Here is a 71,674-nt window from a genome sequence, read left to right on the forward strand (position 1 = left end):
GCTACAGGGCGAAGGGGCCTGCTCTGAGCGGATTCTTGAGACCGACTATTCCCCTAGGATCACCTTCAGCTCTGCCCACGAGGAGCAGGGGCCCGAGGTAGCTGGCCTGTTTCCGGGCCAGTCTGGCCTTTTCTTTGACCCAACCCGGATGTGCCCCGGGGCTTGAGGCAGAAAAAAATGCTGGCGTGGCCAGACCAGAAAATGGTCCAATGGCGCCCCCTGCTGTTCACATGCTAGACTCTATGGATTTGCAATGGAAATGCCAATCCGTTGTTTCTCACTTGGAAGAGACCCCCCCCCTCCTTTTCTAAAGCACTATGTTAGTTATCTGTTGCTATGTAACAAATGTGTGGCTTAAAACAATTTATCATCTCCCCCTGTTTTTAGGGGTCAGGAATTTGGTTTGGCTGGGCCGGCTCTAGGTCCCCCACGAGGCTGCCATTAGCCACCGCCCGGTTTGACAGGCGCTGGGAGCTGCACTGTCCCGGTGGTAGACGCTGGTAGGCAAGGGGGCGCTAGCTTTTGGCAGGAGACCTCAGCACCTCTCCGCAGGGGCTATTGTTGCGGACACAGCGACTGACTTCCGCCAGAGCAAATGATTCAAGAGGCTGGAAAGGGAGCTGCAACGGTTTTTCTGACTTGGCCTTGCAAAGCACTCAGTCACTTGCACTGTATTCACGCTAATTCACACGAGCTGTGATCCGTGATTCGGTGTAGGAGGAAACCACACAAGGGCACAGATTCCAGAAGGTGAGGCTCCCTGGGGACCATCTTGGCGGCTGGCCACAGTAAGTACCTACCACGTGCTAGGCAGTATATAAATAATATGTAACAACAGCAACCATAGCATACAGTTGGCAATTATTTCATTCTAAGTACTTTCCCTGAATTAGCTCATTTATCTTCACCACAACCTGGCAAGTCTGGTCCTTCTGTTAACCATTGGAGAGAGGAGGAAATTAGGGCTTGGGGAGGTTAGGTACTGAGGTCACACAGCCAGTAAGTGGTTGATTGAGCATCCGAGACTGTGGTCTGTGTTCAGTATGCTGGAATGCCTCCCTAGGCTTTTAGAGCCAACAACCAGGGAGGTGAGCACAGAGAGCTGAAATAACATGGTCAAGGTTATTCAATCAGCAAATGGCAGAGCCAGGGTTTGAATACAGGCCTGACTCCAGAGTCCATGCTCTGTCCAGCCCGCTGCATTGCTCTGGAATGGGGGAGAGGGACACAGAAAGGAGAGAAACATGAAGAACAGGGTGACGAGCCCATCCAGGCCTCCAGAAAGGATGCTCCCATCTGATCCACTATAGCTCTGTAGACGCTTTTGGACTTGGCAAGCTCTCCCCACTTTCTCCCTGGTCAGGGCAAAATCGGAGTGTGGCAACCCTGGGGCAGGACGGTAACAGGTAGACAAATGGGAGAGATGTGGTTATAGCGTATGAGGGTAGTTGCCGGGGCTAGAAAAAGAGGGGAGAAAAAATAGAGAAGAGGAGAACAAAACCGGGAGATGAAGAAAAAGGGGGAAAAGGCAAAGGCAAACCACGTATGCGGGGTCTGTTGAGTCCTCGTAGGCAGATGCTGGGGACCTTCTCTAGGAATGGCTGGAAGCTCCAGCATGACGAGCTGGGGAAGCAGAAGACCAAGTGCTTGGGGTCCTCGGACTCCAGTTCACCGGCTCCTCCTCATCTCCTTCCCCACCTCCGTCACTAGTTGGAGGAAGGGGGAGTAGAAAACACTCCAGCATGGAGCTGGCCTGAGGAAAATGGGGTGTCAGGTTGAGCAGCCTCGTGGGAGAGCCAGAGATGAAAATGGTTAGAGTACCAGAGAGCTGATTGACAGATCGATTACCTAGAGATAAGACTGGACCGTATCATTGGTGGCTTCACTGTTGTGCTTCCCTCTGTCGTTCCATCCCCAAAACAGATTGTTTAATTGGCAGGTTCGGCTTTGTTAGTGGCTATTGGTCAATTACTGTCCGCTTGCCTTTGTGTTTGAATTTGTCAAGGATGACTTCCACACCAGGACTTGGAGTCAGAACCCACCCGGAGCTGCTGATCATTTGAAGTTTAAAGGTTATGAGACTCGGAGGCAGAGAGTCACAGATGTGAGTCCTAGTTTTAGCAGCAGCTGCAGAGGAGGGATCCAAGCCCCCACCCCAATAGCCTCAAGTCCCCCGTCCCCAAAAGTTCCGCAGCCTCCCACCGGCCAGTCCCTGGCAGGAGGGTAAAGCAGAAAAAGCACTTTTTTCCTGCCTCCAGCCTCTCCCCACTCCAATAAGATCTCGCAGTTGCCAGTTGGTTTTCCAAAAAACAGATTTTTGTTTTTTAAGATTTTATTTATTTGAGAGTGAGAGCACACAAGCAGGGGGAGGGGCAGAGGGAGAAGCAGACTCCCTGCTGAGCGGAGAGCCCCACTGGATCCCAGGACCCTGGGATCATGACCTGAGCCAAAGGCGGATGCTTAACTGACTGAGCCACCCAGGTTCACCCTTCTTACACTCTTTCAATGCTTTTCATCCAATGCTTTTCATTTAAATTCCTGAGGACGGCAAGTTGGGTCTTTTCTTAGTCTGCCTGCTCGTACATTTTTAGCTTGATCTTCCGGCAGGTCCCATGTACTCTGGGCTTTTGTTTACGCTGTTACTTTTTATTAAAAGTTCTTCCAGGGAGCCTGGGTGGCTCAGCAGTTGGACATCTGCCTTCCACTCAGGTCATGATCCCGGGATGCTGGGAGAGGCCTGTGTCAGGCTCTCTGCTCAGCCGGGAGCCTGCCTCTCTCCCTCTCCCTCTGACTGCTGCTCCCCCTGCTTGTGCACTCTGTCAAATCAATTCTGTTTTAAACTTCAACCTGATTATCCAACCATCCAACCATCCTGCACCCTAAAATTCTACTTCAGTGCTTCCCAAGCTTGTCCACACACTGGATCACCTGGGGGTGATTTGAAAAACATCCTGATGCCCCGTGTCCTATCTTCAGAGGCTGTGACTTCATTGATCCGGAGTGTGGCCTGGGCTTGAATTTTTCGAATTTCCCCAGGTGATTGTAATGTGCAGACCAGTTCCAGGACCACTGCCCCACCCTGTACCACGTACTATAATAGGCCTTGAGGACTTAGAGGTAAAAGTTGGTTTAGACTAGATTTTTAGGTAGGAGAAATACATCAATAGATACATAATGACCCAACAACATAGGCGAGTGTTAGGAGCGACGTAGCCTCGGTACTCTCGGGAAGGTATGGGAAGGACATGAAACGCACGCCGGGGAGATTGAGGGATGGGTGGCCGGAGCTGCTGAGTCTTCAAGGACAAGAAGGGGAGTTCCAGCCAAAGAAAGGGGTGGGCACCCTAATCAGAGGGAGGACTGAGCACAGCACAGTGCGCTAGAGAGCGGGTCGCTTTCGGGGGTGGACAAAAACAGTGTGACTGCAGCTTTGGGGTAGTTAGGCTGCACAGGCAGACGGGGCCATGAAGGGAGCAGGGAGTGGAGTCAACAAACATGGGGTCAGGGATGTGACCTGGTCAGACTTAGTGGGCTGTGAATGCCCAGGAGGCAGGGCAGTTGGTGAACTGGGAGGGGAGATGATAGGAACCAGTAGGGAGCCCTTCCCTTCCTCAGAGATGTCTCCCTTACATCTTCTCCACCTGCACGCTGCAGCCCACATCAGACCCCCCCATCTTCGTGACTCTGGCCCACAGCGAGGTGCCTGGCGGAGAATAAACACTCGTGCCTCCCACCACATGGCATGGTAGAAAAAGCACAGACTCCAGAGTCCGACCAACTTGATTCAAGACCCCGTTCCACTCCTTACAAATGGTGGGATATGGAGTATGTCAGCCACGTTCTCCGGTCTTACTTTTCTCCACTATACAATGGAGAAAATGCCAAACTCATAAGGTTATTTTGAGAATTTAGGAAAAAAATGTATGTGGTCCTTAGAGTGTAGTTCCCAGAACAGCAGCTTCGGCATCACCTGGGAATGTTAGAAATGTGGGTTCTCGGGCCTCACACAAGACCTGCCGGCCCAGGAGCTCTGGTGCACAGAGCATCCAGTGTCGAGGCACACCCTCCAGCTGATTCCAATGCACGCTCAAGTTCGAGAAACACTAGTGTATGGAAACTGTTTCTCCCCTGGGCTTGCTTTTCTGGAAGACTACACTACGCCTGAAAAGTAGAAAAACCCACCCTGCCAACCAGCTCTGGCCTCTGTCCCAGACCCTCGTTTTGCAATTCTCCCCAAGTTGGTCATTGCAGATGTGAGGCTCCGGAGGCCAGGGCTTGAAATCAGGATGTCTGCGGGGTGGGAGTGCGGTGGGGGGCATACCAGGTGCACGTGTGCACTCGTGCATGCACAGATTTTTGACCTCTAAGTAAAACTGTGTGACCTTTGACCTCTGCGAATGCATATGTTTCCTTGTCTGTAAATGGGAGCGCTAGAACTTACAGGTTAGTGCTTTGTCTAAGCCCTTTCCACATATGAACTCATTTTATCCTCACAACAGCCCTCCGAAGCTAGGACTATTATCACCACCACTTTAGAGATGAGGGAGTCAAGGTACAGAAAGCCTAAGAAACTTGCCGAAGGGCACCCAGCTGTTAAGTGTTAGAGCCGGGCTTCAGACACAGGCCCTTTGGCTCAGAGTCCATGCTCTTAACCAGTCTCCCTCCCAAGGCTGCTTTGAAAATGTGAGTGTATCCAGCCTTTGGCCTACCCCCCGGGGCTCTCTGTTGTGTTGAAACGCCTCACCCTGAACATAGTTTCTTTGCTACTTATAATGAGAACTCGGCTTAGTCATTTCACCTCTCCCGGCCTTCGGCCTTCGTTTCCAATGTTTAAAATGCGTGGTTGGGCTAGATTAGGGATGTGAGCTGGAGCCCCGAGGCCCCAGAGAATAAGCTGTGTTTGTCTCTTGATCTGACTCACGAGTGACGGTCCTGAAATGGTATGTGCCTGGCTCTCTCCGCTCTCTGCAGCCCCCCACCTTCCGTAGTCTCACACAGGCCCACATGCCTCCCCTTAATGAACCGTCCAGCATCCAAAGGCACTGATGAGATCACTCATCGGAAAATGCCTAAATCTGAGGGCCTGTGAATTTACAACCCCAGCCGCCCCCACCCTGCGTCTCTGCTCCTCCAATTTAAAGAACACTTTACCTGGGATGTTTCTTGTGTGAAGAAGGCCCTGAGCCTTGGCTTACACCTTTATGGACGTCCTCTACTTGGCATGGCTGTCTGGCGTGAGCCGTGTCCTTTCTCATTGCCACGTGCCCTGGAAATGCTGATTTATATTTGCTTCTGGACGAGAGACAGATGAAGCTTGTTTTAGAATGGAAGGTTAATCCAATTTCAGAATCCACTGCCCTTATGGAGATGATTTCTGTTATTTTCATTTAATCTGGAAGGTTCCGTCTGTTCAAACTTAGAAATGAATTGCTGGAAGAATGAACGCACTTCATGAGCTTCTGAGCCTGTGTTGGATACCTTTCATTTCCCACAGCAGGGCTACATTCAGTATTGATGAAGTAGCCTGGAGCATTTTCTCTGGGCTTGGCTTCATCTGGCTGCCGGGAAGTGGGCGCCAGGTGTGGCCGACTATTAGCATATTGTCTTACAGGGAATAGGCGCTCAAACATTGCTGAACGGATACACGAACACGCAGAGCCTTTCTAGCAACTGGAGGCGATGCGAAATAACTCACTGAATCTCACTCAATTTATACGAATGTATTTTATTTTTAGAATACCGTATGGCTTATAAAGAATTTTCACACATATTCTCCATAAATTATTTTCCGTATTTTAAAGTTGAGGAAACAAGGCTTCAGGAGGTTAACTGCAAAGTCACACTGTGGCGTTCAGCTTTCTAGGACTCGGGTTACCATTTTCAAAATAAAAGGTAATATTAAAAAATCGTTGTTGAAAAACTGTTGCTTAAAGCTGGGGCAGCTAAAGCTTTAGACACTAAAACATGGCAGAAAAAAAAATCACTTCTCACAAAAACTGGAAACAATACTATCTTTATAATCTTTGTAGTTTCCAAGTATGTGCTCACATCTAATTTCCTTTGGCCCCCACAATAACTCTCCCCCGTTGGAGTAAAATCCTTTCTCATTGGGGTGAGCCGACTCTAAGAGACTGCCCCAGACGCTCTTTCCAAAACACAGGTCAGACTGACAGTTGAGAACTGAACTTGCATCCTCGTGCCGTCTACTGGTGCTTTTCTGGTAGCATGAATTCCAGCGGATGTTAGATTGAAAAAAAGCATTTTTTCTGCAGCGTAAACTGCAGCAGGGCCACTCAGATGTTTTACTCATTATTCGTCAAGTCCTTGAAAATACTGCCCCCCCTCAATCGTTGGGACTCATTTTCCAAGGAGCCTACCTTAAACCAGGACCTAGGATTTACTCAGGAAAGGGTTTGAAAAGCTTTGGATTGCTTTTGGCACTTTGGCATGTTTTAGAAATGCCTCTGAGCACCTTCCATTTGGCTGGGAATGTGGGGGAAGGGAGATGGCTTAGCTAGGGACAGAACACTCACAGAATCTTCACGTGGTCATAGTAACGCCTGCACTTTGCCCCGCTTTCTGGGAGGGCTACAGGTAGAGTCGGTTAGCTGGGAAGGTAGTGTGGCCAGGTGCTGACAGCTCACTCCATGGGACCTCAACAGTTGGTGGAAGAGAAATTCTGGGAACAGCTAAAGCCAACCCCCTGACCCAGGGGCACACCAGGTGGGGTCTTCCAACTGCACCAGTGCCAGAAAACCTCTGGCCAATCCTCAGGAACATGAATACCTCCTTTTCCAAAGCTGGGCTTTGCTCTGGGTATGTTTTTTTAAATTATTAGATGGAATTGGTTTTTGTACTTTGCTTAAATCCAGGGACAAGAGATGACTTGTTCATCGTTAGGGCAAATCCACAGAGGAGGATTAAAATGAGATGATTTGGTATATAAAAACATTTTTCTCATAACCTTAGGACTCTATAAAAATACGACTAACCCCATTAGAGCGCTAGTGTGAAATAGGCTAAGACAAACACAGGAGAAAGAAAATTAGTTTGAAAAGGAACTAGTCAATACCTGTTAGTGAAAATTCTTACAGGATTCTACTCAAAAGTTACCTCGTCTGGCCTGGGGGGGAAAATGGAAGCTTTTTATTTTTTATTTACCTTATCACTGAGGTTGTATTCACTGAACCTTTTACCTTTGCTTCCTTTTGTTCCATGGAAGGAATAGGAGCTTTGACAATTTTTGAAAGCAAAGTAAAATGTCTATTGCAGCGGATTATGAAAGTTTCCGTATGGCAAAAGGTCAAGATGTTAACATTTGATAAACAGCAGATTTCTAGCCCTAATTTGTTATAAAGGCATATCAAGACAGGAAAGATTTAAAGAACTTTGAAAGCATTCTAGCCATTCACTAGAGTAAAATTAGAGTAAATTGTGAAGGATTGTGAAGATTTACTGGAAAAAAGTGTAGATACATTTACATAATACTTAACAGGTTTTTAGACCATGTATTTCATTATGTTTTAACAAGAATCACTTAAGATAGGATTTTTTATAATTCATACTTGAGAAAACAAAGGTTAAGAGGTTAAGTCACACACTTCCCAAAGTCACATTGTTAGTAAATCACACTCGATATTGAAGACAGGACTTAAGTAATCTTTCTAGAAACTTTTTCCCAGAGACTTTTCCCTCATTTTAAAAAGTACATCTTAGAAAAAAAGTTTATCTGTTGTACTTATTCAGTTTTAAGGATCATTGTTTTTAAGCAGGTGGAAATCATATTAATCTTTTTTTTTCTTGTTCATGCTTCTAAGTCTTTTGGCCTCTTTTTGAGAAATACTGTTTGTACCAGGTGGTAATACACCATAAACCATACATTGCAGTAGCACCCCCCATCCCTTACCCGCAGGGGATACATTCAAGGCCCCAGCTGATGCCTGAAACTGCAGATAGTACTGAGCCCTATGTATACTTTTTCCTATATAAAGTTTAATTTATAAATTAGGCACAGTAAGACATTAAAAATAAAATAGAACAACTGTCAGATACTGTGATGTAAGTTAGGTGAATATGGTTTCTCTCAAAATGTATTATACCGTTCTCACCCTTCCTTCTTGTAATGATGGGAGATGACAGAACGCCAACGTGACAGAGGAAGTGAGGCGGATGACACAGGCATTGCGATGCAGGTCAGGCTACTACTGACCTCTGATAGTGTCAGGAGGATCGTCTGCTTCCTGACCATGGTTGACCGCAGGTAACTGAGCCCTCAGAAAGGGAGACCATGGATAAGGGGAGACTACTGCGGTATGAGTTTGAATGACCCTTTGAATGGTGATGGTCGTGTATTTGCAGATAAAAAGTTATGTTTGCAGTTGGGTAAAAAAATCTGGATTTCTTGGCTCCAGCTCAGAGACCAATCCAGTATTGGGAGAATTCATTGTTTAACAAGCCTCCCAGGTGGTCAGATTACAGATGTTAAAAGCCTAAATACGGAGAGTGTTGGTCCAGGATCACAAAACCCTTAATGGTGCTTTGGAATGTGTATTTTATGCCATAATATGTAAGTTTCAATGTGATAAGTCCCACTATTCTAAAATAAAGAAGCCATACAATTCATCCTCAATTTTAGATGGGTATGCATCTTAATTTTTCCTTAGTTCTGCTTTATTTCGAGAATAATTTTCATATCCACGCAAAGTGCTAGCCTAACAGGAGCTTTTCAGTTTAATCTTGCTCTACTCCCAATTCACACCTTCCTTCCCTAGAAGGTTTTATATGGCTCCTGGTGGGAAGCTGGTGTTAAAAACAGGCATGCAATAGTGGATGTCTATTTAAACTGAGATATTTTTATAACTGGTGTGGAAATGAACCATCATAAACATGTCTCTGAATCTTTTACAATGGGTGGTTTCCAACTGTGGGAAAGCTACCTGTGGACTGATTTCTGCCCGGGGTTGGGGCCACCTCTGTATTGAAGCATCCCATAAGACTTCTATGAATAGATAAATTTAAAAAATAGACATGCTATTTTTCTCCTCCAATCCAAAAGTAGCCACTTACGAGGGTAACTTAAATCTTTACAGTAATTACTAACAAACGCTTAAGCCCCCAAATATTCACTTTAGGTTCTCCTTAAATAAAAGCACTCATGTTGTTTAAAATCAAAACAATTTATGGCCACTGTCACCTAAAATGAAGAGGAAGGGTTCTGAAGTCTTCAAAGATTAAAGCTTAACCAGTACACCCCCCAGTAATCCACTTATCATGTGGTATACTCTCCCCTGTATTTGGTCAACCTCTTCATTCCAACGCAAAATCATTCCCATTAGCACTTTCCCATCTCCAGTGAACAGTGTGTTCACTTTTCTATAAACAATCCAATCTGACTGCATCATCCATGTTGCTTTTTTTTCAGTTTTGCAAACATTAAGTTTTTAAAAGGGAAGCACAGAGGACCTCATTGTTCATTGTGGTACCTTCCAGTCACCTAAGTTAACCTAGTGATAGGACATTTTTTTGTTCATATATAGTAAACTATAGTTTGTCAGTGTCTGAGGCAAAATCATCACATAGAAGGGCGCCTGGGTGGCACAGCGGTTAAGCGTCTGCCTTCGGCTCAGGGCGTGATCCCGGCGTTAATGGGATCGAGCCCCACATCAGGCTCCTCTGCTATGAGTCTGCTTCTTCCTCTCCCACTCCCCCTGCTTGTGTTCCCTCTCTCGCTGGCTGTCTCTCTCTCTGTCGAATAAATAAATAAAAAAATCTTAAAAAAAAAAAATCATCACATAGAAGTCACTACTGGTAAATTCAGTATCTCCTGGTGTAGATCAGGTTAAGTTAACTAAGCCAGAATGTCACCTTATCACTAACTGAAGAAAGCCATAGCTACTTAAAGGTATGACATATGTATTCATGTTAAAACTAAGACAAGATGATTAAAACTAAGTTAAAACTGAGACAAGGATCAGTGGGAAATAAGTAGCATTGCACCAATGCAAGACAAAATATACTTTATTGTGACAGCAAATGCACATACTGCTGCAGGTACGGCATGCTACCAGGGATCTGTGCGTACTCAAAGGCCAGTATGGAAATGAATGGGAATGAAAGCTGTTTCTTTCTTAAAGCTTGAAGATTTATTCCACGGTGAAGGAAAGATCATTTGTGTCCACTTATCTCAAATGCAATATTATACACCTACTTAATCAGAGAGACCTATGCCTCTAACCAAGGCAAAGAAGAGAAACTTAATCTTAACTGTACTCAGAAGTCACGTCTAATATCAATGACAGAAAGATTTTGCTAGTCGGGGCAAACATCCTTTCTAGACAAAGACCTAGAGATTGAGCACTCAAACATCCATTCATACATTTAAATAATTAGCCAATTTTAATGTCATTTATTCCACCAGAAACAAATACTAGAATAGCTAGAAATAGTTTGGATAAAGAAACATTTATATTTTAATACTTCATAATGTTGTAAGTTTGGGGCTAAAATAACACCCTGAGTCAAATTTGATCCCTGAAGGGACCAAGTACAGTTTTAATTTCAATAGCTGAACTTCTGAGGGAAGATCTGAGAAAATAATGCTAATGACACATCTAGTCCTTTGATGAAACTATTAGGTTCTACAGACTTGTCAAAATCAACACAAAACAGGATAGGCTGAAAACGCTCTGCAAAGCATTATTTTTAGATAGGCTCCTTCATTTTCCCCCTTCTTTTAAAACAGATGCAGATGAAATGCTTTCTGCATGAACGCACACTGACATTCTGTTCAACTCTTTTCTAAATGCAGTACTATGGATTTAAACAGTATGCTTTAATTTACACAGAGTAATCTCTTCTACACAGTCAATTTAGCTCGAGAGAGGAAAAGAAACACTATGATGAGAATTACTTATCAAATACTCCGCTCTTCTTTTAGAAGGTTGTTTTTAAAAGCAACACAGGACAAAAACATCCAACTATTACTTTATTTATATTACTATGCTTAAGTTACATGGAAAAGACAACCAAGCAGTTCTGCCCCATTTCAGGAAAAGTTTCCAATCAACACCAATTATGTGGTGACAAATAACTAGGAATGGTGACATCTTTGGGTCAAGACTGACGAGGAAGGATGGGCTCTGGTGCTACGGTTCATCTCCAACAAGAATATGGCACAGCGGCCAGCACAAGCCATACTAACACTGAACCTTTAGCGCTGGTCACAAATTCGGATCTCTTCCCTGAAGCTAGCAAATCAAGTGAAATAACTGGGTTTAAAAAACTTTTTTTTTTAAATGAAGCCCAAATAAGTTTAAAAACCATGCTCTTGACACGTTTTCCTTTCAAAATTTACATAAAACACACTTTTTCACTCTAACAGCCCAGATTTTTTTTCCTCACATAGCCCATCATGTAGCTGCAGATAGGCTATTCTGCCTGAAGATGTAAACATAGGAAAAAAAAAATAACGGCATCTGCATAATATTCTCTCTACACACTGCTGCTGGATGGAAAATTGAAAATTAAAAAAAAAGAAAGAAAGAAAGAAAAGAAAGGTTCCATCTTAGATTCTCACAACCTCTTGTTCCGCAGTTCATGAATCCGACCCTGATGCTAAGGTGACAGTGTATGTAAGTAGATTTTTGTTTTCAGTGAAGGAGACCTGGGAAAAGATGGAGTTATCTCTTTTTCTTCAAGAGTTATCAGATGGTACGTGCTCCTCGAAGCCCTCGCTCTCTCGCACTAGGGCGCGCTCCAGGATCACACGGCCCTCCTTATAGCGCTGGCTGTCTTCAGTGGCGAACTCGTAGATCCAGCCCAGTTTGCTATTGCAGTTCTTGCAGCTCACATCTCGAACCATGTGGCGGCCGGTGAGCATGACCCGGTCTTGAACTTCACTGTACTGCAGGTTAACTACCTGAGAAACATGGGAACACAAAATTGCCGAGCCCTGTGAGTTATCTGCCAAGGAAGTACACATTAATTTGGTTGGTGCAATAAGAGCGACTTCAGAAAAGCAAACAGCAGTTGTTACTTTAGTCAAACCTACAACACCCTTCCCAAGAGCTGTATTCAGAAGCTGCTGGGAAAGGCAAGTATCTGGAAATTGCACTGCACTGGCCATCTAATGCCATCTTGAATTACCATACCATGCACTAGTCCAAGCCGCACTATTTACATATCCTGTAGTTACACTTCTGTTGCAGTGAGTCCTCCCCTTGGAGCCATAAAAGTTGGTTTGGGTCCAACTGTTCTCATTCACCACTCAATGAGGAGTTCAAATAAGGCTACCAATGAAAGAGAACCTAGTATACAACAGGTATTCCACAACAACAACAAAAGAAGTTTGCCAAATTTGTTTCTGGAAATACGTTTTATATATAAACCGACTGGGACACACTAGGCCTACTACACTGTGATACACAGTTTTCAAATGGTTCAAATAATCTGTGAAGAATTTCCAATGATGCTGAACATCCAACAATCCTCTACGCTTTACTTTTCTGTAAAGGGCCAGAGAGTAAATATTTCTGGCTTTGAGGGCTATATGATCTTTGCTTTAACTACTCAGCTCTGCTACTGTAACACAAAAGCAGCCATAGGCAATACATAAATGAACGAACATGCTGTGCTTTATTAAACTTCATTTACGACAACAGGTAGCTGGCCTGCCACGGTATACCAAACTCCTGCTCCGTACCTAAGGAAGGATCGAGAGATATACACTATCAATTGTTTGAGAGAAAAGCTGATTTCTAAATGGAACAGAGGGGTGACCACGGGGGGGAAGTTTAGCTGACCTTTTAAGAGCAGTACCCTGGGCGAGTTCTGTCCCTTAGCCTAAAAGATTTGGAAATTCAACTCTGCTAGTACACATTAGACTCCAGGAGGCAGAATCACACCAACCAATCTTAAAGCAAGCCAGAAATTAGAGAAGCAGGCAGACTCGTCATTAATTTGCAAATCAAGAAACACTCTTCCTGTTGGCATGCAATAAACCACAACATAATCAGGATGATCGATGAGCATAAATTAGGGCAAGGGAAGTTGGTTAGATGATCTTTATTCACTTGCGCTGTCAAACTATGAAAGCTTAACGCAGCTATCTCCCTATAAGGATAAATCAGTGACATGGGTATAGGGTACTTCTGCCCTTTCTTCCATAGTCTGTGAAGTCACTACCAAATTCTTCCACTGAATGTTTCATAAAGCAATGGAGACTGCCCTTCTTATTGTAACACAGTCTTCAAACTTCCACAGTAAAAAAATCACATTCTAGTAATGCCTTCCTGAGGCCCCAAAGACAAGCTAGGGGGCACTCTTTTCTGCATGCAGATTATAGCTCTCATTCGGACTTTCTGGTATCTCCAAGCTCTGAGGGATATTCTGATACTGCTGTCAAATATATCCACTGAACTCACTTAGGAAATAAACTGGTTTTCCCACCAACCTTGTTAAAAAGAAATGCTCTGCCAGTGGCGCCTGTGAAGCGAGTGGAGATGAGTTCTGAGCGGTTGGTCAGGATTGTATCGCAGTTTGCACAAGAAAACAGACGGGTACCACCGATATGATCAAGGAAAATTCTGCCCATTTTTATAGTTGAAGTTCTAAAAACCTAGGAGCAAATGGAAAAGAACAAGAAAGCATTAGGATTTTAAAAAATTGTTGGTATCTACTTGGTGGGGGACATAGAGAACCATATACACATACGATCTCTGCTTTGTAGTACTCAGTATGGGAAGTGTTTGACTCTGTACTAAAGGATCCAAGGTTCATGCACTGAACAAATAAACAGGCATACCAAGCTGAGAAGTGTTTAGAAGCAGTGAGCCAAGGAAGCAAACATGTTTAGGCAAAGCCAGAACAATATCACTTCTCTTTTGGTTGGTATGACAAACACAGGAAGAAAGTGGAGTATCAGAAACTCAATAATGAGAAGCATAGGCAGAGATGTGAGAAAAAAGGCTTAGCATAGCGTAAGTGTTAAGTGTACATTCTGAGCATATGTAATTTGAGGAAAGACTTGTGGGCCATGTGTGGGTGATCGCAAAAATAGAAAAAGGGGCAATCAGAAACTGAGAAGAGGGTAGTCTCGGTTAAAAGCACAGGGTAGCTCTGGTCATCAGGCACGTCTACAACCATGTAGGGCGATGGCATTAACATCAGTAAGATGGTCTGTGGAGCACTGTACTCGGTGCTTTTATTTCAAAATTGTCACAACAACTCTGAGGTTATCACCCCCATTTCATAAATTATCCAAGGTTATTAACTGATCAAAGGTCACACAGCTTTCAACAACAGAAAATCACAACTGGAATGCAGTTCACCCACCCTAAAGCCAGAATTCTTCCATTACCCTGGTGTAAGGCTAGGAAAACAGGCATAGAAAAGGGAAAGATAAGCCATTATTACATAACTTCTATTTAAGAAACCATACTGATTCAATAAATCACAGATGTGCTGAAACACTGAAACAAGCAGCTTTGAAACTATATTCTGAAACAAGAATTATCACACTTCAGTATTTTGAAAGTTAGAGTTAGTATGTGCAACTCCTTGAATTCACAGCTATTAATCCCCTTAAACAGTATTTTTTAAAGATGTAGATATAGGCGAGAAGAATACACTACAGCTCTCATTAAAAAAGAATTTATTCCTGGTATAGTTTTCAGCTCCTGTGTTTTAAATATTTATACCACATATCTTTAAAATGGCATGCAGAGCTGACAGAGACGCCACTAGGAAAACAAGCCCTAAAATCTATGTTTGCAGTAAGAATCCACTGTCAGTTTAAATTTGGGAAAATTTCATTACAAATTAAAAAGAAAATTCCATCATTCCTTCTTACATCTGTGAACTTCCTTAGTTATTAGGCAGTCCTAATATCTTTTATCAAAAAAGTCATCATCACAAAAATTATGACTTCCATTAAACATTTTGATATGGAAGTTTAGTAAGAATGAAAAAAAGAATGAAAAACAAATGGTAAATACAATTAAAATTTCTGGCTAGTGAAAGGAAAACCACTGCACATTAACAAACATGTCAATGAATAAGCCCTGGGTGAAAACAACAAGATTTAAGAAATGATATTTAGCTTTTTGATTACATTTCTACAAAATGACAACAAAAGTTAAGAGTTACTATTGTTTCACAGCCTTTAAAATGATAGCACTTCTTTTTTCAGATGCTTAAATACACATGTTTGTTACATAAAGGTCAGAGGTTGCAAATTTTAGGCCTGCAGGCTGAACTCACTTGGTGGCACAGGGATACAACACTGAACAAAACAAATAACCCTTCCCTTATGAAATACATGTGGACATGTTTACTTTGGGCCACAGTTTTTTTATTAATAAAAAACACCTGGGCCACCATTAAACATGAGAGATTTCATTAAAGAGCCTGTTTTGTTGTTGTTGTTTTTTAAACAATGGGGTATCTGGCCCAAGGGGCATGTGTTCTCCTGTGGCAAAAATGACTAGAGGTGAGTGGTAGCTGCGACTCCCAACGTCACTGGGTCTGCTCAGTCACTGCTTTGCATCACGTAATAATTTCGCCTATAAGACATCTGGGTTTATGACTCTTCATACAACCACAGCGTACAACAGCTTGTGAGCAGGTGATCTGGGTCATGTTTCTTACTGCTGCTCAACTACAGACAGTGGTCAACAGCAAGGTTTTACAGTCTCCCCTCTTTTAAGACACAGTCTTCAGATTCTGTAGTTCTCTGAAAACCAGTATTGTGCAGTGATTTAACCTCCTTCTTGGGCTTCTGAGACTCATTATTTTAAAGCCAATTTCCCTTCAAACTTTTAAATATAATATTCATATTGTAACTTCTTTCAACCATAATGCAGTACTAACTAGATGTTTTTGAATTGGCCATGGCAGACCCAAGGCTGCTGTGGAAAACATACTGGACTTCAAAATGAACTCTCCCTGTACCCTCTGCCTACATCATTCTATCTTTGACTCAAAATTACCATGTAGCTGTGACCATTTGCTACTGGATACAGGCAAGCTCTTTATTCTAAATGGGGTAGAGAGATTTAACATGTTTTTTCTTCCTTGCTTCAAATTCGGTCTATTTTTTTTACTTTTACCCAAGTATTTTTACTGGACCCAATTATATGACTCATTACCAAGACCAAAAATATCTGTGCAAAATCACTATTCTAGTTGTGATTTCCATTTATAGAGTACTATATATGGATATAAAACTGTAAAATTAGTTCTTGTTTGCTAAAAAAGATAGGCCATAATGCCATGGAATATAGCAAAAGCAAGCAAAACGTCCCCTTCTGTCAAAGGTCTGGTCTTTAGGAAGAAGAAAAAACGTCTTCAGGGTCCTCAGGTTCTAGGTGGTAAGCCGTAGTTTTACAGGGCTAGACACTCAACCTACTGACTCACACTATCCAAATTCTCTGGAGGCTGGTATCAATCAGAATGCCATTTTATATTTAGGGAGAACGGTCATTACAAAGCTAAGACGCAGTGCCTGAATTAGGCTCCTCTGCATCTGGAGGATATACTGAACTCTGCCTTAGACCTAGCAATTACTTAGTGTCTACACCGTATTGGACACTACTTCACATACCACATTTAATCTTGACAGTTTAATTGTCGCCCTACTTTTGCAGAGGAAGAATTAAAGGCTATGTGACTTCCTGACACTGGCCAAGCTGGGGCCTAAATGAAACCTTGCTCCAGTTGGTCTTTTTCCTCTCCTCATTCTCTAGTGACCACAGGGCTGCCAGATTCATGGTCTTTCTCCCTCAGATTTATCATGTACCCTTCCTGCCTCCGTTCTAGTCCCTCCTGTATTTCCTTTCTTGGATGGTAGCCAGTTTGAAAGACACACTCTCCTAAACTGGCAACCTCTCACAGAAACTGCAAAACCAGCAAGACTTCCTAAATCACTTCTGGAGGTCTTTCCTCCTTCCCCATCAATATCTTAATTCAAATTCTCATCCCTTCTAGATAAACCTCTTGTGGCCAGGGGGTGTATATTATTAAATGCAACACACATTCACAGGTACCCCTACATTTGTGCTAAATTTGATAGCACTACAAAAATAAGATCAACGGCATGTGCTTTAGCTTTTTTTTTTTTTTTTTTTTTTAAGAGAGGGAGAAAGAGAGAGAGAGGAAAGGGACAGAGGGCGAGAGAGAATCCCAAGCAAGCTCCACGCCTAGCATGGAAACGACTTGGGGCTTGATCTCACCACCCTGAGATTACACCTGAGCCCAAACCGACAGCCATCCAGGTGCCCCACCATCTCTTTCTTTTTTAAGATTTTATTTATTTATTCGACAGAGAGACAGCTAGCGAGAGAGGGAACACAGCAGGGGAAGTGGGAGAGGAAGAAGCAGGCTCATAGCGGAGGAGCCTGATGTGGGGCTCGATCCCGTAACGCCGGGATCACGCCCTGAGCCGAAGGCAGACGCTTAACCGCTGTGCCACCCAGGCGCCCCCCCACCATCTCTTTCTAAGAGCTCATACAGACCACTCCTCTACAAACTTGGAAACTTTTTTTCTGACAGAATAGAATATAGCTAATTCTTTTAACAAAAAAGTCCCCAGATTTTTAAAGGAATAATTTACATACCATAAAATTTAGCCACTCTAAGTATACAACTGAATGATTTTTAGATTTATAAGGCTGTGCCACCACTTTGTAATACCACAATCCAGCATTAGAATATTTCTATTACCTCCCCCAAATTCCCACAAAGCCCTCTGCAGGCACAGGCAACCAGTGATCTATTTTCTATTTTTCTGTTTTTATATCCAAAGTATTTCCCAGATATGCTAAGTCCTTTGCTTAGACTTAGAAGAGTTCCAAATCTCTTCAGCCACATATTTTAAAAACACCTTAAAATTGAGCTGCTTTTACAGATGACTAATGTTCTCTGTATTGACTCTAGGGGCACCTTACTGTGTCTCTAAGTAATAAAATACATGCTTTGGTATCTGTCAATGTTGAAGTTCAAATTTATAACCAAAGCCAGGGCCAAACTCATCATAGCTAAAGCTTTTAGATGCTTTCTTCCTTTTTAACACCTCAAGCAAAAAAACAGTAATAATCTTAATTTTAGTAAGTACTATTTCCCAGATAATTTTATAAATAAGGCCTCTTTGGTACTAGCTTTTCTTACTTCCAGGTTATTAAAATCTTTAAAAGCTTGAAATAAGTACCAAACATGATAGTATACTAGGAGCCTATTATCAGTCTATCTGAAATTAATGGAAACTGAAGGGCCAAGTTGAAAATATAAGTGACATTCATAGATGATCTAAAGATCACATTTTAGTAATTGTTTCAATTTCCTTCCCCTTCAATAGTACACTTAGCTACCTAGAATTTTCCATTTCTATTTTAATAGGAGACCTTGGTGAAGCAATCACATTTTTGAACCTCTACCTTTTTACAGAATTTTAAAAAAATTTACAGGATTTACAGAATCTGTAAGAGAAAAAAAGATTTTTTGCATTGAAAACCCATGAAATACAATATCTCCAGGAATGTATTACAGTTGACCCTTGAACAATGTGGGGGCTGGTGTTTAGGGATGTCAATCACTCTCCACCTTGCACAGCAGAAAATCTGCATATAACCACTGACTTCCCCAAAACTTAACAGGCTATTGTTGACCCAAAGCCTGACAACATAAACATAGGCGTCAAATAACACCTTTTGTATGTTGAATGCACCATATACTGTATTCTTACAATAAAGTAAGCCAGAACAGAAAACGTTAAGGAAACTGAGAAAATACATCTACAGTACTGTATTTATCAAAAAAATCCATGTGTAAGCTGACTCATGCAGTTTAAACCTGTGTCCAAAGTCAACTATTTCAAAAATTAGACAATATGAACTATATAATTTCCTAGTTTGAGTCCAAGTCAATAAAACAACTTTCTAAAAATGGCTATTTTTAGTTGAGACTTAAGGGTTTTTAAAAAGCAGTTTTAGGTTTACAGCAAAAAAAGTAAGATTTTTCTCTTTAAGAAATCCACGAAGGGCAGGTTTTTGTTTGGATATGAGTTTTTGGTTCGTTTGGGTTAATACCAAGGAGTAAAATGCTGAATCATATGCTATGTTTACTTTTGTAAGAAACCACTACATCTTCCTAAGTGGCTGTACCATTTTACATTCCCACCAGTGAGGAATGAAGGATCCTGTTGCTGTCTACATCCTCTTCAGCATTTGGTGTTGTCAGCGTTCAGCATTTTGGCCATTCCAATGGGTATGTGTGCAGTGGTACCTCATTGTTGCTTTAATTTGCATTTCCCTAATGGCATATGATATGGAGCATCTTTTCATATGCTACTTGCCATTTTTAAAATCAGATTTTCTTTTTGTTGAGTTTTTAAGAGTTCTTTGTATATACTGAATAAGACCATTATCCGATGTCTTTGCAAATCTTTTTCTCCCACCGATGTCTTTGCAAATCTTTTTCTCCCAGCCTGTGGCTTATCTTCTCGCTCTCTTAACATCTTTTGCACAGTTTTTAATTTTAATGAAGTCCAGCTTATCAATTATTTTTCATGGATCATGCCTTTGGTGTTGTATTTAGAAAGTCACTGCCATACACAACGCCATCTAGATTTTCTCCTGTTATGTTTTAGGAGTTTTATAATTTTGCATTTTATATGTAGGTCTGTGACTGATTTTGAGCTAATTTTTGTGAATGAGGTGTAACGTCTGGATTTTTTTTTTTGCATGTGGAGGTCCAGTTGTTTTAGCCCTGGTTCACTGAAAGTATCTTTGCTCCACTGTATTGCCTTTGCACCTGTCAAGTATCAGCGGATGATATTTATGTGGATCTATTTCTGGGCTCTCTATTCTGTTCCGTTGATCTATTTGTCTCTTCTTGGGTCAATACCATACATCTTGATTACTGTACCTTTACATTAAGTCTTGAAGTCAGGTAATGTCAGTCTTCTATCATTCTCCTTCAATATCATATTGGCTATTCTTTTGCCTCTCTATAGAAACTTTAGAATCAGTTTGTTGATATTCACAAAGTAACTTGTTGGGATTCTGACTGGTATTGCACTGAATCCAAAGTTGGGAAGAACTGATATCTTGACAACACTGAGTATTCCTGTCCATGAACATGTAGTCTCTCCATTTATTTCATGCATTAGTTTTTTATTTTTCCTCATACAGATCTTATAGCATTTTGTTAGATTTATACCTAAGTACTTCATTTTTGGGGATGCTAAATGCTATTGTTTTTCATTTCAAATTCTACTTGTTCACAGCTTACATATATACATATATGCATACATACACACACAGACATAAAAGCATTGACTAATACGGTATCTTGTTCTTTGTCGGGCTCATTGCTATATACTTTCCTTAAAAGCAGGGGTTAACCAACTAGGGCCTGTGGGTAAAATTCAGCTCACCACCTGTTTTTGTATGGCCCACAAGAATGGTTTTTGTGCTTTTAAATGGTAGGAAAAAGACATCAAAAGATTATTTTGTGACACATGAGAACTACGTGAAATTCAAATTTCAGTGTCCATAAATAAAGCTTTATTGGGACACAGCCACACCCATTTGTTTATACTGGATGGCTCTCTCATTGCCATAGCAGAGTCTGAATAGTTGTGGCTGAAACCTCATGGCTTGTAAAATTCACAATATTCACTGTCTGGCCCCTGACAAAGTATGCTGACCCCTGTTAAAAAACACTTTCAGAAGGCAAAAAGGGCTTTTCATCTAGAAAACAGTCTTTCTCAGTAAAAAAGTAAACTTAGTTGGCACTCAGATTTAAGGATAACAGAAGTATTGGACAGGATCAATTTAATCCTGCTCCCCTTTTCTTCACAGATTTTCCTAGCTAAAATCTTTAATTTTCTATAATCAGATCAGCTCTAAAAAGATTACAAAAATAAATAATATGTACCACCTAGCTGCTGCCTCCTTCTCTCCCCATCCCCAGGATTTAAACAATGTGGGCCAGATATTTGATTGACAGCCTGGGTTCAAATCTCAGCTCTGCCCCTTAAAAGCTGTGTAAACTTTGGAAAAGGTACCCTCTGCTTCTTTATCTGTAAAATGGAAATACCAGTATCCATCTCTGAATTGTGAGAATTCAATGCAGATAATGCATTATGAGAATAGTACCTAGCACACCACAAGTGTCAAAGGTAAATGCAGTCAAACTAGATTTCCTTCATCCACAATCCCCACCCTAACTTCCCTGTCTTATTAAAGAGGAAGAAAGCAGTCGCCTGGGTGGCTCAGTCGGTTAAGTGTCTGCCTTCGGCTCAGGGCATGATCCCAGGGCCCTGGGATGGAGTCCCGCATTGGGCTCCCTGCTCTGCCGGGAGCCTGCTTTTCTCTCTCCTCCCAGATCCCACTTGCATGCTCGCTCGTGCGCTGTCTCTCTCTCAGATAAAATTCTTAAAACAAAAAAAGAGGAAGAAAGCAAAAAAGAATATGAAACAAACAATTAACTGGCTTCACCTCCTGTTAATTACTGCAAAGCTAAGCGAAGAGGTGAGAGAAATTATAAGCAGAAGGAAAGTGAGAAACCTTTTGAAGCATCTCAAATTCTTATTGTCACAGTTCCAGCCCTCCCTGTAATTAATAATCCAGTTGGGATCCAACCCTGGCAGGTAGATTTGGCCAAAGAAAGCATCACACTGCCCAGCCCTAAAAATACCAGAGAGAATGGAGGTATTGGAGGTATTGATTTGCATCTCTAAGGATCCACTGACGAGAAAAACACCCCGTTCACAGACTTTTCCTCTGTAAAGCCATTATTTCCTCGGGGCATTTCCATGGACCACAGAACAGACAATACCGGGACTCTACCTACTGCTGGACAAGTGAGAGGGTTTCTTTCAATGCCAGGAGGTGGTTGGCAAATGCAACCCACAAAGACTCTCTCCAGCAGGGAACTGAATGTGCAGAGGCCTAGTGCAGAAAGGGTTTAAGAAATCTGCCCTTCCAGGAGATTGTGTTTTGTGATGGTTCTGGTAAAATGAAAACATGCTAAAACATGTTTGTTTATCTGCTTTTCAGTCTCTCCCCTCTCCATGACAAAAGAAGGAACAAAACCTAAAGACTTTTAATAGTGTTGGGTTGATTACTATAATTAACATTTAATGCTATTTTTCTCTCATCAACTATTTTCACACTGACTTGTGACTAAATTCTACTGAAAACCTACAAGGGAGAAAATAAATTGAGTTCAATCCATAAAACCAATTTACCAATTTTTGTACAAAATATTTACCAAGCGTAGGTTTCAGTGACAAAAGAAAGCTCTTTTTCCTCTTGTTAATTCTCTTGCAATACCCGACCAGTTTCCTTTGCTGTGTCAAATGATGTTCTGGTTGTGGAATCAGGTCTTCAATGGGCAATAACCTATATTTTTGTTTTTGTCCTTCAAATAATGCCTTTGTTATTGTTGAATGTTTTTCCAGGTTTACTACATTTCTATAATACTTATTATTTAGTCATCACTAGAAAATAAGAGTAGTCATGTACCTCAGTGAGTCAGCTAAACAATCTTTGCTGGTAATCTCCCCAGAACACCCCATTGGCAAGACAAATTTGAGATCTCTCATTTGTTGTGATGCAATACCATGAGTCAAAAAAGCCTTGCTGGGTGGGAGTATCAATTAACTGTCCCTGATTCAGGTGTCAAGTAGCAAATTCATGTCATAGCTAAGGTTCAGTTCCCACATTACCCACATATTAGGACACAGGATTACCAGAGAAACAGATCTATATAGCCATTTAGGCTCTATAAACATTAAATGATATTTGGGGCACAAATGTACTTTGGACTACCTTCACATCTTATGAATATATTTAGGACTACATTAGGACTATGTTGGAAGGTAGTGTCTAATTTAATATCTTCTTTTCAGACTTAATTTTGGCTTTTTTCCCTTCCCTTTTGTTTCTAAACCTTTTTCTCTCTCCTACCACTTAAGTAGAGCAAGGCAAGTAAGCAGGGAAAAGTCCTTGATGATCCAATCATATATTATTTTTAGAAGCCATATGTCTGTTACTAACCTTTTTAGAAAAGTTGTTTTCTAAAAATCCAATTTCCTTAGTTCCTCTGTGTAGAATTAAATAATTTACTTGACATTTTATCATGTCCCTCTCCTATAGATAAGATGGTTGCTAGAGATAAACTTAAAAAAAGAAAGTCAACCAGTGGTCCTATAGTGGGCCCTGGGATGAATGAGGGTATGATAGTTAGACATCAGTCCTTTCCAAGGAGGCAGATTCTACCTGGTGTTCCAGTACATACCCAGAAAGATAATGGGATAAGTGGAAAAACACATTGTGTGCCAAATTCCACAAGCTCCACCTTCTCACTATTTGTAAATGCTCCAGGCCTGTTTTTCCTTCTTGGCCTGTCTGTCCAAAAGCCACCCAAAGACTCCCATTTTCTAGGTCTAAGCAATACCAATCCACTTGAGAATGCTTTCCACTTCACTCTTACCCATTTTTCCCCCATTGCCCCATTTTTAAACTCCTGTGACACTCATTTCATAGTTTACTAACACTTAAGTTTGTACTGTTACTCAATTTCACTTGTCTATGACTTATTACTAAGCTACAGGCTTCTAGAGAAAAGTTCTTGGTACTTCCTATCTAACACAGTACAAATAATGGAATAAAGTTTTAGGAAAAGCGTCCACCAAGACACTTCACATCTGGCAGAGATATTTACCCCGGGAACACTTCGTGTATTTTGGTTCGTCTGTGTTGGAACGCCGCTGCAACACTGTATACACGGCCACGCAAGTGAGCTAATATCCTATTACCCCAGTGACTTCACCAGCAAGTCTAGTTTTCCAAAAACACAAGGTTAGCTAGTCTGAGGTTACTTCAGGTTTTCCATCTGTCAAGAAGACCTGGAATAAAAATCCTCAGATTACCGACAGGGCTCTGTAAACAGAAAAAGTTTAAAAATAAATGAGCTGTACACCTTCCCAGAGTCTCCCTTGAAGGGGGGGATTAATACAGGTGTCAGGATGAAACAGATCTTTTCGCAGCAGTTCCGTTTTCCAGCGCCCGCTGTTCATAATACTCATTGTCCTACCTAGCTACCTCGAAGGAGGGTAGAATAAAGGGGCTGCGAGAGCACGCCCACCCTCCCAGCCGCGGGGCGAGGCCGGGCGCGACCCGCAGCCGCCCAGACCCCGCCAGCCGCCCGCGGCCCCAGCTGGCCCCAGCTGATTGCGGGCACGTGACGCCGCGGGCCAATCGGGAGGGGCCGGGCCGAGCGCGGCGCGGCCTCCTCCCGCACCACAAACACGGGCCGGAAACAGCTGAGCGGGCGGCGGCGCGGGGTCCCGGCCTGGCAGCCGCGGCCCGGGTACGCCGGACGGCCGTCCCACAGTCTCACCCCCGCCTCCGCCAGGCCAGGAGGGCCCCACGCTCGGTTCTGGGGCCAGCCTGGGAGCTGCCGGGCAGGGTGGCCGACATTCACCCGGCGGGGCAGACACAAAGCCAACGCAGCCCCCTGCCCATAGCTAGTACCACGCGTCGGGGACGGTGGTCTTTTTTAAAGAGGGGCCACGCCGCGGCGTAATCACGGCACCGCAGCTCGAAGCCAAGTTCGGACTTCACTCCGGGGCCGGGGGCGCGGCGAGACTGCCGAGGAGCAGGCCTCCGGACGACTGCGGTGGCGCGGAACCCCGGCGCGCCCCCGACACTGCGGCGGGGACGCGGCCCGTGGGGGCGGGGCAGCCGGGGCAGGGAGTGGGGGCGGAATCGCCGGCCAAACTGCCCGCGGAAGGGCCTCCCAGGCCGCGCCGGGGGGACTAGCCGGGCGGGAGGCTGCGGCGAGAGAGCGCGGGCGCCAAGCTGAGGGGTCGCGGCTGTTGCGGTCGCGCCGGTCGCCCAGGCTGCGCGGCGGGGGCGGGCCGACGGCGGCCGCCGCGCCTGGGCCTCACAAAGAGGAAACAGCCCAGCCCGTCAGCCCGTAGCCTCGGCGCCGCGGCCCGCCCAGAGGGGTCGAGGGCGGCCGCGCTGGGACCCCGGGGGGACCCTGGCGAGGAAGAGGCACTTCCTGCCCGGGTCCCCCCCGCCCCGGGCCGATCCCGGAGTGCTTCGAAGGCGTCGGCCCGGAGGGCTCCTCAGCCCCCATCGGGCTCCGACCCCAGCCCCCCGCCCACCGCACTCACCCCGAGCGGCTGTGAGATCCGCGGCCGCCAGCGGCTCTTCGCTCCTCAGCTGGGATGAAGCCCCTCGGCCACCCGAGTCTCCAGGTTTAGTCAGGCCCTGGCCTTGGCCCCGCCTCTCCCTGGTTGGGCCTCAGCGTCAATCACTCGGCATAGCTCCGCCCCTCGAGCGGTCGGCTCTCCCGGTTGGCCCAGAACCCCCTTCATTTCTAGGCCCCGCCCTCATCCCCGGCACCCTGCCCCTTCCGCTGGGCCCCGCCCCTTCCCTGGTTCACCCTCCCCCACTCCCTCTCCCCTCCAAGTCGCGGCCCTCCCCTCCCAGAAGCCGCAGACCTAGGGCAAGCTTCTGCAGCTCGCCCCGCCCCTGACTCTACTCCTCGTACTCGTACAGCCAATCAAAGAGGCTAACTCTGCCCCTTCTCCGGAGGCGGCCAATGTGGAGAGACTTCGGATCCACCTCCTTCCCAGCTGAGAGCACACAACACAGCATCCACGTGAGTCAGCTTCTTAAAGGAGAAGGCTCAGCCTTTCTAATTGCGGCAGCTGTAAGACTTCGCGCGTCATCAGCGTCACCAGGTGGTGGCTAAGGCCTAGCTTTTTGAGGCCCAGTGATGACAAATGAAAACAACAGGCTGTTTTTCTGGGCAAAGCAGGTGCCTAGATAGTTAAAACCTTACTGTGTCATTATTTTCTTTGAGATTGCTTACTTTAGTCATGCCTTACAGAGGACCACCTTTTATTTACAAACCCGAAACCCTCTGAATCTCTGCGTATAGGAAATCCTGAAGAACGTCCATGGAAAAGCATTTTTCAAGCGTGTCCGACTGAATTTACAACTCCTCTTGGCTTTTCTCTTGGTAGTGGAAGTGATTATGAAGATGAGAAAATTCTACATGGAGATTTTCTACCACTCAAAGTCTGAGATTTGTTTGTCGAAGGGGGTAGCTGTTCCTCCTAACCCTCATCAACGCCCAAGATAGAAGGTTTTGTGTCTCATCTCTCATTTGAGTTTCCCAGGTTATTATATATATATATATATATATATATATATATATATATATATATATATATATATATATTATATTATCATTATTACATTAATGATATTTGTCTGACTTTCAGGATGAAGCATAAGTATTTGATGATGCCCATTTCTCAGGCAAAAGAACGAAGACTAACATTTGAGGTTCATCTGCAAGGTGTTTAAAGCCATCTTTAGTGGAATAGATGTTTTGAAGCAAATCCTAGCATTCTGACTTCTCATCAACCTCAAAATCGCCAGTATTTTCATGCAGTTCAGGTAAAAGCCTGATCATCAAAGGCAAAGGACTAGAGAAAAGGAAGTTTTAAACAGTTTTTAGTTTTCTTTTCATTATCCTTTTGTTTTACTTAGCTTAATTATAAAAGTAAAACATGTTCATTGTAGGAGGGTCATACAACCTCATTTCGTAACAGAAACCTCTGTCCTCTGCTTACACTTTCTTGTGCATCCTATTCTTCTGGAAACAAATGTGTATGAAAGCATATTATATCTCCTATTCTTCAGCCTTCTTTCTTCAGTCGGTGTATTACGGCCACCCCTCCATAGCAAATGCAACTTTAATTTACAAATATATCTTTGTCTCCATCCACAGTTTTCCATAGTATGACTTCACCATCTTTTATTATACATTTTTTTCTGCAGACATACTTTAATCTTTTTCTATTAAATATACTGTTGTAAGGAACACCTGTGTTTGTTGTTAACCTATCTGTCAAGTATTTCTGAAAATAGTCATTTGAAAAGTGTCTAAACCCACAAGAATGAGTTTTCCTCAAAGTGAGCACTTTTAAGTACCAGGTAAAACAGTGGGGAAGATATTTACTTATTAAACAAATATATAGATAGTGCTAACTGTTCTAAGTGCTCTACAAATTAACAATTTGTAACGTTTGAGTTTCATGAAAACTCTATAAGGTAGGTACTATAATCTGTTGACCCCATTTTACGGATGAGTAAACTGAAGGACGGTAATTAACACGCCCAAGCTCTCCCAGTAGCGTTATTAAACCCAGTGTTTGTAAACTTGGAAGGGAATGATGAAAATCACATTTTAGAAAAATTAATCTAGATGATGGTGATGTGCGGAATTAAAATCCAAATGTGAGGTAAGGAGGGCAGATAGGAATGGAAGGGAAGGAATAGGTTTAATTTGAACAAAAATGGCTGCACAGGACTGATTAATTGTTTATAGGTGAACTAAGAAGAATTTTCCCAGGTAAGCCAGAGATTTTCCCCTGGGTGACTGATAGGTGATGACCTCCCATGACCAGGTATGAGGCAGTTGGGAAGGTCAGTCTGGGGCGGAAGACAATGAGTCCAACTGATGGTGGCGCACCCATTAGAAATAAAGAATATATAGTCGAAGGTAATGACAAACATGGAAGAGGAAAGAAAAAGGATAAGAGATGGAAAGAAGGTCTCGTTCGGCTTTTGGTTACAGTTGTGTTATACCTTTTAGTTTAATTAAATTTGGGATAAATTAGCACTTTATAACAGTGAGATGTTCCCATTAAGAATATGGTATGTATCCATTTACTCATGTTTTATGTCTTTATGTACAATTCCATGGTATGTCTGCCCTCCTTTAGGCTGTTCATAGATCTTCTTAGGGTTATATTTAAGTATTGTATCTTTTCTGGCGGTATCATGGGCTGAATTGTGCGCTCCGCCCCCATTCATATGTAGAAGTCCTAACCCCCAGTATCTCAGAATGTGACTGTATTTTGAGATCTGGCCTCTAAAGAGGTTAAGAGATTAAGTTAAAATGAGGTCGTTAGAGTGGGTCCTGAAACAATCTGACTGGTGTCCTTGTAAAAGGAGAAGATTAGGGATCTGAGGGCAGTCTGGCTGTGACATTGGTCACTCCATTGATCACCAGGGTTGATTTGGCTGATTTGGCTGGCTGGGGGGGGGGGGTCCCATTCCTCCCTTACTGCTGCATGTGCCTGTCCCTCCCTGAAGCTGCATGCTAGATGGAAGAAGATGACCTTCCCTGATAGAGTGAAGGACTGTTCTTTGGCCGAGGGTATACAAGTGGCTGCACTCCTCTGCTAGAACCGCCAACCAAGCTCTCAGGGTCCATTTACAGGAGAATGTAGGGTAGTCAAGCTTCCAAGACTCCAGACATATCCAAATGAGGCGCTGCACGTGGACGTTAGCCTTTCTTAAAAAAGAGAGCGGGAGAGATCACTACATAAAAAGGGACAGAAAAGCATACTTATAGAAAAGACCCATGAGGACCCAGGGAGAAGGCCACGTGCAAGCCAAGGAGCAAGACCTCAGTGGAAACCAAACCTGCTGACACCTTGAACCTGGACTTCCAGCCTCCAGAACTGTGAGAAATAAATTTCTGTCGTGTAAGCCACCTAGCGTATGGGATTTTGTTGGGATCAGCCCTAGGAAACTAACGGAGGGGATTACTGAGTGGAACTTCTGTTATATATTACAACTCTTCTTGGTTATTTATTTTGCAGGAAAAATAATGACTTTGTAGTTTATTTTCCTGAATGTTCTAGATGTCTTCAAATGATCATAATTTTGCCTGCTTTTTTCCAGTCACTTGCCTTTTATTTATGTTTAAGTATCTTTGAGTACATGTGTGAATATATGTCAAAAATTTCCTTTATTGCTAGTTTGTAAGGTTCCTTTTTTAAAAAATAAAAAGTAGGTATGCAATTTTACCAAGTACTTGGTTGGCGTCTATTAAGGTAATCATGTTTTTCTCTTATTCTCTTTCATTATGTGATATAGTAGCCCATCTCCAACATTAAATGAGCTTTGCATTTTGGGATAAAAGCTCCTTTATCACTTGATAGGTGCCAACTCTGACATTCTTCCCATAAGTAAAATCAGAAACATGAGTATATCAGCAAACCCAAAGACACCATGGTACATTATCTGGTTGTTGCTATACTCTCTGACTAAAACGATCTGATTCACCCCAAAGAGGTGATTCCGTATGGTAACTACAAACCCTGAATCAGACTTTCAGAATAGCCTTCTGTTGGTGCTTCCACGGACTTCTTTGCTCTGATTTTCCTTCTCTTGCTTTGAAGGACTCTTCCACGGGAGCTGTGCCCTTAGAGGTAAGACCAACCTTCCACGCGAGTGCTTCATACACAGCTGTAAGTCTCTCGTTGGCTCCTCACGCTTCCCAAGGCCTTGCAAATCTCTTTGTGCAGTAAGCCCTGAAACACTTGGGCTACACCTTGTGTTACTCTCTGCAAATAACCATGCCTCCTAATTTAGAGTCAGATTAAGACTGCTGGGAGATGAGCTACCTCAGAAGTTTCTCAATCTCCATATTTCCTCCTCTAGCACCGATTTTCTTGGTGCTTTTTCCAGCGCTAGAAGAAAGACAATCTCTCTTCCTTTCCAAAGCACGAACACCTATACCTGGAGAACCCTCTGGATCTTGAGACTCAGTCAGTCCTTAACAGAATCCACATCTTGTCTTAACAGCACAAACAACACATATTTCCTTAGGCTTAGGGTTGTCACTCCCCTCTTGTGTGTGTTAGTAAACCATCCTCCCCCCGGCTCCTTCGACCGCTGTACTTACCATCTCTCCCGTGTTTGCACCCTCCATACACGTGATCTGCCCTCACATCCAACACCTTAGTTTAGACCCAAGTGACCTCTTTTTTTTTTTTTTAAGATTTTATTTATTTATTTGACAGAGACAGAGACAGCCAGCGAGAGAGGGAACACAAGCAGGGGGAGTGGGAGAGGAAGAAGCAGGCTCATAGCGGAGGAGCCTGATGTGGGGCTCGATCCCATAACGCCGGGATCACGCCCTGAGCCGAAGGCAGACGCTTAACCGCTGTGCCACCCAGGCGCCCCTAGACCCAAGTGACCTCTTATGATAACTGGTCTATCTTTCCCCTGCTGAATATTGGCATCCACTTCATTTTTGCCCCTCCATCCTGCTGCCTGGAATGTGGATGCTACCTGGGCCACAAGGACCGGGACTTTGTTCCGGGGGATGGTGGAGCAGACAGCCGGAAGGAACCTGGACCCTGAACGCTGCAGAGGAGAGCCGCCATACTAGCCTGGGACTGCTTGTTGGGGTTTTGGGGGGTTTCTTTTTGGTGGTGGACTGCATGTTTTTTATTTTAACCTGAATTTATGAGAACTCTGGGTAATTTAAACAGACTAGCTCCTTTAGGGAGAAACAGATATATGTGGGTACAATCACAAATTAGTAGTTTACAGAAGAATATTAATAACTCCTCCTGAGTTGCAGCCCTGCCACTTTACCAAAAGCTGTGTCAAAAGTCACTGATCGTAACATTCAGCTAAATCATTTTGGACTGCACAGATTCTGTACAGTGTTTGAAATCATCAACGAAACTTTTCATTCTTCAAACTTTGTATTCTCTTGGCTTCGGCAGTATAGTAGTTATGTGTGGTAGACAGAATAATGACCTCCCCTCCTCACCCCATCACCCCCCCAGATGTCTATGTTCTAATCTCCTATGAATATATTATGTGACATGACAAAAGGAACTTTGCAGTGGGATTAATTTAAAGAATCTTAAATGGGGAGATAATTCTGGACCATCCAAGTGAACCAATGTAATCCCGAGGGTCTCTCTAAAAGAGAGGTAAGATGGCCAATAAGCCTATGAAGATGTTCAACATGATTAACCGGTAGAGAAATGTAAAACAAAGGGATAGCACTTTATACCCACCAGGATGGTTACTATCAAAACGAACAACAAACAATGTTGTCAAGAATGTGGAGAAATTGGAGCCCAGTGCACTGCTCGTGGAAACGTAAAATGGAGCAGCTGCTATGGGAAACAATATGGCAGTTCCCAAAGAATTAAAAATAGAATTACCATATGATACAACAATTCCACCTCTGGATATTTGCCCCAGAGAATTGAAAGCAGGGTCTCAGATATTTGTACACCCATTTTCATAGCAGCATTATTTACAATAGTGCAATATAACAATTTGTGTGAAATATATTTAGTCATTCAGCCAGCTGGTGTCCAAGAATTGCTTGGTGTTGTGGGGGGAGGAATTGGGTCTGGGACCTAAAAAAATAGCCAAAAGCTAGAAGTAACCTGAGTAGCCTTCAATGTTTGAATGGATACACAAAACATGGTAGATACACACCAGAGAATATTAGCCTTAAAAAAGAAATCCTGACACCTGCTATGACATGAACTTTCAAGACATTATGTCAAATGAAATAAACCAGATACAAAAGGACAAGGATCATAGGATTCCAGTTACAGGCAGTGTCTAGAGTAGTCCAAATTAAAGAAACACCAAGTAGAATTCTGCTTGCTAGAGGCTAGGAGGAGGACTTGTTTTTAATGGGTACAGAGTGTGAATATACTTAATAATACCAAACTGTACCCTCAAAAGTGGTTAAGATGATAAACTTTATGTTTTGTGCATTTAACCACAGTGAAAAAATAAACTAGGTTTTCTATAAAAAATAACAGCAATAGGGGCACCTGGGCAGCTCAGTTGGTTAGGTGTCTGCCTTCAGCTCAGGTCACGATCCCGGAGTCCCAGGATCGAGCCCCACATCGGGCTCCCTGCTCAGCAGGGAGTCTGTTTCTTCCTCTACCTCACTCCTCCCTCTCTCTTTCTCTCTCTCTCTCAAATAAATAAATAAAATCTTTCCGAAAAAATAACAGCAATAACAACCAACAGAAAAAGGGAGGTAGGAGAGTCAGAGTCAGAGAAGGAGATGTGAAGACAGAAATAGAGGTCAGAGTGAGCAGGACCTCGAGCCAGGAATGCATGCACCTCTGGAGGCTAGAAAAGGCAAGGAAATGGATCCTCCCTAGAGCCTCCAAAAGGAACCCAACTCCGCCGACACCTGGATTTCAGCCTTGTGGGAGCCATTTTAGATTCAAGGCCTCCAGAACTGTAAGTTACTAGAGCTGTGTTCTTTTAAGCCACTACTGTATGGTGATCTGTTACAGCAGCCATAGGAAATGAACACATCACCCAATTTTCCTAAAGTCATATTTTACATTGAGTTTTCTTATTAACGACTTGGTGCTCTTGATAATTTTGTTGCCGCACACAACTATATTCTTTCTAATGTATATTATTTTCAAAAGTCTGATTCAGCAAATATTGGAGGTGTCAGGGAACAGAACCCCCCAGGCCACAAACTCCTAACCCTTTCTTGCAACGGATTGTATCAACCAAGAAAATCTTGTAATATCCGCCCCTAAATTTCTTATAAACCAACAACAACCGTGTTAGTAAAATTTCCACAGACTTTCCCAACACTAAAAACTTTTACACCTGGAAACCTGAGTCCTGGGGTAAGGATAGATACATGTCCCAAGTCAGGTGGGGCAAATCGGTGAGCTGAATAAATGTTGGTGACGAGCATGGGCTTTAGGGTTATTTAACCCGAGGTCAAACCCCAGCACAGCCACTTGCTGGCTATCTAACCATGGTGAGAACTTCAATTTAATTACTGAAAGTAGTGATGGTCTTGGGGTTATGATAAGCATTAAAGAATATAACGAATGTCAAGTTGCTTAGCTAAGATCCCTCGCACCTATCAAGTGCTCAATGAAAGTTGCTTTTGTGTTAGTTGCTGCTATTATTGTCATGACTCTTGATTATGAAGCTAAGTCTAGAAGTCCAGAGTGAGCAAGCTTTGCTGTTTCCCCTGTACTGTCCACATTACAGAATGCTAAGGTCACCTGGCAGACTGCCAGGCAAATGCCTGCTAACTCTCTTGTGTGGTTCAACCCTGAATCGAGAGAGCACTTGAAATACTGCCAATAGTCTGACATGATTTATATCATGGTGGTGAAAAATGAGCCATTCAACTTCTCTCAAAACCCACCTGCCCGCAAAAAGTCAAGAGCAGAGGTCTCTCTGGGCTCTAAGCTAGAATCCCATCAATGAGATAACATGCTCTCTTAGTGACCGCCATTACAAATGATAGGCATTTAGGAGGACACACTTTGAACATAAAATAAACCCTGAAAACACCAAGCAGATCTATAGGAACTAATATATTACAGTGTCCAAAATACATTATTAAGTGGAAAATGCAAGCTGTGGGATTACATATATAAAGTCTTATCCAATTTTTGTAAAATAAGATAATTATATATAGTTATATATGTACAGATAAAAATCTCAGATATTCATTAATACTCTGTCCTAGTTTTCATAAACCTATTTGACAATGCCTGTGTTTAACTTCAGCAAGAAGAAAACTGATACAGATAAATTTTATTGCCACAAGCATTTTAAAGTTTAGTTTGCACTCAACTTTTATTGAGGATTGATACAAAAAGTGGTCATGGTTTCTTTTTTAAGATTTTATTTATTAATTTGACAGAGAGAGACAGCCAGCAAGAGAGGGAACACAAGCAGGGGGAGTGGGAGAGGAAGAAGCAGGCTCCTAGCGGAGGAGCCTGATGGGGGCTCGATACCACAACGCTGGAATCACGCCCTGAGCTGAAGGCAGACGCTTAACGGACTGGGCCACCCAGGCGCCCCAAAAAGTGGTCATGTTAAGAATTGGCATCTTCTGCAAAACCAGCAGTATCTGTCAACACTGGTAGGCTGTGAGTAGCAGAAATCCAACTTGAAGTCGCTGAAGCGTAAGAAGGAAAGGTACTGGCCCACATCACCAAAGAACAGGAAGGGTGGTTTGATCGGTCCTTAGGGAACTGAAATGCAGTTAAGACTGGCTGATTCTGTCTCTACTTCTGTTTCTCTTTGCAAATTGACTATTTGTACTTTCCTGCCTCAGCCTCAAGCGGCCCCATGGTTGCGTCATTATGGCTTCCTGACCAGAAAGGAAAGTAAGCTCCAGTTAGGAAAGTCCCCGAGAAGGATTCGGATAGGCTGTCTGATTGGCTGTAGATCAGGGACCTGTCACCATGGTCAGATGTGTGAGGTCTTGTGAATGGCAGCCCCATCCCTCCCTAGGACCCCAGATTTGTAGCTGGGGCAATGGCTATCATAGTCAGTACAGGCTACTGTAACGAAGTCCCATAGACAGGTGGCTTATAAACAGCAGATATTTGTTTCTCATAGTTTTGGAGGTTGGAAGTTCAAGATCAAGGTACCAGCATAGTCAGGTTCTGGTGAGGGCTCTCTCCTGGGTTGCAGACCGCTGACATCTCATTGTGTCCTCACATGGCAGAAAGAGAGCAAGCTAGCTCTCGGACCTCTTCTTATAAAGACACTACTCCTATTCATAAGGGGTTCCGTCCTCATGACCTAATTTCCTCCCAAAGGCCCCACATCCAACTACCATTATATTGGGGATTAGGGCTTCAATGTAGGAATTTGGGGGGGGGTACACAAGCATTCAGTCCATAACAATGGTGTTCCCCAAAAGAAGAGTGGTTCTGTTCTGGGCAGACAGCTGTATATTTTTATTGCTGCAGACATTGCCAAGATGCATTCCAGCATCTGTTGTGAAAGTTTATTGGCAACTAATTTGCCCTGAAGCAAAGACTCCGAGACAGGAAGTGTCAGTGTGCTTGGGAAAAAAGGAAGATGAAGAGACTCCATTGAACAGAGTAGCATCTGTACGAGGCAGTGTCCAGAGACAAGATCGGAAACCAGCTTGAGAAGAGATAGTAGATAGAACATCAGTGCCAGTCTAAGAAATTTGGCCAGAATAATATGTTTATTTTAAAGTGTTTTTGTTTTTTTTTTTACTGGTAAATTTATTTTTAATCCCAAAGATTTGAAGGTCTTAAGATCCCCAATTTCAAGTTTTTCAAAACCTACATTTTTCAGGAACAGAAACCTCACTATGGAAAAGGAATACTATACATAAATTTTTATTAAATGTCAATTAAATGAGTCTGTTAAAAAGATAGGTGACAGGACTGATGGATTTTGGAGTTCTATAAAGATGCCTGGATTAGGGTTCTCCACAGACACTGAATCAATAGGAGATAGATAGATAGATAGATAGATAGATAGATAGATAGAAATTTCTTATGAGGTAATGGCTCACGTGATTACGGAGGTTGAGAAGTTCCACACTTGCAGTCTGTGAGCTGGAGACCCAGGAGAGCTGGTGGTGTAGTTCTAGGGCCCGAGAGCCAGATAGCTGAGGGTGCAGATTCAGTCTGCGTCTGAAGGCCTGAGAACAAGGAGCAGCAAGGGCAGGGGGAGATCAGTGTCTCAGCTCAGTCTGGCAGAGAGAGATTGAATCTGACCTTCCCCTGCCTTTTTATTCTATTCGACCCCTCAGTGAATTGGGTGATACCCACTCACGCTGGGAAGGACAATCTGATTTACTCAGTCTTCTGAAGATCAAATGCTAATCTTTTTCCAGAAACACTCCCACAGACACACCCAGAAATAATGTTAATGTTAACCAGATACCTGGGAATCCTGTGTTCCAGTCAAGTTGATGCATAAAATTAACTATCACAATACTTTTACATCCTTACTATAATTTTGAATTTTAACTGATACCATCCAAATAAGCTTTGATCTGAAAAGATGTCATCCTATGGAATTCATAGAAAGCCCTTTGTTTTGATGAAGGCTGTAATTATATCAGTAATCTAGGAGGTGGCTCAAGGCTAGCACATTTTTACCTCTGGAGATATGTTCTCTGGCTCCAAAATGGGCAAACTGATCACTTCTTGGAAAAATAGAGGGAGATAGAAATACAGAATTTAAGAAATACAAAGATGATAATCATATAATAGATAGATCAATGCTTGTTTATCAAATTGTAAATAGCCTTCTCTTTCCCCAGTGCCATGACCATTGTGTTCCATTGTGTCGTGGGAAGCCTCATGTCATTTAGCACACACCAGGCAAAGAGGGTTAACTGTACCCACTGTCACAGCTCTGTTTCACTTATGCAGCTCAGCTGAAAGAGAATTCTGCAGAAAGACATCAAGTGGGGCTGAGCTTTGTCTTCCATGGATGTGCTGTCTGAATTTCCAGACGCACACACCGTGAATATTAACCAGCGCCTTTTGATGATGGTACGTGGCAGTTCAATACACTGACAGCTCCCCCTCCCCCCAGAACAGCTCTATGTCATTGTGTTTATTTCCTAAAAATCACTGAGAGATATTAGGGTTTTCTTTTTTTTTAATCCAGTGTTTGAGTGACATACATAGAATATAGAATAGACTACATGTATTTTTCTGTGTGACACGTAAACCAGTTGAAAAGGATGACAAATTTAATAAAGGGTAAGAAAGTGCAGGTAAAAGGGATAAAACGGTAAGAAAAATATTTATAATTTATGAAAACGTGAGGACCTTTTATTGGAAATCAAAAAAAGTATCAAGAAGTATTTAGGTAGCTCTGTTTGTCATAAAGTGTGCTTTATATGCTCTGAAATAAGTCACAACAATAACAGTAACGACAGTACTTACACAGCGCTTACTATGTGCTGCTCAGTATTCTAAGTATTTTATGCATATTTCAATTTATGTAATCCTCACAACAACTCTATGGGATGGTTACATTACTCTTATCCCCATCTTCTGCAAAGATGGCAATACTAAGCAGAGAAGGATAAGCCATGTGCCCACAGTACATAGGACACAGTGGTGCCTACGTGAGCCTTTGTGAATGGGCTTGGTGCCCTTACAAGAAGAGGTCAGAGAGCCAGTTCGCTCCCTTTCTGCTGTGTGAGGAGACAACGATACGTCAGCAGTCTGCCTTAGCACTCGGGCAGGATGGCTCCGGAGCCCGTGCTCGTCATAGCTATGCCACACTACCCGATGAAGCATTTTCCCCTTTGTGCAGAACTCAGCATCCTAGAAGACGCTTATACACTTAAACAAAAAACCTGGAACTGATCTAAATGTCTGTCAGAGAAATGCTTTGATAAATTATGGTACAAACATAGTGTATCTTGTGTTAGGAGGGGGGGTTTCTATGCATGGACTTAGAACGGTTCTTGTGTCATATTTTTTACGTGAAAAGAACAGATTGAAAAGAGTAGATACAGCTTGAAACCATTATTTAAAAGTTGTAGATACGTATGTTTTTATTTTTTATTGGATGAAGGATAGTTGGAAGAAAGGCTGGCAGGGAGAAGGGTCCGCCCCTCCCCCCACCAAGGAAACCACCCTTAAAAGGATTTTACACCACCTTGGAAGGAACACGCCACCCTTTCCCACCTGACAAAAATCTGATTGAATGATGGGGGCATGGACGGTTAATCAGATTAGAACAACCTGCCAACAAGCCCATAAAAACCCCTAGATCCAAATGCCAAATCGGCAACCCTCTCAGGTCCTCTGCCTCTTTCCCCTTCCTCTTCGGCAGCTTTGCTCCATAACCTTTGCCGTACCGCCCCCACTCTGTCTGGTCTACAGCTTCATTCTTCAAAGCGGCGTGACCGAGAACCGCGGGCACCGGGAGAAAAGAAAATCCTGTAACAGAGTCAATAAATATTTACTAAGCGCTTACGATGCACGGAAGGCTGCTTTTGAAACTAGGGGTGCAGCGCTAAGTCAGGCCAAGTCCGCACTCCTCACAGGCGTTGAGCTCTCAGGAGAGAGAGATGGAACAAGTGCATAATGACCGCAGATCGTTTTGACTGCCTTGGAAACTAACACCATCTAGGGGAGCGGTGGGGGGGGCTTCTGCGGTCGTGTAAGAAGGGATATTAGAGAAGGAACGCCATGGAAAGATGCCAGAGAAGAACGTCCTACACAGAGGAGACGTAAAATTGAAGGTTCCTGTGTGGAGCTCTATCACCTAGAAAGTCTGGTGAGTCGGGGGCATGGGGAGTGAAAGGAAGGGGGGCAGTCCATGTGGGGCCAAAGGGGTTGGATTTTATCCCAAGTGCAGTGGAAAGTCAGAGCAGTCATTTAAACTTCATTTTAATTGTGCATCTGGCTGCTGTTGGAAGCGTGGAGATCAGGCAGAAAGCAAATGCAGTCATCTAGGTGGGAGTAGATGGCGGCTTGCCTTAGGGCCAAGGTCATAGACACCCCGAGATACGCCAGAATTTGGGGTGTATTTTGAAAACCGTCAATAGGACTTCCTGGTGAACTGCTTGTGGGGTGCAAGGGAAAGAGAGAAACCAAGGCCGACTCCCGGATTTTAGCCTGAACGATATGAAATTTGGGGTCTTGTAATGATAGGGAAACTCTGGGACGTGGCGTTGGGCCAGTCGTCAAGAGGCCCATCTGGGACTTATGAAACTTCAGCTGCTTATTTGGAATACAAGTCAAGACACCAGGTTGGTGCTTGTCATGCGTAAGCGTGAGTTGCCTCCCGGGCGTTGACTGGCTTTGGTGAAGCGGAACCGAACACTAGTCCTTTATAAGGTCTGCATCTTCTATAAAAGAATTTTTTTTTGCATGAAGCTAGGGTTGTTGTTGTTGTTGTCGTTTTTTGATAATTTTTAGAATACAGCAGAGAAAATGTATAAAAGTGCAAATATATGAATTTGTGTAAAAGAGAGGAAGGTCTGGAAAGAGAAACACATCCTAAATAGTGAACAACAATAACCCTTACGCAGCTTAACTTTCACACTTACGTATTGCTTGGAACTTTCTCATTCAATAAAGAGCCTGTAAACCTTTGAAGTTGCAAAAAGAAGTCTATGAAAGTAGGGAGTGGGTTGTGGTCTCTCCACCAGCTGTTTCCGGCAGGAACAGGAAGCACCGAATCCATTTTGTTCCCGCTTCTGTCTGCCTGGGATTAATAAATGTGCCATTCACGAGAAAGACTCACCCCGTGTTTAATTTTATTGGTTAATAAAGAAAATCCATCTTTCTCTCTGATGACAAAGATCGCATCCACAAATTTGGAATCTTTTTTTTTTTTAAAAGATTTTATTTATTTATTCGACAGAGATAGAGACAGCCAGCGAGAGAGGGAACACAGGCAGGGGGAGTGGGAGAGGAAGAAGCAGGCTCCTAGCGGAGGAGCCTGATGTGGGGCTCGATCCCATAACGCCGGGATCACGCCCTGAGCCGAAGGCAGACGCTCAACCGCTGTGCCACCCAGGCGCCCCGCACAAATTTGGAATCTTAACGAATTCTGTCTGTGGCACTATCGAACTAAAGGGACCTGGACATTCTGTCCTCCTCTCCCGTTTGCAGATGGGGGTGGCCGTCTGGGCTCCCCGCTTGGCCTTCTCTGCTGAGTGGGGGCAAGGGGCATTTGGCCAGAGTTAAGTGTTTATTGTCTAAAAGTGTCTCCTTTGCTAGACTGCACTTTATTTTTTTAAGATTATATTTATGTATTAGAGAGAGAGCACAGGATGAGAGGTAGAGGGAGAAGCAGGCTTCCCTACTGAGTGGGGAGCCCATCGTGGGGCCAGATCCTAGGACCTGGAGATCATGACCTGAGCCGAAGGCAGATGCTTAACTGACTGAGCCACCCAGGCGTCCCACAGACTACACTTTTCTCGGTTCTGTGGCTGGAGAACGCAGGCTTTTGTGGCTGGTTTTTCATGTGTGCTTGTCACCATTTCTGAGTTCCCGATGCTTTGGGTGTCTCCAAACACTCTAGGTGGTAGGAATTATTATTCCTCATTTTCTTGTGCTTTTCTCACCTTACTGTTCCGTCTGCCTCTCCTGTACCAGGGTCTCAGGCAGCTTAACAGCACCCTTATTCCATCACCCGGGCACCCCATGCTCTGTACGGTATGAAACCATTACCTGCAACTCCAGTTTAAAAAAAAAATCATTTGGAAGAAAATATTTCAAAATATTTACTTTGGTTATCTCTGGATTATGAGGCTTACAGGTGATTTTGTTTTCTTCTAGACTGCACAATGTCTTCTAAAAGTTTTATAAGAACATGTATGACATTGTAAATGGGAAAAAGCCTTTGAAAAAAGAAAATAAACAGTCAGCTAGAAAAGACAGTTTAGGGGTGCCTGGGTGGCACAGCGGTTAAGCATCTGCCTTCGGCTCAGGGCATGATCCCGGTGTTGTGGGATCGAGCCCCACATCAGGCTCCTCTGCTATGAGCCTGCTTCTTCCTCTCCCACTCCCCCTGCTTGTGTTCCCTCTCTTGCTGGCTGTCTCTATCTCTGTCGAATAAATAAATAAAATCTTTAAAAAAAAAAAAGACTGTTCAAAAGTGAAACCAGCTGTCAGTGGGCAAAGTGTGAAAAAACACAACAGAGTCCGAGAATAGACACAATTTATATATTCTGCCCTCATTTGTAGAAATGATTCCATTTATGTCCTAGATGAGTTTCTGAAATGTTCACTGTAAATCGTTTTTTTCTAAGTTGAGGCCTACTTTAGATAGGGTAGGGAAAGTGCTTATATAAGTAAATATTGTAGTAATTCCCTTTGTATAGTTATAATAATACATTTGTTTGCACGTTCCTGTTTACAAAGCGTGTTAATATATATTGTCTAGTTTGACCTTCCCGACAGCGATGTGTGAGGCACTGCTTTTTTTTTCTTTTGCAGGTACCAAACCTGTCTGAGACTCAGAATTTTCCGTACATTGACAATCACAGCTAGAAAAACAAGCCATCTAAGACCTCAATTCATGTCTTATGACCACTCAACCCGGCCTCTTTCCACTACACTAACCTTGAATTTAGTTACTTACAAGCAATAATTTCCATGTCTACTTGATATGAATTTGTTTATACAGCATTTCTTTTTTAAAACTCATTCTAAAGCTACTGAGTGCCTGCCATGTGCCAGGTGTCCTCCCTTGGCTGGGGACATAACCATGTACGAGGCAGACAGTCCTAGTCTCATAGAATTTAGAGTCTGGGGGCCGGGGCCTGGGGTGCAGGAGAGAAAGCTAAGGGAACGGGATCATGTCAGGTGGCGGCTAAGTATGATGAAGATGACAAGCATGACACCAGGGCAGGGAGACTCGAGGTGTGTGGGTATGGGGTCACTTCAGGAAGGGTCTTCCGGGGGCCCTTTCAGAGGAGGAGGAAGCCAGATGATTCAGGGGTTAGAGCATTCCAGTCAGAGGGAATCAGAAAAGCAAACATCCTGAGGTGGTGAGAATAGACTTGGTTTGTTTGCAGGACCAGAGGAAGGTCTGTGAGCCTGGGGTGGGGGCTCTTTAAGGCTGGTGGACTGTAGCTAAGAATTTGGTGTGCAACATATGATCAGCCTCCTAGAGGGTGGGGACGGGGCCCAGGCTCCTTCCTGAGGCTTTGGTGTGAGCAATGGCCAGTGTGGTCTGCTGGGTTCCAGGCCTGGCCCTGGCACTGCCTCCATCCCATTCTTGGGCAAATGGCTCCCTGCATTCCCAGCCTCAGTTTCCCTACCCACAAAGCACAGAGGTCATCACTGTCCTTGTCTCCTACTGAATTCATTCTCCAGTCCCCTTTCTCACAAGATTATGTTCAGGGCACTTGGGTGGCTTAACTTTACCAGTCGGTTGAGTGTCTGCCTTCGGCTCAGGTCATGATCTCAGGGTCCTGGGATTGAGTCCCACATGGGCTCTCTGCTCAGTGGGGAGTCTGCTTCTTCCTCTGCCCCTCTCCCCTGCTCATGCTCTCTCTCTCAAGTAAATAAATAAAATCTTAAAAAAAAAAACCAAACAAACAAGATTATAAGCTCTTTGAGGCTGGAATGAGGTCTCTGTTTTATATCTATGTTCTCCACACCCCAACCCATCCATCCACCCACACCCAAAAGCATTGAGGCCATTTTTGGTTAAACCATGACAGATCAACAGTTACAGAAGGTAGGGATTTAAGAAATATACAGGGGTTAGAATAAGCTGGATTTGTTGACCAACTGTAAAAACTAGCAATAAAATTAGCTATAAAAAGAAAAAGGAGGCATGTGTAGGCACTGCAGCTGGCTTGCTGCTAGCTCCCAACAGCCCTCACCATCTGGGGCCCCGGGGGAGAGCCCCACTCTCCAACCCTCTCCCTCACTCAGGGGCAGGTGCCTCCCTGGGAAGAAATGTGCCATCTTGCCTGATAGGCTCTTTGGAAGTCAGGCCTACTAGTCTGGAAGTCTTCTGGGAATGAGATTTACCTACCTAAACAGCCCATGTTTCATACCTATGACTCCATCCCAACTATACTTTCTTTAAAGAGTTTAGTAAAGAAGGGGTTAGATGACATTTGCTCAGTTTCAACGTTCGGAATAAAAGAGTGAACTTTTCCAAATTCAAAACTGATCATTTACTCCTAGCTCTCCCAGGGCTCCCCATCACCCCCAGAAGGAAGTCCAATGTCCTTAAGAAGACTTTTGAGGTCCCACAAATACTAGCTCTTATCTCCCCTCCCAGCCTCACCCCATACCAGTCTGCTTCACTCTCTCTGTATCTTCCCCCCTTCTCTTAGTCCCTAGTATTGGCCATCCTGACCTCTCTCCCATGGCTGGGAATTCTCTCCACCTTTCCCCTTGTCCCTTTCTTTGGTGAGAGAACTCATTCCTATCCTCATCCCGTGTGTGTCCAGTCAAATATGACTGCCTTGCAGAGGTCCTGCCTGGGACACAGGCTCTTCTAGTCCATTGCTATAGCCCTCCAGGGCCCTGTCTCTTGGACCTCATTGTATGTAATTCACCTTTAATGCCCAGCCTCCCTGAGGGCAGGGGTCTGGTTCTCCACGGCCTCCCTGCCTCACCCAATGTTGGCCTAGACTACAAAGCTTTGTCAAATGGGTGAACAAGTAAACCAGGAAGACCTTTGAAACTCTCAGCACTGCTTAGATTTTAGGGTGAAATTTGGACTGCCTCTTGAACTTCTGTTTCTTCGACTCTAGCAATCGTTGAGCTGAACGGGGCCTATGGCTAGGAAGGGGAAGGCAGGATAATAGTAATAATGACAGGAGCATTTTTACGCTCTAACCTTATGTCAGGCTCTGCGCTAGGTTCTTTACGTGAATTAGCTCATTTAGTCTCCACAATACCTATATTATCTCTACTCTGCAGTTAGTCCTGGTAAGAGGGGTATTGGGGAGGGGAGGTGGGCAATAAGTACTGGGGGGGGGAGGAACTTTTTTTTTTTTTTAATGATTTTTTATTATATTATGTTAGTCACCATACAGTACATCCCCGGTTTCCGATGTAAGGCTCGATGATTCATTGGTTGTGTATAACACCCAGTGCACCATGCAATACGTGCCCTCCTTACTACCCATCACCGGTCTATCCCATTCCCCCACCCCCCTCCCCTCTGAAGTCCTCAGTTTGTTTCTCATAGTCCATAGTCTCTCATGTTTCATTTGGGGGGAGGAACTTTAAATAGAAAGAAAAGTAGGCTCAATCTGGAGTCTGCTCCAAGAAAGGGCAGAAGCCCCAGGACTCTGGCTTCAGGGCTGGGAAGTGGTTCTGGGTTGCCTGGTCAACAATAAACAGGGTTTACCTGGTCCTAGCCCATTGCTAGGACTGTGCTAGGAGGGCTTTCTATTTGTGTGTGTGTGTGTGTTTAAAGATTTTATTTATTTACTAAGTCAATCAGAGAAAGACAATTATCATATCATCTCTCTGATATGTGGAATTTAAGAAACAAGGCAGAGGATCATAGGGGAAGAGAGGAAAAAATAAAACAAGATGAAACCAGAGAGAGAGACAAATGGTAAGAGACTCTCAATCATAGGAAACCAACTGAAGGTTGCTGGAGGGGAGGGGGTGGGGGGATGGGGTAACTGGGTGATGGACATTGGGGAGGGTATGTGTTGTACTGAGCGCTGGGTATTATATAAAACTGAGGAATCACAGACATGTACCCCTAAAACAAATAATACATTATAAGTTAATTAATTGAATTTACATTAAAATTTTTTAAAAAAAATTTCATTGATTTGAGAGAGAGTGCACATGAACACGAGTGGTGGAGGGGGCATTGGGCAGAGGCAGAGGGAGAGCAGATTCCCCCACTGAGCAGGGAGCCCCACATGGGGCTTGATCCCAGGACCCTGGGACCCGAAGGCCGATGCTTAACCAACTGAGCCATGCTGGTGCCCTCTAGGCGTGCTTTCTATGCAAATTTCATCCAATGTGCCCAAGAGCCCACTGATGAAAAGGAACTTCGGAAAAGTAAGTCACCTTCTCAGTGTCACTCAGCTGGTTCGTGGCAGAGATACAATTTTAGCCTGACTTGCCTCTGTCCTCATCAGCTGGGAATGCTATAACAAAATTCTGTAGGGTGGGTGGCTCAAATAACAGACATTTATTTTTCAAGTTCTGGAGGCTGAGAAGATTGAGATCAGGATGCCGGCATGGCCAGGTTCTGGGGAGAGCCCTTTTCCTAGCTTGCAGACCCCTGCCTCGTTGCTGTGTCCTCGCATGGCTGAGAGAGAGAGAGAGCATGAGCGGAAGAGAGTACATGAGCGAGCACTGGTCTTTTCCTCTTCTTCTAAGGGCACAAATCCCATTAAGGGGTTCCATCCTCATGACCTCATCCAAACCTAATCATGTCCCAAGAGCCTCACCTCCAAATACATCACACTGGGGATTGGGTCTTCCATGTTTGAATCTGGGGGGAAACACGTATTCAGTGCATAACAACCCTGAGGTCCACTTGCTCTCTGGGAGATTCCCAGGTGCCCAATGAAACACCACGTGTCGGTTTGCGTCTTGAGTATAGCTGAGTGTATTTGCTCGGAGCATGGAGGCTATGTTAGGGATTTCTACAAACAATATGCTGCCCAGGTCAGCACGTCCAAGTTCGTAAGGGCAGATGCAGAACCCACTTTTGTCCCATCAGGAGACGGATGATTTTAACTGAGATCCTACAGTCTGGAGGCCCCCAGAGGATCCCCTGAGCTCATTCTGGTATCTTGGTCCAAGATATTTTTGGCTGGTGCTCCAAGTACTTTCTCTGTTCCCTGGCTGAGCCTCCTCCCTCTGATACCCACAAAACCCAATCTCTTCTATAAAAGCAAAACTTCTCTTTCTCAAGCTGAGTCTTCTGCCCCCTGCCAGATGCCCGAGGTCTCTTCTGTCTTATAGTTTCTTTCTGCTTCCAGAGGCCATTTTATCTCTCCAGATAGGCTGGCTAACTCATCCCTGTTTCCCCAGCACTTTCCTGGTTTGGATACTTAGAATCCTCTGCCTTAGGCTCCCAGTCAGTCCTAAGTAAACCGGGATGGGTGGTCACTTTACACCAGGAGAAGGCAGAAGGTTGTGTTTTCTCACCCACATGCCATTTCCTTAGCCCCTAATGTATACATCTTGTCTGATTGTGTGACAAACTTTCATCCTTGTTTCCAGAAATTGGCAGGTTAGAAGCAATATACTTCTGCAGACATTGCTTTCTTTCATGGCCGCATGTCCCCTTTTGGACACTAGATGGCAGCCTCACCCCCTTGTTTCAAAAAAGACTGCACCTCTCACTTACCAGACCGCTTGGAAATGCTAGCCATCTGGGAAAACCATGGGCCAGAGGGAGAGAAGAGAAATATATATGTTTATGGGACATACTGGAAAGCGCAGATTACTGTGAAATGGCAAGTAGTAAAAAGCAAAAATAATCAAGGTTCAGCATAAAATCTTTCAAGCATTTAGAATTTAGGGTGGGAAGAAAGGCGTGCTGAACTGGGTCTGCTTTCACCATCTGATCCAAATCACATGTCCACGTGACCAAACTGCATACAAGAGGAAAGAAAAGCTAACTGGAGTTAGAGAAGCCAAATGCAGGGGCTGGAACATCTTGGGGATCGATTTCATTACAGCTTTGGTTCTCTGGGTGAGTGCCCAGCACCATACCGGAGACGGACGTCCCTTCAGGTGTGTTTAACCGGACCCCGCTGACTGGCTGAAGACGGGCTGACGAGCTGGGGAAGCGAGGCCCCTCTGGAGGCTGACTGACTCATACCGCCTGCAGAGAGCACAGTTGCTGTGAGCCTTGCTCATCCTGTTCGAGGAGCTAAATTTATATTCTGAGAAAAGAACATTGTGGTGCTGGGGCTGGCGAGAGGGAACAGGGAGGAGGTGGGAAAGGAGAGGGGCATCCTCTTGGGGTGGGCCTTCGTTGGCTTTAAATGGATTCACATCATAAAGGCTCTGGGAATGAGCCTGAGGGATTTTTCATGGAGAAAGTAGTATATGAGCAAGTTTAATTTTTTCTGTAAGAGTCTTGCCCCTTAAATCTCAGTAAGTACTAATGAACATCGAATGTATGAGGCACACAAATTATGCTACTGACCATCCCCCTGCCAACCTTTCAAAAACTTATTTGAATTAAAGATGAACACACGGCCCTTCAGAAGCCATGCCAGCTAACCCAGACATTGGTGCAGCTGGCCGGGCCTCAGTGGTCCGGGGGCTTTTCAAACTGTTAGAGGGTCCTAGCTCTCCAGAGTTACTCCTGGGCTTCCTTAAACAGTGATGTCGCTGATTCCGCACACAGAATAATTAAAAAATGTCTGAAGAAACAGTTATCTCTTGCATCTCTTTTATTATGGACTCTGGAAACATTTTGTCTGAAAAAAATCCCTTATTAAAAATAGAAGTTTGGGGGCGACTGGGTGGCTCAGTGGGTTAAGTGTCTGCCTTTGGCTCAGGTCATGGTCCCGGGGTCCTGGGATCGAGTCCCACATCGGGCTCCCTGCTCAGCGGGGAGTCTGCTTCCCCCTCTGCCTGCTGCTCTCCCCTGCTGTGTTCTCTTGATCACGCTCTCGTTCTCAAATAAATAAATAAAATCTTAAAAAAAAATAAGAGTTTGAAGCCAACAGATCAATTTTTTAGGCCCAGTGGTGGAGTGAAACAAAGACCTTTTCTGGAGCTGATCCTTCTGGATGATTAAACCCCTGTGGACACAGCTGGTCCTGGCAGAGCACAGTCAGAAGAAGACACTTTTCCTGTCCTGGATCCCGAGGAACAAGCCAGAAGAGGGCTCCAAGGTTGGGAGCCTGGCATGGAGTGAGCAGTGGGAGATGAGGAGTTTCTGAGGAGAAAGCCTAGGGGCGCATCACAGAAGATGCTTCAGCTCCGATGTGGGAGCTTCTCTCAGTCCTTCAGAGAGCAGGAATGCGATGGCGGAAGAAGTTGCATCTGCTTTTTCTTTTCTGGACCGGAGAAAGATTTTCAGTCTTGTGCCCTCGGCATGGGAGTGTGATGGAGCAAGGGCAGAGGACAGCCCTGAACTGCCAGGCTGGTGGGAACAGCCCCGACTGGAGGGAAGTGTGACTGAGTGTGGAAGGAACAGGGTGGAAGGAGTCCTGAACAGGGGCCATGTGAGCCTCTTACCACCTCTGAGTCTCGGGTTCTCCACCTGTAACATTGGAGGTCATAACAGGGGTTCTGTGTACCACTTAGGGTTGCTTTGAGAAACAAGCAAAATGATCATTGTGACCAGGTGTTTTAAAACACAAGGGTGAATATTAAAAGTAGCTGATGGCTGTTCAGCGTCCGACTCTTGATTTAGGCTCATGTCGTGATCTCATGAATCGTGAGATGGAGCCCTACGTTGGGCTCTGCCCTCAGTGAGGAGTCTGCTTGAAGATTCTCTCCCTCTGGCCCTCCCCTCAGTCGCTCTCTCTCGTGCTGTCTCTCTAAAATAAATAAATAAATCAATAAATCTTAAAAAAAAAAGTAGCTGATAGCTTTTCAGCACTCTGTTAAGCATAGTGCTTACACAGACAGTTCTCACGGAAGGACCTGTAAGAAGCAATCATGTCTTAATGCAAAGAAAGTAAGAGTCCTCCGTTGTTCTCCCGAAGAGCAGGGACTTGGGTATCACACGTGCCTGGGTTTGGGCCTGTCTCCAACTGTTCCCAGCCATGTGTGATGCCAAATGAGTGACTGCTCTGAGTTTCAGTTTCCGCGAGGTAATTTCTGGCTTCCACGTTGGTGGTTGTCTAGGTTAAATGAGATAATGCATATAAAACATTTAGCAAAATGCTTACCAAGTGCCTGCAAGCATCACCTTAACATGCATGCTTTTATGTGAGCTTCTGCAGAACTCGCACCCTCGTCACTAGGGGTACTTTAACGTCACCAGGGCATTGTGTCTGCACCTGCCTGAAGGGTTGACAGTCTAACTGGGGGGTAAGATGTGAACATGGACAGATCACTAACATATAAGACAGTCGACGAAAGATAACGAGTGATCCAAACTCTATATATTTTAAGGAATTTAGAGTAAGGAGAGCAGTAACTTCAAGGTGGGGGCAGGAGGTAGGGCAGGAAGATTTTTGGCAAAGCCAATTACATGTCCATTTAATTGATATTTTGTCACTCTCAGGGCAACCGTGCAAGGTATACCATGGGTAAACCCAATGTCTTGTCCTTTGGGGATTAGATTTCAACCTATAAATTCGGTGGGGGGGCATGTTCAGTCCATAACACCTATGCATTTTGAGAACAGTTCCCTCCCGATATTTTCACATAGAGACATCTGAATTCTATGAACCCTTCTTGATTATTATAGTTAAGACTGGTGTCCAGAAGGACCAAACCTGCAAAGTTCCATTTTATAGTGAATGTATGTCATTTGGCTGTTCTCTCTAGCCAGGTACAGAATAAGGATTGAGCCTGGCTTGGCTTGTCATTGTATTTCCTCCTCTTGGCCACAATAAAAGGTCAATGGAATGAGCACTGACCAAGGCCAGGTCAGTCAAAATTATTCCCTGGGATTTTTCATACATAATTTAAAAAATCTGGTATCTCAAGTTATGGATTGTGATAGATTATATTTTCAAAGATGCTCACAACAATGTCTCCCAGACTACAGCTCTTCTTCCAAGGCGACTTTTTCATTTCTCCTGTCGAGAAGTGGGGTTTATAGTCCCTCTCCTTGGATGCGGGTTAGCTTGCGACTATGGTGGAAATAATGCTTTGTGATATCTGAGGCTATGTAATTAAAGATAATGCACCTTCTACCTGGTTCTCTTGGGGTGCTTGCTCTTGGAACTTAGCCATCGTGTGGTGAGGAAGCCCGAGCAGCCACATGGAGAGGTCATGAATGTATGTTCTGGCTGATAGCCCCAGCTGAGGTCCCAATCAACTGCTTACACGAATCATCAGACATACGGGTAATCTCAGATGATTCCAGATTCCAGCTGTCATCACCCCTAGCCTTTGACACCCGGCTGATGCCACAGAGACTAAAGTTGAGGGCCTTGCCCAAGTTATAGATCATAACGGTTATGATTGTTGTAGATTTATCAGTAAAATAAATGATTGTTATTGTATTAAGCCACCAAGTTTGGGACGGTTTCTAATACAGCAATAAATACTTGAAACATGGAACTTGTTAATAAGAATTTAGAAATTCCAGGAGCCACGTCCACTATAGGAAGAAAATTTATTCGCAGTAGGGGAGGACAATGCCAAGCAGAGACAAAAGAGTGAAAAAAGAGACACAGAGTTCAAATAATGATTGAGTTTCCGAATTCAGTCGCTGCGGTCCTCAGATCTTCATCTGCTTCTGCTCCTTTACTGCTCACACTTCGAACTACCCACTTCCATTTCCTTCCGACAGATCCATTTTCTTGCTTAAGGTAGTTTGATTTAGGTTACTATTACTTCCGTGAAGAGGTCTTTACAGTGCCTTTTCCTTCAGAACGTGCTGCCCATCATTTCTACTTCAGGTGGGGTGCGGAGTCCTGCTAGCAGCCTCGGTCTCAATCGAGAGGTTGTGAAACACACAAATTTCTAGGCACCATCCCATACCTACTGAATGTGTGAGGGTGGGACCCTGGGCTCATTTTAACAAGCTCTCCAGGGAATTCTTATGCATGGTCAAGTTTCCGAGACTCTCTCTACATTCTAGCGGTGTTTCATTTTTTTTTCCTACTCTCCCTAAAACAACGGCTAGAGAATGATGCAAATGATACCAAATCCTAAAGCTCAACTCCTGACTGCCTCTTCACTGTGTCACATCAGTGTGGGGTGCCGCTCCCCGGGGAATGGATAAGGAAGGGTGGCTGACGGTGACACTGCGTGAAAATAATTTTTCCACAGAGATGATGCCTTTGAAATTGTTCATTCATAACCACTCATTTGCTCTATAGAATTTGTCGGGCTCTGCCTCGTTGTTGGGAGTACATCTAGGGATTGACGCAGCTTCTGTCCCCAGGGTAGTTAAAACTTAACTTTGGAAAAACGATATGAAGAAAACACTTTAATAATGCACTGTAGGTAACTCATGCCAAAAGCCAAATGACAGCTACAGTCATGTATCCTGGACGCCCTGTATACTCACCACTTCAAATATTTTGTTCCCCGGCCCCATACGCTAGCAAGACATCCGGCAAAGTCCAATTTTGGATCATTGAGCCATGTTTCCCAGACTCTTTCACATCTGTCAACAGCACAAAACTCTACAACCACATGCCCCAATTTTGGGTTCAGAAATACAGTCTCTATAGATAGGTCTTTAATGAAAGGAATGATAAATTATCATCTAGTGGTGAAGCCAAGAAAGGTTTTGCAGAGGATGTAAAATTAAACTGGGTCTAAAAGGATGGGAGGGCGTGGATTCTAGGACAGAAACAGGAAGGGCAGCCTGGGGGGTGGAAAGGGAAGCATGTCACCCGAGGAGAGCTGAGGAAGTGCTGGGAGAAGAGCCAGTGGGTCTGGTAGGTCGGACTGGAGAGGAGAAAGTCGGAGAGAAGAAGAGGTGGGGATTGCATTTATCCATGCAGGTCATGGAAGATGATGGGAAATGGGAGAGCAAGCGCTCGCATGAAGACGACCCCTGAGAAAGCTGATTCTAGCAACAGCACATGGGCCGCGCAAGGGACCGTGGAAGAACTTCTCCCAAGACTTTGCCGAGTCCCACGTCGTTTCTGTTCCATTCCTTTTTTTTTTTTTTAAGATTTTATTTATTTATTTGACACAGAGAGAGACAGCCAGCAAGAGAGGGAACACAAGCAGGGGGAGTGGGAGAGGAAGAAGCAGGCTCATAGCGGAGGAGCCCCCTTGATCCCAGGGATCCGGGATCATGCCCTGAGCCCAAGGCAGCCGCTTAACGACTGAGCCACCCAGGCGCCCGTTTCTGTTCCATTCTGTGGGAGGCTGGCCCTTTGCTTTTCAGGGCCTTGACTCCCACATAAAAATGGTTCTGGGTTTATTTTAACTGCAGTCTTGATCAGTCATTTTGCCAGGGACGCGTGTTCCTTTAGCACGCACTGCAAAATGCTGGCTATCTTTCTTTAACCTGTGCACATTTTTTCCTGCATTTTGGCCAACATCCCCTGCCCCCAGCATTCTCTGCTTGGATCAGTGTTCAGCAAACGGCGGCATTGATTAGAGAACGTTTAATAAAAAAAGAAACTAGCTTTATTGAAGTAAAGTTGACGGACAATAGATTGTACAAATTTAAAGTGTACAATCTGGGGGCGCCTGGGTGACTCAGTCGATTAAGCATCTGCCTTTGGCTCAGGTCATGATCCCAGGGTCCTGCAATCGAGCCCCGCATTGGGGTCCCTGCTCAGTGGGGAGTCTGCTTCTCCCTCTCCCTCTGGCCCTTCCCCCTACTCATAGGTGAGCTCTCTCTCTCTCAAATAAGTAATCTTTTAAAAAATATAAATAAATAAAGTGTACAATTTGATGTTTTGATATATATATATGTATATATAATGGTTTTTTCTCTAAGGTCTCTATGTGGTATATATACACACATATACAACCATTACCACGATCAAGATGATGAACATACATACTCTCCCTGGAAGTTTTCTTATGCCAGTTAGGGGGCATTTTTAGCTGCATTTTATAGATGAGGAGACAGAAACGTAGAAAGAGATTTTCTCAGGGGGCCAACTTGTTTGGAAATGGAAACTGGTAAGCCCGAGTCTTCCAATCTGTAATGTAATTTTAGGCTTTGGTGCCCCTTAAATTGTCACATTTTTAATTGTATAAGATAAAAATCAGACCATCGTTGTGGGTTTTTTTTTTAATCGTTGTGTTTTAAAAAATGTTTGCATATACTTGTATTTTTACTTGTCTCAAGGTACAAGTGTATACCTATAGGAAACCAAACCACATTAAAATAAGTATTAAGTTTGGGGCTTTTGGGTACTGTTTTCCCTTTGTTAGGGAAAAGGGACTACGCTTAGGGAAGTGAAGCAGGTTAAGGAAACAATGTTTTAATCCTGGCTGTTTCACAGATAAATGATTCAGGAGAAAGTTTAGATTGGATTAGGCCAAGGATACTTGACATTTTTTTCCAGAAGGGAAACATTTCTGCATTGGTTGTCTATTGTATTTTTTTAACTCCAAATCAATTCAAAGTCCTTCAGACTAAGGCATTTATTACTCTGGGTGCCAATTTAGCTTGTACATATATTTGTAAAATTAGCTCATGGATGAAAAGCACTACTTCCTTCTCAACCTCCCTCTAGCATCATAAAAACCAAGTAAAGGCATAGAGCAGTAGCTTTTTGGTAAGTCGGCTTTCCCCCTGCCCCCCCTACAAAAGCTCTTGGTTCTGTTCCCTTATTCAGGCAAAGGCAGCAGGGGCAGAGGCAGGTTCTAATTCAGCTCCAACACTAACTGGGTTTTTACAATGGCAGCTTTAAAGTCCTTGTTAGACAGTGGTGTCATCTCAGTGCTGGTGTCTGTTGTCTTTTCTCAATCAAGTTGAGATCTTTGATGTTGAATAATTTTTTTTTTAACTGAAACTGGGACATCTTGAGTATGATGTTCTGAGACTCCGGATCTTGGGTTTTAGCAGGTCTTCGCTGATGCTGCTTTGGTGGAGGAAAAGTGGACATTGCCTGTTACTGCTAGGTGGGGATGGAAATACAGGTTCTTTCTCCTCCTGGCCTCAGTAGATACCTAGGGACAGGGGAGGAGAGACTCGTTACTGCTGGACAGTGGTGGGAGTTAGGCTCCCCACATGGCTTCCACTGACACCTTGGGGTGGGGATTTGGGAGGTGAGCCTCATTATTGCTGAGTGGTGTTGTGAATTCCAACTCTCCACTGGTCCTCTTCTGATCCTCTAATAGCCCCCCAGCAGGGAAAAGAAGGTGCGCCTTGCTACCACCTGGTGGAGGCAGAAGTCCAGGACCCCGTGTGGTCTCCACTGACCACTCCACATGATCGGGGTGCTCGTTATTGATCAACGAGAATGAAAATCCCAGCTCCTCAGTTGGCCTTCTCTGGCACCACACCGGCTGGGGATGGGGGAGAAAGGGAGTTGAGGGTACCTTATTACATACAGTCTGGCAAAAGTAAAAATCTAGGCTTTCATTTGACCTTTACTGGTGAAGGTAGGGGTGAAGCTGTAATGTTTTGGGGATATTTGGTGGGAGCTGAGTGGTTTTTGCCCAAAAGTTTTCTGTTTGCTAGGGTGTCCCTTTCTTGGAGACAGGCTTTTCTTGAAGCTTTTGGAGAGTGTTTTTTTTTTTTTTTTTTTTTGTAGGGGGTGTCTGTATTTATTGGCATTTCTAGATTGTCAGCTTCTCCGGTGCTCAGACCGGAGGCAAAAAAGAAAACTCAAAAGAACTCACCGCTGTGTAGTTTCTTGGGTCCTGAAGTCCCTAGTGTGTTTTCTTCTAACTTCTAGAGTCCTCCTAAGTTTATTTTAAGGTCCAGGGTTTTTATCTGTACTTAGCAGGAAAAAGGGAAAAGAATGTCTACTCCACCTTTCTGTAAGTGGTAGTCTTAGGCTCAGTTTTTCTAGCAACCTGTGATCCTGGAGCTCTGTGGAATTACTTATGGATTTGGTGCGCGAGTGGTGCCCAGTGACTGAAAGGTAGTTCAGCCCAAATGACGACTCTGCCCTGACTGCTGTGTGACCCTAGCCAAGTGACTGCCTCTCTCTGATCCTGACTTCTTACATGTCCTGACCTGGGCTGCTAGAAATATAGTCTTCCAATTCAGAGCATTCTGTTCTCTTTCCTCCTTGCTCTCCTTTCTGCATTAACCCTGGCGCTTTTCCTTTTTATTTGCCCTTTTCTTTTGTCTTTTCCTTCTCCTCTTGTCTTCTTATCCCCTTTTCATTCTTTCTTTTCTTGTTTTTCTGACTTGACTTGTAATGTGGAAACAGTGTCAACCTAGCCCCTGAGAGATTGCACCTGTTTGTCTTCTGGGGGGTGAGCGGCGTGGAAGGAGGTTTTTCTGTTGTGAAGCTCATGTGCGTTCTGCCCGGTGTGTCTCAGGGTGCTTAGCAGTGAGTGTCTTTTCTCGCAGGTCCTTACATGTGGTTGCCGTGTTGAGACCCTTGGATCCCAGCTAGAGTTGCTGTTCCCCTAACTTTGTAGGATATCGCCACCTTGTGGACTGAGAGGAAAAGGCAGATGAGAGAAGGAGACTCAAGGCTAGGATATTCAAGTACATGATAAAGATGTCCCTTGAGTAAGCTGCCCTTCCTGCCTCATGACTTTCTTTCCTTGATGTTGTATAATCACTTCAACTAGTTTGTGCTTCTGATTCACATATATCCTTTTGAAGGGGAGTGCTGTGGGAAGCGTAAAAACTAGACTTTGGAGTTCCAGGGAATTAGGTTTGAAGCCTAAGCCTCATAGGAGCTATGTGACTTTGAGAAAGTGACCTGACATCTCCGAGCCTCCGTAGAAAGGTGTGTGTGTGGGGTCATCCCAGAGTGATTCTGAGAAGGGCCAGGTGAGGGGAAAAATGCCCGGGAAATGTGAATTTCCTTCATGCGGTGATGAAAGAGCATTAAGAGAAGGGCTTCCACGTGGTTCTGGGGGTCATGGCTGCAATTGGATGCACTGGGTCAGAGGAGGAGGGGAGCTGACATTTGACAGTGCCAGGTACAAGGCTAAGTACTTAACTGATTTCCTTTAACCCTCCAACGACCCTGAGCAAAACACCCTATTATCTTGACTTCCTAGGTGCTGAAGCCAGTTTGAAGCAAGCAAGCTTGTCAGGTTTTTAACTCAAAGTCTGCCTCCCCATCACTCCTTTGTTACATTCATCTAATGAATCGACAAGGGTAGCATTCTGTTGGATTCATCCTGGTTTACTCTCAGGCTACCACATACATCAATTTTAGAGGCCACGAACAGGGAAAGGTGAAGGGGCTAATAATGTGGTTGCTATCCACGGGGTTCTACTTCTTCCTCCAGCATCTGCTAAGGAGGGCTAACTGGGGTTGCCTAATGAGATGTGAGTCCTGGGCTGGAGGAGGAAGGAGTGGGAAGGGAGCCCTGGGCTGAGGAGCTGGGCTGAGCTGGAGATGCCAGAGAAGGTGAGATCAGGAGTGAGCCTTTGTCTGACTGGGGAGGCTTTTTGGAGATTAGGGGTGTTAGATATTCCTGGAGACCTACTTCCATGCTAGGAGTGGCCCTGGGACATACTGGTAGTGGAGAAATGTTGGAAGTATTGTCACTTCGGTGGTCTAGGAGACCATAACTGTGCTGAGGGACGTTGGAACCACTGCTCTCCTTGACTAAGGGCTGGTTGACTCTACACTTGGGACATCACACTGGCGGAGGAGGCCTGGGGGAAACTCTTAGGTTGAAAGATGGCCTTGTTTCAGGGTCATTGCTAGAGCAATAACAGTTGTATGGAAGGGAGGGAACATTAGTCAGAAAAGGAATGATTTTTTTTTTAAGATTTTATTTATTTATTTGACAGAGAGAGACACAGCCAGCAAGAGAGGGAACACAAGCGGGGGAGTGGGAGAGGAAGAAACAGGCTCCCAGCAGAGCAGGGAGCCCGATGCAGGGCATGATCCTAGGGTCCTGGGCTGAAGGCAGACGCTTAACGACTGAGCCACCCAGGCGCCCCAGAAAAGGAATGAATTTTTAACATTTGGGTACCACCTCTAGTTTAAAGAAGTTCTTTCACATTGATTGCTTGAGCTAGCTAGCATTTAACTTTCAATATGTGTTGATACATGAGAGAATTAGGTTTAGAGAGAATTAGAACAGGGTTTCACATAAGGCATGAGACAGACACGCCCTCTGCTTTCCCAGAGTTTACAGTTATCATTACAGCTCTGTGACTCTCTCTCTCTCTCTCTCTCTCTCTCACACACACACACACGAATATTACTCAGCCATCAAAAAGAATGAAATCTTGCCATTTGCAACGGCATGGATGGATCTAGAGGGTACCATGCTAAGCGAAATAAGCCAGTCAGAGAAAGACAAATACCGTATGTTTTCACTCACATGTGGAATTTAAGAAACAAAAGAAATGAGCAAAGGGGAAGGAAAGGAAAAATTAAGTAAGACGAAATCAGAGAGGGAGACAAACCATGAGAGACGGTGAAATCTAGGAAACAGACTGAGGGTTGCTGGAGGGGGATGGGTGAGGAGAAGGGATAATTGGGTGATGGACATTAAGGAGGGCACATTAATGGCCCCTGGGTGTTATATGCAACTGATGAATCACTAAATTCTACCCCTGAAACTATAAATATACTGTATGTTAACTAAACTGAATTTAAATAAAGAATTAAAAAAAGAAAAAAGTGAATCTTTTTCCTAATTTTAACATCTTGAAATAAAAATAATAAATGGTTTTAGTACATAAAAAACATAAAATTGTACTTTATTTTTTTTAAAGATTTTATTTGAGAGAGAGATATCGACAGAGATAGCGAGAGAGAGAGAGGAGGAAGGGAGGAGAGGGAGAAGCAGATTCCTTACTGAGCAGGGAGCCCCACGTGGGGCTGGATCCCAAGACCCTGAGATCGGGTCGTGACCTGAGCCAAAGGCAGCCGCTTAACTGAGCCACCCAGGTGCCCCTAAAATTCTACACTTTAAATATGTGCAGCTGTTTACATGTCAATCATATCTTCACTAACCTCTTAAAATTTTTTTAAAACATAAAGACTAATAACTCAAATTAAAAAATCTATGTAACCTGTGTAAAGCCCGCTTCTTGTTGACTCAGTATTTCTTTTTTGCATCTGCGCAGGGAACTAAAAGACCTTGACAAAATTTGACCTACTGCTTAGAAATACCAAAATATACATTAATGGCTAGATCTGGGATCCTTGTTTTTTTTTTGTTTACAATTTCAATCTGGCACATTGGAAAGAGAATGGCACATGATTTTGATAAAAGCCCCCCGGAGACTTTCAAATACGAAATGGTATGAACAAGGCCCCTGCGAGAAGCGCACGGACACCTCCGGGCCTGCGATCAGAACCCTCGGCTGTTACTGTACCCATTTCACAGCGCACTGAGGACGCAGGGTGCGTGGGGCGGGGCTGCCGTGGCCCAGGCGTGCTGGGCACACTCCCCGCGAGACCCGCTCCTTCGCCACACGGAGTCCAAACACAGAACCTTCCTCCGCTTCTCATTTTCCTGCTACGTCGCAGATGCAGACTCTTCCGTATCTCAATTAAATGTGGAGGGTTTCTCCTTCGTCTCCCTGGTCCCCATCTGACCAGTTCCCTAGCGGTTTCGGGTTATTTCCTCAGCCGGGTTCGGGCGCACGCGGGCCTCTGCTCACCCCGCGTGGCTCGGGCCTGCGTCGGGCCGCACTCCGCCGCCTTGCGTGCGCGCAGGCAGGACGCGTCGGGCCGCACTACGCCGCTTTGCGTGCGCGCAGGCAGGCCGCGTGCCCCGGCGTCCGAGGCGCAGAGCGTGCCCGCCGTCGCGCGGGTCCCCGGCATTTCCGGGGCCGCTCGTCTCTCCCTGCGTCCGGGTGTGCGGACGCGCGGCTCCCTGGCGGGGAGCGGGCCTGAAGACGCCGAGGCCGAGGTCGAGGGGGACGCGCCGCAGTGACCCGGCGACGTCGGAGTGGCCCGCAGCCGCGTGGAGGCGAGGTGAGTCCAGAGCCTGCGGCTTCTGGGCAGACGACGTTTGTGTATGTTGGGGGGGGGGGGCGCGGAAGGGGCTCAGGTTTCCCCACACCTGTGGTCGAGAGCTGGACGCCTTTGGAAGGCACAGGTGGCGTCCTTGGTCTCAATTGGGCCAGAGCTGTGTGCATCCGGGTTGAGCCGGTGGCCTGCACGGCTTTTACGGTGCGGGTGCTGCTGCGGCTTGGTAACCCCGGGCACCCCACTCAGCTTGTAAGGCTGAGCTACTCCGTGAGCAGGTGGCATAGCACGTGCAGATAGCTGCCGCTCTGCAGGCTGGGCTGCGCTTGGGGCCCGCGGGCTGGGGCGTTATAGTCTGGGGCCTGTAGGCTGGGGCCTGGGACCTGGGGCCTCAGTGTGGGTCCTGAGGGCTGGGGCCGAGAGGCTGGGACCTGGGACTTGGGACTTGGGACCCGGGGTCTGGGCCTAAGGGCTGGGGCTTGGGACCTAGGGCCTCAGGCTGGGTCCTGAGGGCTGGGACCTGGGATTTGGGACCTGGGGCCTGGGGCCTAAGGGCTGGGGACTCGGGGCTGGGGCCTATGTGGGGGGCGGGGGTATCTGCAGGGTGACCTGGGGCCTGGGCCTGGCCTGGGCAGCGTGTTGGTGACTACCTCGCTTCCCTCCGCGGAATGACCTTTTCTATTATTTTTCGCTCACTACTATGACTATCAACGCCACTTTCTTACACTCAAAGATCTCACCTCTTATTTCTGTGGACAGCTGAGGAAATCAGAAGGAAACTTCCATCAGCACCCACTACCACATTGACTGTCCCCTGTCTGTCCCCTTATACTGGGTCATCCTTCCTGTTACTTTCTGTTTAAATCTCAGGCTCCTAAATTTGGCCAACTTTGTCCTGTCTCCTTATGTCTACTCAAGGGCATTGCTTCTGCAGTTCTTCTTCATGTCTTTTTTTTTTTTTTTAAAGATTGTATTTATTTACTTGAGACAGAGAGACACGGGCAAGGGGGAGTGGCAGAGGGAGAGGGAGAAGCAGACTCCCCCTTGGGCAGGGAGCCCCATGCAGGGCTGGATCCCAGGACCCTGGGATCATGACCTGAGCTGAAGGCAGATGCTTAATGGACTGAGCCATCCAGGCACCCCAATTTTTTTCATTTTCTTTTAGAATATAAGGTCCAGGAGGGCAAGACGGTTGTCGGTTTTGTTCACTCTTGTACCCGAGACTGTTGCTGTGACGTGTAGGCTGTGTACTGTAAAACTTCCAGGTAGCTAGCTGTTAGATTTCTAAGCCTGTGTGTGGTACGATGTGGCATTCCTGGCTATACCACTGTTAGAACACAGTGTGAACAGTTGCCAAAGAACTTGTGCCATGTCACATCCTGGCTGCATTCCCAAGGCTAGAAAAATGCCAAGTCACATGGTAGGTGCTCAAAAATATTTGCTGAATGAAAGAAAGACTAAATGAATGGACTTACAGAGCTTTCTTTAATAGCCTAATACAGGTTTACTTTTGTAAATGTTACATAGCTGCTAAAAATAAAATTATATTCCTGCTGTCGAATGTAAAGTTCTAAATGCATCCAGTAGCCCAGCATGGCCATATAATTGATTGTCCACTTGAGAGTGAAAGGGGCCACTATGAATAATGAGCCAGGGCAACAGGCATTAACCAGTACTGTCTGGGGCAAATGGGGGCATAGAGTCATTCCAGTGATAGATCGTACTATTCATTGTATTATTTTAATCTTCAATATCTTCGCTTCTTTCCGTCTGCTTGATTTATCAGCTTCTGAGAGGGGTGTATTAAATCTCCAATGGCAGATATTAATTTATTCTCCCTACTTTGATATTTTTGTACTTCGCTATAGTTTTGGTGCTCCTTGAACTCTTTCAGACTTGCTCATTTTCTTTCATTGTAGGACATTTGTCTCCATTATGTCTTCAAATCTTTCCTCGTCTTCTTCTGGGGACCCTGCTTTTCAGATGTTGGCCTACAATTATTATTTAGTAGATAAGTTTTTTTTTTTTAATTTAAATCTTTATCTCCTTAACTTTTTCCTGCTTGATTTTGGGACAGTTTCTCCATCTAATTTTCAAACTAACCAATTTATGTTTGCAGTTGATTCCATCCTCCTATATATTCTATCTATTGTGATTTTTATTTCAGCTATTATAATCATCAAATCTAATATTCCTTTTTTGTTTTTTAAAATCATTTCAAATTTTTGTTTGGCGTTACTAACATCTTGTTATATTTTCCATGCTTACTTAAAAAAAACCCCCTTAGTTCCTCTGTTTTAATATTTCTTTTCAAATGGGTATATGTTTCTCCAGTTGGTTGACTTTTTTCTGAGGTTGTTCTAACTCTCAGGAGTCTAGTTATTTTTGCCTCTGAGCTCAAGCTCCACTGGGGATATCAGCTGCGCTGTTTGGTAGTGTGCATTTTTAGAGTGTTTGTGTTTGTCTGCTTTTGGTGTTTTCGAATTAGTTGCATTGTGATCAGAAAATGTGAACTATTTCAGATATATTCTTTGAACTTTATAGTAACTTGCTTTATGGTCTCCCTAATACCTAGTCAGTCTATTTTGTGTTAGTTCAACATGGAACTGAGAAGAATGCATGGTCTCTAATAGGAGAAGAGTCCTATCACAGTCCATGAGATCTAGCTTAAGGATACACTCTTCACACCCAGAGCTTCACCAATATTTGACTGTTTGATCTTTTCAATAACTGAGAAAGGTGCATTAGAAGATTTTACCATGATGTTGAATTTATTAATCCTGTCAATTGTTGCTTGATATATTTTGAAGGTGGGTGATTTGCTACGACAAGTGTAGAATTGTTTTATCTTCCTGAGAATCAAAAAATTTTTTATTACTAGGGACCTTCTTTATCTGTAATAATGTTTTCTGTTGAATTGTGTTTTGTCTGATGTTACTATGGAGCCATCTGTCCGTTCTGTCAGTTAATGTGTACGTGGTATCCCTCAGTCCGGGTGGTTTCTCAGTCTTTTACTCTCTAATATTCTGCGTCCTATTTTAGGTGTATCTTTTATAAGTAGCATAGAGTTGGATTTTGTTTGCCATCCAAAATGATGATCTCTTGATTTTAACTGCTGGGTGTCATCAAGTTTTCTTCTTTATGATCATTCCTATATATTTATGTATCATTCTTGGGCTTTCTATTTGCTCACGTTTTCGATGCTTTTCCCTCTCCTTTCTTAGCAATCTTAGGATTCATTTATGTTTTGTTTAATTCCATTTGTCGGTACTGTTTTGGAAGTTGTCTGATTTGATTTTAAAAAATTTTAATGGTTCACATTTTTATTGCTCTTCATATTTTAATATACATGTTTAACTTAAAATCTAAAATCATCAAGTACTTTTCTGATTTTCCTGAAAAATACGCAGATATTTTATCTAAACTCCAGTTGCCCTTTCTAATATTAGATGATTTATATAGTATTTTGAAATCATTTTAAAGCCCTAAAAATGAGATATTATTTCTGTTTTTTATATAGATAATAACTGTGTAAATTTACCCACGTTTCTCAATTTCTTTTCTCATTTTTCCTTTTTGCAACATGGATAGTTTTTTTCTTCCTGAAGTTTCTTTAGTGAAGACAGACAAAGAAAAAACTGCTAGTATTTTTCTGAAAATGTTTATGGTGTGTGATATGGATCAGATTTTTAATTTTTTTTTGTATGTTTGTTTTTGTATATGGCTGTCTGGTTGACCCATACCACTTGTCGAAAAGCTATCTTTTCTCCATTGGCTTGCTTTGACATCTTTGTTGAAAATCAATTGATCACGTAAGTGAGGCTCTATTATATCTCTATTGTGTTCCACTTGTCTGTATGTCTGTCCTTTCACTAGTGTCAGACTGTCTTGATTTATATATATATGTATATATACACACACACACACACACACAAACACACACTATGTATATCAAGTTTTGAAATCAGGTAGTATGTGTCCTCCAACTTTGTTCCTCCTTTAAAAAATTGTTTTGGTTAATTTGATTCCTTTTGCTTTTCTGTGTAAATTTTAGAATAATCTCCTTTCTTTGTTTTTTTTAAAGATTTTTAAAATTTATTGGACTGAGAGAGACACAACGAGAGAGGGAACACCAGCAGGGGGAGTGGGAGAGGGAGAAGCAGGCTTCCCGCTGAGCAGGGAGCCAGTGCGGAGCTGGATCCCAGGATCCTGGGATCATGACCTGAGCCGAAGGCAGATGCTTAATGACTGAGCCACCCAGGCGCCCCACCTTATTTATTTCTGGGAAAAAGGATACTAGGATATTGATTTGGATTGTACTGAATGTATAGATGAATCTGGGGACACTTGGCATCTTAACTATAATGAGCCCTTCAATCCTTTAACTCATGTTTAAAGTGCCATTTAAGATATCACTAAGAAAATGAAGTCATGAGATCTATATCTGTTAACCCTGTGTACAAGATTTGTCTGCTATAAACTACAAAACAGTGAAGGGAGTGCTTGGGGAGATACACCCGTTATTTTAACAGAGAAAATTTAATACGAAGAATTGTTAACCAGGTGTAAATTTGTTGACTAGGTTTCTGAAAACAAACCAAAAACAGGAGTCTCAAGTGTTGAAGAGGTAGTGAGTGCAGATACCATCCCTAAAGCTGGGGGAACAAAGGGAAGGGGCTAGACTTACTGAAACTTGCAAGGGGGGGCCTCCCAAAGCTGAAGTGGAGACCTTTGGGGGGCAAGTACTTACAGCTCATCTGGTGCTGATGTGAGTGAGCTCAGGGGAAGGGCCTCCTGGGTCTGAGATCCAGACCCCTGAGGTGGGGGCCCAGCTGGCTAATGCTGGTGTTTCTGAGGGTATGCAACGAGGCTTGTTCTGCTAGAGCCGAAAAACTGCCAGCTGAAGTCAGCTGCTGCCTGAGTCAAGGAATGTGGCCATTTTGTTAACTTTTCCCTTCATGGGAGAGCATCTCCCAGGCTGTCATAACCTTCGTGAGCGTGAGGCTGCTGGCGCTGCAGTGATGGCAACCCTACTTCCTTGGTTTTCGAAGCCCTCTGGGGCCCTTACCTGGTTTTTCATTGAATAAGAGATGTAGAAATAATTTGAGGCTGTGGATGATATCTTCTTCCAAAGATGATCAATTTTTGTTTCAGTTAGGCAGTTGTGCTAGGTGAAGATGTAATTCATTTTTTTTTAAAGATATTTATTTGGTGAGAGAGAGAGAGAGATAGGGAGTAGCAAGACAGAGCACATGCAGGGGGTAGAGGGAGAAGCAGGCTCCCTGCTGAGCCTCAAACCAGACCTGGGCCTCGATCCCAGGACCCTGGGATCATGACCTGAGCCAAAGGCAGACGCTCAAATGACTGAGCCACCCAGGTGCCCCAGTTTCATTCATTTTGAAATTCACTTGATTTAATGCTGGTGTTGGCCTCGATGGGTGCTGTCGCTCTTACTACTAGGGTGTAACTGTGCTGGGTTCCCACCCGAAAGCCTAGGGATACGGTATAGGGTTCTGAACTCCTCTGTTGATCTCCCCAGCCCTCAAGACTACCAGGAGTTTGGCTTAGCTTCGAAACTTCTTTGTTGCCATGTTCTTCACAACCTCCCACATTTTCATTTGGTCACTTTCAGCAAATACTGTAAGAGGAAGAAAGCACAGCTAAACATCTGACTCTCATGTCTCCATGTCTTTTTTCTTTGAGGTCTTAGGTTCAAGTTCCCACTGTTTTGGTAGCTCTCCAGTGTTTATTTTTTTATTTGAAAGATTTTATTTATTCATTTGAGAGAGAGTGTGAGTGAGCAAGTGAGAGAACACAAGCCTCAGAGGGAGAGGGAGAAGCAGATTCCCCGCTGATCAGGGATCCTGATCTGGGGCTTGATCCCAGGACCCTGAGATCATGACCTGAGCTGAAGGCAGACAGTTAACCCACTGAGCCACCCAGGTGTCCAGGTAGCTTTCCAGTGTTTAAAAGCATCTTTTTAAATAACAACTATGTTCTCCTACTTTTTAAAATGTTCTTGAGAGACGGTTTGGTCTGATAGAAGCCTGAGCTTGAAGCAGAGCCTGTTCAGTTTTTGAATTCAGTGATTATATATTTTTATTTCTAGAATTTCTTCTGAATTTTTTTCAGATATTCTTGAACACGTTTTATGGACTGGAACATGATTTCCATTTAAATATGTGTGTGTATATTTTATCAAGAGGTAACTAATATACAATAAAATGCACAAATCTAACAGTGCAGTTTGATGGATTTTGACAATTGTATGTCCTGTGAAACCATTATCCTAAGCAGCATATGGATATTTCTGTAAATCCAGAAAACTCTCCCTGTATCTTTCCAGTCAGTTTTCTTCCTTCTCCCCTAGATGTTCTGATATTTAACACGCGTAGATTTGTATGTGTGGCTTCTGAATCGACTTACTTTTTCTCAGCCTCATGTTTTTGAGATTTATCACGTTGTAGTTCATTCTTTAATTCATTTCCTTTTTTATTGTTGAGTAGTATTTCCTTGAGTGAGTTATACCACAATTGGTTTATCCACGCTTATGGATGAACATTTGGGCTGTTTCCCGATATTGGCCATTATATATATATATATATAAAAGCTGCCATGAACATCCTTAGACAAATGTTTTTGGTGACATGTGTCTTCTTCTGTTTTTACTCATTTTATATTTTGTATCTGATCATTTTAATATGTGAGTCATTTGGGTTCTGAATCTTTGCATTGTTGTTGTTGATCCTTTCCAGGTAGTTTGTTTCTTCAATTTTTGGTAATTTTTTGATTTGATCATATTTCTCTGACTGTGAGAATCCTGAGGGGTTTGAGTGATTTTGCCTTTGCATCTGCCAGGTACTGAGGGTGATTTTGACAGTAAAGCACTCAAAATTAATTTTCCCTTGGAGTCCCCTGCATATAGATGGTGTATTTTCAAACCCCTCTCGTAGGAAGGAAGACTTGTGCTTCTAAATTCCCAGTGAGCCTTTTTTTTTTTCCTCCAACCCAGAGCTGTGGCCCGAGAGAGATTTCCCTCTCAGCCCCCAGGCGGACATTTCCCCCCAGTTCGCCCCCCTCCAAGGGTGTAGCTCTTTGGAGTTTCTGGATGCATGCAGAGGTTCCACTTCTAGCCTCCACTATGGGTCTCTTAGCATCTGGTCTTGGATCTTCCCTGGGGCCTTTAAAACAGGGCTTTTAGGTTCTGGGCAGAGAATTCCAGCATAGCCCAAGGCTCTTTCCTTGCTGTCCCTTCTGTTCCCACTTCATTTTGAGACCCTGTAGATTTCCCTTACTTTGCCGTGAGCTTAACTGTGCATTGAAAAGATGTTTTTATCTCTAGCCCAGACTTAGGTATTTATAGAACGAGTGCCTCTCCTCCACTGCCCACCGCAGCAATCTCTGGTCACCTTTTTGCCCAAAATACAAGTCCTCAAAATAACTTTTAAACAGACTCTGCTCTGCCTTCTGCAGAGAGTATATCTCGGTTTCATGTTTTCCATTCTCCATATTCCTATTTTCGGAGTGAGCAGCAAGTCTGCTTACTCATCAGAAAACCCTGCATTGTCACGGGGGTTTGGGTGGCGTTTAGTGTTTCTTTCTTTTCGACTGTCTTCAGTCAGAAGTGGCAGAGCTGTCTGCTACCCGACCTCACTGAGGGCTGGTGTTTTCTAAAGATTTCTCACTCGGCTTCCTGTTGCCCCTGTCCCTTGGTGGTTCCAGTTGAGTTCCAAGAGGCCCTGACCTTGCTCAACTGCAGGGTTTGCTGGTTTGGCCTTTCTTGGTGTGTGCAGACTTCTCTAGAACTGTGCACTTCCCAGGGCCATTCTCTGCCTCCTCCCTTGACTTGGCCCAGACTGCTGTTACTCTCCATCCACTGGGCTTGGGCTTTTGGCTGTTTCCTAGGTTCACAGAAAGTGGATTTTCTTCTCCATTTTCTCTCTTATTTGGAAAGGAGAGTGGTGTGCAGAGGGGTTCTGGTGCACAGCTGAGAGCGCTGGCTGAGCTGCCTGTGGCTGAGGGCTCGTGCCTCGTGTCTGGAGCAGAAGCGACTCTGTACGGTTCTTCACCCTCCTTTGGAAAGCTGGACCCCTGCTGTACTTGGGCCTGCCCGCCACAGTCCCGTCCCGTCCCATCCCATCCCATCCCATCCCATCCCATCCCATCCCATCCCATCCCATCGTGCTCATCTGCCCCGCTGGAGAGATTCCAAACCTCTTCAGGAAAAGAAAGGACTGTCTTTCGTTCTCGGACGGATAGTGCCTGGCCCACGTGAGTGCACCGGAAGTCTGTGTTCACTGCATGACATTGGGATTGCGCAGAGGCTGCGTGGGGCTCCAGATGTGGGACTCCAGGTACCCCCTCTGGCGGCTCCGGCATCTCCCAGGCTAGGTCATGAAGGCCCGGTGTTGAGGAATGAGCACTTAGGACAGGAGACCTAGGTTTGTAGATATACCTGTTAACTTCTCTGCAGCTTAGTCTTCTTCCCATAAAATGGGGCTGAGAGCTTGCCCTGCCTGCCCACTAAGGTTGCGGTGAGGATGAGAATAGGCAATGCATGCAAAAGTGCTTTAGAGACGGTCAGGCTGTCTCTTCGCCGCTGTCATCACGAGACAGAATTGCAGGTCACTCTGCTTCTTAGGGTCTGACTAACTCACCCACTGTCACCTCCCTCCTGCCACCCCTTAGCCCAGCTTGCCCTCCTGACCTGGGAAGCTGGAGGGCAGCTCCGTCTGGGTCATGCCTGGGACTCAGCCCATCTTCTGTGCCCTGAACAAAAAGGGAAGTTGTTCGGAGCCTGGAGTGATCTCTGTGAACACTGGGTGTCACTCTTGGCCTTAAAATATGTGTAATCCCCTGCCCTCTAAATTTTCCTCTTCCCATCAGCCTTGCTTCTGCGTGTTGAGTGTGGCCAGTCTCATATGTTCCGTGTATTTCCAGTTTGTGACCTTTACAGGATTTCAGTCCCTGGCAGCAACCCTTGGTGCTATCACTGGGCATCCATTTGGGCCTTTGCTTTAGGGTAGAGGGTGCTTGTGCAATTCTAATTTATTTTAATTTTTGCCTAATAGACACGTGACCAGAAATGTATATCCACGGCTAAAGGCTTTGTAAATTGGATTTCAGGACCCAAATCAGAAAAATTTTGCAAGTCAGCACATTTGGGATTGGTCACAGAAAGTACCCTGCCATCTTTCTCAATGACTTTGCTGTTAAGAAAATGTTTAAAAACTGCTGCCTTAGGATGACCTAGTTATTCCAGTGGCAGGACAAGGGAGGGAAATCTCTGACTTTGCCTCCACCAAAGTCTTCCAGGTGGACAGAGGCAGTGATGCTCTCTAGTTTAGCTTCTGTCCTTCTAGAGCTCTCTGGGGTTGCTACTCTGTTGATTACTCTCCTCTTTTAAAAACTCTACCTCAACTTGTGTTCATGTTTCTCCTGCTGTACTTTCTAGGTCTCTAGCTGTTTCTTTTCTGCACACCTGAGCTCTCATGGTTTCTGGGATACACTGTCCTTGGCCTTTTTCCTACTTTATTTATTTTTTTAAAGATTTTATTTATTTGACAGAGATAGCCAGAGAGAGAGGGAACACAAGCAGGGGGAGAGGGAGAGGAAGAAGCAGTCTCATAGCAGAGGAGCCTGATGTGGGGCTCGATCCCATAACACTGGGATCACGCCCTGAGCCGAAGGCAGACGCTTAACCGCTGTGCCACCCAGGTGCCCCCTTTTTCCTACTTTATACCAACTCCTCCCCCACTGTTCCAAAACCATGTTGTATATCTAGACCTCTACTCACTGCTGTCTCCACCTTCAAGGACATTGCTTTAAAAAGTAGCTTTATTAAAACAAAAATAAAAAAATAAAAAGTAGCTCTTTTCAGGTATTTCTGCGCAATAAAATTCATTCATTTTGGGGGTATAGTTTCATGAATTTCCGTAACTATCACCTCCGTGACGATACGGGCCTTAGAAAAATGTACTGCTCCCATTCTGTAACATTTCCTTTTCATATCTTAGCCTTGGTTCTCAGTATTTGCTCACCCTGAAAAGTTTTCTTGTAGTCCTTTGCAGTTGGTCCCCTGCCGTGACCCTCAGGCCCTGGCAACTGTTGACCTGCTTTCTGTCGAGATGTCGTTTTGCCTTCTTGAGAAGTTCATGAAAATAGACTCAAATGGCATATAGTTTTTTGTGTTTGACTTCTTTTGCTTAACCTCATCATCGCTTTTGACATGTGCAAAAAACAAGCACATCTCTTTCTCCAAGCTTCTCTGGTGATGGTGCCTTTACTCATTCACCCTAATATCAAAATCAGAAACCTGGGTGTCATCTTCACGAGGCCCCTTCCTCTTGCGTACCATTGCCTGCCATGCTCTGCCATGTGCAATTCGTCAGCGAGTCCTAGAGCTTCTTTCTCTTCTCTATCCCTGAGCCTGCCCTTCTCTTCATTCTCAAGGGTGCTGGCTTAACTGAGGCTGCATTTGCTGCCTGCTCCTCTGACTGGTCTTTGTGATGTCCACCAGGGCTCTCCGATCTGCCCTCCTCACAATGGCCAGTGTGGACTTCTAGAACACAAATCTTATCCCACCGCTCCCTGACTTCAGTGGTTCCCCATGGCTTCTGAGCTGAGCAGATGCCGCCTTCATGATGTGATTTATTTCTGCCTATGTCTATATTTTATTTCCCAGAACTTCCTCAGAGGCAGCCAATGCTTGGGGCCATTCCTTGGGATTTGCTTGCAAGGGCCGTGCTCACTCATGCCTCTGTTCTCTTGATCTGGAGGCCCTTTTCCTTCTCTTTCATCCAGATGACTCCAGCTCACTCTTTAAGAGCCATCCCATAGGACTCCCCTCTGGAGTGCTCTCCCTAGCTTCCAGCCCTAGACCGGCTTAGGTGTTCCTCTGGCATCGTATTTCTCATCGGTCATATCAGACTTTATTAGTTTATTGTTGAGTTGGTAATGTCTCTCCCACTAGACTCTTAAGTTCCTGAGGAGTTTGTGTTCTGTTTGACTTCGTATCCTCTGTTCCTAGCACAGGCCAGGCACGTAGGTGGCATCCAGTGAATGTTTGCTGAATGATTAAGGTAGAACGGAGAGAACTCTAGAACTTCACGTGGAGGCAGGGGCGAGGGTCAGGCTGACCTAGTGTGGAAAACAGATGCCCCGTTTTATGCCTTAGTCGTAGATAAGTCTACCTGTCGTAGCAGGAGCCATCGGGGAGAGTGCGTGAAAGAAGGATGGGAAGGCACATTCGAACCTCTGGATCTCTGGTTCTAATAGTGGAGGTGTCTGAGGAGAGGGGCGGCTTCTTTGTTTTTTAGTGAAGAGTTAAAAAAGATTTTAAGTGAGGGAAAGTCAAGAGGGAAAGAGAGCATGAACTGTGGCAAAAACAATAAAAATGAGAGAAGAAACTATTCTTAGATTTCTGTGTGAGAGAGCAAGATTTTCGAGTCCCAGACAGTGTGCTCTTTTGACAACATCACTCAACTGGGCTGGTCACAAATGATGTTTTAGACTATAACTGGTGTCCTGCAGTTGTCACAGTACTTTTCCAAACCTTGTCTCATTGTATCTGCACACCAACCATGGAAGCAGCTAGAGTCAATACAGTGAATCCCATGGAACCAGTGAGGAATGGGAGGCATAGGGAGCCTGGCTGACTTGCTCATGCCACAGGGCTGGCTCTCTCGCTGTTCCAGCATCTGTCTGTAAGGTGAGCCCTTGGGCTGAGTGGCCAGTGTAAGGTGGGTTTAGAGATGATGTTTTCGAGAAGGCTTGTGGCTGTTTGCAGACCTTACAATGAGACGAGAGAGACCCGACAAAGAACATCCAGAGGAGGAAGCTACTGTAGGTTGGAGAACAATCTTTGAGTCAAAGAAATGTTAGAATAATTTAATATTAGATTAACAGCAGAACCGTGAATTCCCCAAAGTCTTAATGTCTTCTAGTTGCACAGCTGGGGCAATTGGCCAAGGAAACTTTTGATTAGCTGGAGCTTTATGAGATGAAACATTTCCTATGACAGGGTTGTTATTTTATTTTATTTTATTTTTTCCAGTGAAAGAGAAATGTCATTCTCAAAAGAGAAAAGAGATCATTATACAAGGAAGCACTTTTATTTTTCCTTTTTATGACATGTTCTTGTGTTAAATGATGTTGAGTCTTAATACCCTATTATCAACCTTTTTTATTTCTTCTTATTTTAAAATATTTATTTAGTGAGAGAGATAGCGCATGCATGTGCATAAGTGGGGGTGGGAGGAAGGGGGGAGAGAGAGAATCCCAAGCAGACTTCACACTGAGCACAGAGCCTGACGTCGGGCTTGATCCCATGATCCTAAGATCATGACCCAAGCTAAAATCAAGAACTGTAGGACGTTGGGCAATTAGCTGATTTATTCTGTGCCATTCTGTTCCTAATTCATAGGCTTACTTAAGTATTAATTGATATAGTCAATAGAAAACACTTAGCATATTATTAGAAATAATATATTAATAATGCCTCATTTTTGCATGTAGCTGCGTTTTAAAAAATAGTTTTAAAGATTTTATTTATCTGTTTGATGGAGAGAGAGAGAGAGAGAAATCACAAGTAGGCAGAGTGTCAGGCAGAGGGAGAAGCAGCTCCCCACTGAGCAACGAGCCCATGCAGGGCTTGATCCTGGGACCCTGGGATCATGCCCTGGGCTGAAGGCAGACGCCTAATGGACTGAGCCACCCAGATGCCCCTGCATGTAGCTGGTTTTAACTTTTTATTTTATTTACTTATTTATTTGAGAGTGAGGGAGGGAGAGCATGTGCACGTGCATGCAAGCAGGAGGAGGGGCAGAAGGAGAAGGAGAGAGAGAATCTCAAGCAGACTCCCTGCTGAGTGTGGAGACCAGCAAGGGGCTCGATCCCCCGACCCTGAGATCATGACCTGAGCCGATATCAAGAATTGGATGCTTAACCAACCAAAGCCACCCAGGCGCCCTGGTTTTAACTTTTTAAAAGCCCTTCCATTTCATTCCTATGAACCCCTACTGAATAGGTGGGGATTATTATTTTTTTGACACATGAAGAAACTGTGGCCCAGAAAGGATAGGTGATCTGTGAAAAGTCATGTGATTTGTGAAAGGTCATATCAAGCATGAAGGACAGTCTCCTGAGTGCCAGCTCAGATGGGTTCTTACCAGTCCACTTTTTACAGAGTTGGTGGGGTTGGAAACTATTGCTGGGCAGTGAAAGAGTGGGTATGGTGGGGATCTAAGCCATTCTCTCCCATTGTTCTTTGTCTGGAATTTGCTTTCACTGGGCTTTAGATCTTGAGTAAGAGTCTGAACATCAGCTGAAGCTCTACAAATTAGAGTGTTGTGTGTCAGATTTTGCTTACTGATTTTAGAAATGAAGCTGCTGTTATTGTCATTGATTTATTCTTGGGATTGTTTTATATTCATTTTATTCTCATGTTTAAACTGATTAGAGCCAGAGTCCATTCCAGTCTTTCAGTAAGTATTGGTTGAATACATACTATGTGCCAGGAAATGGGCTAAGTGATTTCACATATATTTTATCATTTAATCCTCATAGCAAGACTCTATGTTATGGTAAATTGTCTCCATTTTAAAGAAAAGGAAATACAGGCTCAGATTTTGAGTACCACACCCAGACCTATTAAGGACCATTACAAGAAAGGAAAATTACAGGTGTATCTTTTCCTTGGATAATGATACAAAATTCCCAGTGAAATATTAGCAAATTGATCCAGCAATATATGGAAAAGAAGATATATCATGACCAAGTTGAATTTACATAGGAAGTCAAGGTTGATTTAGCATTCAAAAATTAGCCAATTCAATTTGCTTGATTAGCACAATAATGAAAGTCAAATGATTAGTTTAACAGATGAAAGTCACATGATCACTTT

The 71,674-nt window shown here is 44.1% G+C and overlaps 1 protein-coding gene and 1 long non-coding RNA gene across 5 annotated transcripts; one reads left to right on the forward strand and one right to left on the reverse strand.

The window, feature by feature from the left end:
* Window positions 1–9,999: 9,999 nt before the first annotated feature.
* On the reverse strand, window positions 10,000–25,308 carry YPEL5 (yippee like 5). Of its 3 annotated transcripts, none has more exons than XM_044390961.3 (4): window positions 25,184–25,303; window positions 14,332–14,368; window positions 13,451–13,615; window positions 10,000–11,917 (listed from the first exon to the last, which is right to left on the reverse strand). In XM_044390961.3, the coding sequence occupies exons 3-4, from the start codon at window positions 13,589–13,591 to the stop codon at window positions 11,693–11,695; spliced, it is 366 nt and encodes a 121-aa protein (XP_044246896.1). In that variant the 5' UTR covers window positions 13,592–13,615; window positions 14,332–14,368; window positions 25,184–25,303; the 3' UTR covers window positions 10,000–11,692. The 3 variants fall into 3 exon arrangements, with proteins under 3 accessions (XP_044246896.1, XP_026334052.1, XP_026334044.1); XM_026478267.4 differs by lacking the exon at window positions 14,332–14,368 and adding an exon at window positions 23,725–23,908; XM_026478259.4 differs by lacking the exon at window positions 14,332–14,368 and having other exon boundaries at window positions 25,184–25,308.
* On the forward strand, window positions 24,320–28,903 carry LOC113240846 (uncharacterized). Of its 2 annotated transcripts, none has more exons than XR_006411575.3 (4): window positions 24,320–25,267; window positions 25,572–25,674; window positions 25,957–26,163; window positions 26,303–28,903. It is a non-coding gene; the product is annotated as an uncharacterized LOC113240846 (long non-coding RNA). The 2 variants fall into 2 exon arrangements; XR_003311333.4 differs by having other exon boundaries at window positions 26,042–26,163.
* Window positions 28,904–71,674: the final 42,771 nt, after the last annotated feature.

The sequence above is a fragment of the Ursus arctos genome, unplaced genomic scaffold (assembly GCF_023065955.2).
Source record: "Ursus arctos isolate Adak ecotype North America unplaced genomic scaffold, UrsArc2.0 scaffold_8, whole genome shotgun sequence".
Classification (NCBI taxonomy): domain Eukaryota; kingdom Metazoa; phylum Chordata; class Mammalia; order Carnivora; family Ursidae; genus Ursus; species Ursus arctos.

Excerpts from the sequence above, each read along its gene's own strand:
- YPEL5 (XM_026478259.4), bottom strand. The coding sequence starts at position 13,591 with ATGGGCAGAATTTTCCTTGATCATATCGGTGGTACCCGTCTGTTTTCT. Across the intron at positions 11,918-13,450 it reads GAGCATTTCTTTTTAACAAG|GTAGTTAACCTGCAGTACAG; the intron begins GTTGGTGGGAAA and ends CATGTTTCTCAG.